At 43.5% G+C, this 72,089-nt stretch overlaps 1 protein-coding gene and 1 long non-coding RNA gene across 3 annotated transcripts; both read left to right on the top strand.

Annotated features, from left to right (window-relative positions):
• The first annotated feature begins 22,020 nt into the window (after positions 1–22,020).
• pirt (phosphoinositide interacting regulator of transient receptor potential channels) lies at positions 22,021–38,667 on the top strand. Of its 2 annotated transcripts, none has more exons than XM_033044068.1 (2): positions 22,021–22,237; positions 37,720–38,667. In XM_033044068.1, the coding sequence occupies exon 2, from the start codon at positions 37,753–37,755 to the stop codon at positions 38,155–38,157; it is 405 nt and encodes a 134-aa protein (XP_032899959.1). In that variant the 5' UTR covers positions 22,021–22,237; positions 37,720–37,752; the 3' UTR covers positions 38,158–38,667. The 2 variants fall into 2 exon arrangements, with proteins under 2 accessions (XP_032899959.1, XP_032899960.1); XM_033044069.1 differs by lacking the exon at positions 22,021–22,237 and adding an exon at positions 23,445–23,689.
• A 12,248-nt stretch (positions 38,668–50,915) lies between these two features.
• LOC116987760 lies at positions 50,916–69,255 on the top strand. Its single transcript, XR_004415774.1, has 2 exons — positions 50,916–51,502; positions 68,791–69,255. It is a non-coding gene; the product is annotated as an uncharacterized LOC116987760 (long non-coding RNA).
• The last annotated feature ends 2,834 nt before the right edge of the window (positions 69,256–72,089 follow it).

Below are 72,089 nucleotides of genomic sequence, written 5' to 3'. Positions count from 1 at the left end.
TGGGAAGTTAGTTTCATTGTATGCTCTGCAGTTCTAATGTGCTGTGTTTGAGATCCGTTGTCAGGAAGGATACCTAGCTGAAAGCCAAACAATTTAACAGGTTTTTCTGTAAGCCCATAAGGCTATAAGCACATAAGGAATTGCAGCTGGTCAGAGGTAAGCCTCAAGCTTTGTGGTGCATGGGTTCCTATCTTAATTGAGTGCTGGAAGATGTACAGTATGTACTCGCCAATCCCCAGAAGCGGTTTGTAGTGGTCAACAATCCACACTCTGGAGCTGAGAACAAGGTGGTGAAGTATTTTTGTGTAACGGAGCCAGACACAGGCCCGATGCTGTCCGCAGAGTAACGAAATATTACCCCTTCCCGGGCCATCTATTCATATTCAATGGAGGGTGAATTTGGATCAGGATTGGGCCTGTTGTCAAATACACAGAGAGGGTCAGTGGCTTGATGCAATGCTGGTCCTCTTTGTCCATGAAAACTGCTGAAAATGCACTTTATCGGCCAGGACAAACTGGGAGAACAGGTTACACTTGAGGCCCCAGCGTCTGCATGTGTTGTTTAAACAGTCTCACCTCCTGCTACCAATGGTACCCAGAAACTTCATCATCACACCATTACCGCAACATTTACCCTCTGTCGCCATGCCATCACGAACCCCAGAAGTAGGCAGGATTGAAGGTGCATTTAGTTTAGTTTTAGTGTTAGAGACACAGCATGGAACGAGGCCCTTTGGCCCAGCAGGTCCGCACTGACCAGCGATCATCCGTACGCTACTTCTATCCTGCACACCACAAACAACTTACAGAAGCCAATTAACACACAACCCTGCATGTCTTTGGAATTGGGAGGAAACCCAGAGAAAACCTACACGATCACAGGGAGAAGGGGAAAAAAAACTCCATACAGGCAGCACCCATAGTCAGGATCGAACCCGGGTTTATGGTGCTGTAAGGCAGCAACTCTACTGCTGCGCCACCATGCCCCCCTTAAAGTTGGGTTTGAGATTTATAGTTTAACAACTCTTCCAACCCAAATACACATTTTTGTGGTTAAAAGACCAGCAATAATATCATTGCTGGGATGGACCAGTAAGTGAAAGTCTTTTATTTCTTTTTCCATAAAAATCTGTAGGAGAGCAATAAAAAGGGGGAACAGGAAGCTGGACAAAGCCAGCAATGGTGATAGACACAAAATGCTGGAGTTACTCAGCTGGACAGACAGCATCTCTGGGTGACGTTTCGGGTGGAGACCCTTCTGTAGACTCAACGTCACCTATTCCTTTCCTCCAGAGAAGCTGCCTGACCCGTTGAGTTACTCCAGCATTTTGTGCCTATCTTCGGTGTAAACAAGCATCTGCAGTTCCTTCTTACACAAGTGCCACAATGGAGCAGATATCTCTCAGCCGTGCACCAAAGTCAAGATTTATTTGTTGCACCACAGCCCTTTGTCAACAGGATTATGAGGATCTGAATTTGTCTGTCAGGCTTTTGTTATCAAGGTTAGAGGAGTGTATAGATTATGCAAATTGTTTTGTTTGTTGACTGCATGCTGCCTGCACTTTAATTTATGTTTACATGTTTACACAGCGACTAATGATAATGCCTTTATCATGTCCCACTGACATATTGGTTAACTTGTAGTAATATCATCTATTCCGTACAAGATGCTTGATTTACATTTCTCCTTCTGTACTAGGCAGGCTCTGATGACTCGTGTAGGCGTCACCAAGCATGAATTACCTGCGATCATTCACCCTGATGCATATCCAATTCGTGCAGCCAGATGATTTCAATTTTAACCTTCAGCCAGTATTAAATATGCTGTTGATTGGGCTTCACATTGATTCAAGGGCTGAGTTTTGTGTGCAGCCAACGCCAGTCAAAGCTAACCTGCAGTCCTTAAATGAGGGCAAGTCATGAATGCAATACAAAATGTGTAGGAAGGAACTGCAGACTGGGCTACACCGAAGATTGGTACAAAATGCTGGAGTAACTCAGCGGGCCTGGCAGCATCTCTGGAGAAAAGGTTTGGGTGATGTTTCAGACTGAGTTTGAAAAGGTCTCAACCTGAAACCTCACGTTTTCCTTTTCCCCAGAAAGCAGTCGGCCTAGATGGTGTGTAGGAAGGAACTGCAGATGCTGCTTTAAAGCAAAAGTAGACACTAAAAGCTGGGCAGGTAGCACGCAACAAAAGCTTTTCACTGTACCTCGGTACACGTGACAATAAACTAAACTGAAACTGAACTAGGTTAGACAGCATCTCTAGAGAAAAGGAATAGATGACGTTTGGGGCCGAGACCCCGAAGAGTCAGACAAAGGGTCTTGACCTGAAATGCAACCCATTCCTTTTCTCCAGTGATGTCGTCTGACCCGTTGAGTTACTCCAGCTGTTTGTGTCTATCTTGTGCCAAGATGGTGCATCTGGATGAAATCTGAAATTGTAAACTAATCAACTGAGTTAGCACACTCCTTACCAACCTTCACTTCAATTGCGCACACGCACACACACACACACACACACACACACACACACACACACACACACACACACACACACACACACACACACACACACACACACACACACACACACACACACACACACACACACACACACACACACACACACACACACACACACACACACACACACTCAAATGCCTGCCCATGTGCGAATGTTAATACCCATAGAGCAGACCCTGGTCTACAGTCATCTGTCATCTTGGACCCACTTGCCTATGGATCAGAGCCATGGTCGATCAAGTCCATAAGTAGCTGGTGTGTAATGACAACCCCGTGTTAAAGGAAACTATACACAGACAACTCACAATCTTCTACACAAGTTATAATCGCACACAATCTTGCAACGTTGACAAATATTCGGTTTATATGCGGTTGTCTCATCCAAATCATTGATGTACCCTGTATATTGTCATTAGTTTGGCCACAAGCACTGGTCCTGTGGTATCCCACCCAGCGCTGCCCGTCACACTGAGGACATCCCATTTATTCCTACTCTCTGTTTTGTGTTTGTCAGCCGATTTTTGTTCCATGCAGTAAATTATCCCCATCGCATGTACTTCAGTTTTACACACTAACTTCTTATGTGGGACTTCATCAAAGGCCAGCCGAAAATCAAAATACACCATATTCACTAGCTCTCCATTGCCATTCGATCAGTTAATGCTTACAACATCTCCAGTCAGTTTATCAAATATAATTTTCCTTTTATATATCTGTGTTGACTTTGTCTCATTGCATTTAGACTTTCCAGGTGTCCTGCTATCATAACCTATGCTGAGAATCCCTGTAATCTGAGCTGTTTGATCATTGTAACAGGTGTCTGAGCCTGACTTTTCACATGGGGTGACCAATGTTTGCCAGATCTCACTGGGTTTTGACAGTACAATGCCCTCCTATCCATCTATAGCCAGATATGCCGTTTGTATTGTGCTCTGATCTTGCCCAGAGATTTATCCTTGCCTCCTCCACATTTCTCATCCACATGGTGACATATGTTAACAACTGCATCAGTTTCATTTTGTATGTTAATGATAAACAGCTCAACCTCATTGCCTCCTTCCTCAGTGTATCCACATTGTCCAACATCCATATCTGGATAAGCCTCATGTAGCCCAGTGCCTGCTTCCTTTACTGGGACGACAGATGGCACAATGGGCTAAGTGTTCGGCTGGCAACCGGAAGGTAGCCGGTTCGAATCCCGCTTGGAGTGCATACTGTCGTTGTGTCCTTGGGCAAGACACTTCACCCACCTTTGCCTGTGTGTGAATGTGTGTGAGTGATTGGTGGTGGTCGGAGAGGCCGTAGGCGCAGATTGGCAGCCACGCTTCCATCAGTCTGCCCCAGGGCAGCTGTGGCTACAGAAGTAGCTTACCACCACCGAGTGTGACTGAGGAGTGAATGAATAATGCGATGTAAAGCGCCTTGAGTATTAGAAAGGCGCTATATAAATCCCATCCATTATTATTATTATTACTGATAACACCCCTGTGAAGAACTTGAGGACAATTTACTCTCTTGAAACCACTAACCTCCCATTCCCACACTGGCCTTTCATAGAAACATAGAAAATAGGTGCAGGAGTAGGCCATTCGGCCCTTCGACCCTCTATGGGTCAATATGATCATGGCTGATCATCCAACTCAGTATCCCATCCCTGCCTTCTCTCCATACCCCCTGATCCCTTTAGCCACAAGGGCCATATCTAACTCCCTCTTAAATATAGCCAATGAACTGGCCTCAACTACCTCAATCTTCTAAATTCTAGCGTGTACAAGCCGAGTCTATCCAGTCTTTCTTCATATGAAAGTCCTGCCATCCCAGGAATCAGTCTGGTGAACCTTCTCTGTACTCCCTCTATGGCAAGAATGTCTTTCCTCAGATCAGGAGACCAAAACTGTACACAATACTCCAGGTGTGGTCTCACCAAGACCCTGTACAACAGCAGTAGAACCTCCCTGCTCTTATACTCAAATCCTTTTGCTATGAATGCTAACATACCATTTGCTTTCTTCACTGCCTGCTGCACCTGCATGCCTACTTTCAATGACTAGTGTACCATGACACCCAGGTCTCGTTGCATCTCCCCTTTTCCTAAACGGCCACCATTCAGATAATAGTCTACTTTCCTGTTTTTGCCACCAAAGTGGATAACTGTCCTGGGCCTCCTCCAGAGTGAGGCCCAACGCAAATTGGAGGAACAGCACCCCATATTTCGCTTGGGCAGCTTACAAACAAAGTGGTATGAATGTTGATTTCTCTAACTTCAAGTAACCCATGCTTAATCTCTCTCTCCACTCCTCTCCCACCCTAGTTTTCCGACTAATTTCACTGTCCTCCTGATTAATTTTACTGATTGTATGCCTCGTTGTCACCTTCCCCTCCGTAGAGGCAATTGCGGTGGCCTCAATAGGCCTGACTTTGGGTGAACTTGGGGTTGGGGACTGGACATTGTGCCTTCCCCCACAGTGGTATCCATTGTGGGGGGATGATTTTTTTGTCTGTACGTAATCCTGTTAGTCTTTGTCCAAGATGGCTGCGTGAAGGGAGAGTGGACGCTGGCGCGCTTTAGCTGCCGCTGCTCTCTCTTCACATTGTGTTTTTGATTTTTTTGTTTTCCCACATTTTTTAAAAACAGAATTCTGTTTTTAATTTGTGTTTCTGTGATGTCTTTTTTATTTATTTTATTCTGATTATATGTTTTTTATTCCTGTTAATCTCTGTAAGGTGTCCTTGAGATGTTCTGAAAGGCGCCCAAATATAAAATGTATTATTATTATTATTAACAATGAACTATTCTATACTTCCTTGACATCGCCTGCTTTGATCTGTCATTTTCACACCTTAACTTTCCATATCTCTGCTCTCCCTCTCCCCTGACTCTCAGTCTGAAGAAGGTTCCCAACCCGACACATCAGCCATTCCTTCTTCCCAGTGATGCTGCCTGTCCTGCTGAGTTACTCCAGCATTTTGTGTCTATCTTCGGTGTAAACCAGCATCTGCAGTTCCTTCCTAACGTGGATCCATGCTGCCCCTTTTGCATGTGTCATTTTTAATTGTGTGAATGACGGACATTCAGATATGCTTTAAAAATATAGAAAATATAGAAAATTCCTATAATATTCGTGGACATTTCCAGGAGTGTGGTCTTTCAACAAGTTTTGTTTCAGGTGATTTAACATCTTTTACCACTTGGGGTCAGCCAAACACAATAAATAATATGAAAGTAAACATGCTTGTTGCCATTTGTATTCTCAGGAAACTACAGTTGCAGCAACTGGGGTGCATATCAGGGTAGCACCATACTTCACTACAAAGTGTGCAGCAAAGGTTTACAAGGATGTTACCAAGACTCAATGGCCTGAGTCATAGGGAGAGGTTGAGCAGGCCAGGACTCTATTCCTTGGAGCGCAGGGGGATGAGGGGGATCTTATAGAGGTGTACAAAGCTATGGGAGGAATAGATCAGGTAAACGCACAGTCTCTTATCTGGAGAAGGGGAGTCGAGAACCAGAGGACATAGGTTTAAGGTGAGGGTGGGTGGGGGGGGGGGGGGGGGGAGATTTTAGGATCCTGAGGGGTAACCTTTTTTATACAAAAGGTGTATGGAATGAGCTGCCGGAGGAGGTAGTTGAGGCAGGTACTATCGCAACGTTTAAGAAACATTTAGGGCGGTACATGGATAGGATAGATTTAGAGTGATATGGGCCAAATGCAGGCAGGTGGATGAGAGTAGGTGGGACATGTTGGTCGGTGTGGGCAAGTTGAGCCATAAGGCCAGTTTCAATGCGAAATGACTATGACTAAAGTGCAACAATATTGGTGCTTCGAGACACAGCTATGCCTGTCTTCTTGTAGGATTTGTTGAACACTCCTTGTTCCAAAGGTACCAACATCAAACCACCAACTATTTCTGCACTACATCAATGACTGCCTCCTGAATCAGTGCAGAACTCGTTGATTTCAAAACATTGCCACAAACTTCCACCTTGCCTTCAAATTCAGGTGGACTATCTCTGACTCTTCTCTCTCCCTTCTTTAGCTCTCTGTCTCCATCGCAGCGGACAGACTATACGGAGCCTGAAGCATGGTCATTAACCCAAAATGATGCCTGTCTATTTCCACCCAGATACTGCCTGACCTGCTCAATTCTTCCACCACTTTGTGTTTTGCTCAATATTGAGAGCTTGCTGTCAAACAAATCATTATTAGTTTGCAATTGTTGATATTTTCCTCTTAAAATTTTTCATTTACCTATCGGGACAACAGATGGCACAATGGGCTAAGTGTCCGGCTGGCAACCGGAAGGTAGCCGGTTCGAATCCCGCTTGGAGTGCATACTGTCGTTGTGTCCTTGGGCAAGACACTTCACCCACCTTTGCCTGTGTGTGAATGTGTGTGAGTGATTGGTGGTGGTCGGAGGGGCCGTAGGCGCAGATTGGCAGCCACGCTTCCATCAGTCTGCCCCAGGGCAGCTGTGGCTACAGAAGTAGCTTACCACCACCGAGTGTGACTGAGGAGTGAATGAATAATGCGATGTAAAGCGCCTTGAGTATTAGAAAGGCGCTATATAAATCCCATCCATCATTATTATTATTATCCGTCTTCAAAATATCTACCAGTCGCTTGTGTTCTTGCAATGCTTCTGTAATTCTGTTCCAGCCTACATAACCCCTTGCCATCTCCCAACCTTCTCTCCGCTTGTCTCTTTGACTTCTCAATCTTTCCCTGCAGCCAGCAAAGTTGCTCTTTGTGTTGTGAGGACTGAGCCAGACAAAATAACTTGTTTTGGAATGGAATATTGTTGCTTATGACCTTACATTCCAACTTCCTCTTGATTTTGTTCTGTATATTAAAATTTTATAATACGGTTATCTGTAACAAAAAATGTTCAAGATTAAAAAAAAGATTCAAGTGGCAGAAATCAATAGACCAGAACGGCACGGTGGCGCAGCATTAGAGTTGCTGCCTTACAGCGCCAGTGATCCTGAGTGCGGGTGCTGCTTGTACCAAGTTTAAATGCTCTCCCTGTGACAGCGTGGAGCAGACGAATCTGAAGAAGGGTTTCGGCCCGAAACGTTGCCTATTTCCTTCGCTCCATAGATGTTGCTGCACCCGCTGAGTTTCTCCAGCAATTTTGACTCACAACTTTAGGCTGTGCACACCATACGCAAGAAGAAGTGAGAGGAGCAGAATTATGCCATTCGGCCCATCAAATCTACTCCGCCACTCAATCATAGCTGATCTATCTTTCCCTCTCAACACCATTCTCCTGCCTTCTCCCCATAACCCCCGACACCCTTACTAATAAAGAACGTATCAATCTCTGCTCTAAAAATATTGTACCCTGGATTCAATTAATGTTGTCTTCTTATGTCGAATTTTACAGAGGAAGTAATCTCTGAGCAGCGTTCAACTACCTTTATTACGATGCAGAAACAAGTGATTTCCTTCACTGTTACCATCATTGGGAAACAGACGATCACAATGAATCATTGAGGCTCAAACCCTGTAATTCCATCCTTTCCTTGCTTAACTTTAATTGGCTCAGTTAGGATCAATTTAAGAATCTAATTATTTTGGTTTATCATCATTGACATCCTGAGAAATAATATCACTTGCATTTTTATTTGTTCTATAGCTACCAGAACATATTGATGGCTTTTCTTAACTTTTCTTAAATATATATTCCCATGTTTATTTTGTGCAGAGGTGATGTTATTCTGGAGTAACTCAGCAGGTCAGGCAGCATCCCCGGAGAACATAGACAGGTGACGTTTTGGTCAGGACACTTCTTCATATCCATGTTCGTCAGGGACGCTGCCTGAGGCATTGAGTTACTCCAATACTTTGTGTCTTTTTTAATCAATCGTCTTTCTACATCTCTCCGATTGTGTTCCCAAAAATAAAATGTCACATTATTGCAATTTTTCAATTTGAAAATAGTACCTTAAGGCCCTGTCCCACGGTACGAGTTCATTCCAAGACCTCTCCCGAGTTTGCCCTGATTCGAACTTGGAGATTTACGGTAATGGCCACTCGTCGGTACTCGGGGCTCTCGTGGACATTTTTCATCATGTTGAAAAATCTTCACGAGTCTTCCCGTGCTTACCTGCCGTTAGCGAGTCTTCCCGAGTACCTGTCGTTGGCGCCAAGAGACGTCCCCGAGCTCCGACGTACCCGCTACGTTCATTCTCCGTGCTTACCACGAGTTTGATTTTTTTTAAACTCGGGAGAGCTCTTGGAATGAACTCGTACCGTGGGGCAGGGCATTAACCCTGCTTGGTCTTACCACATTTATTTCAACGACTCCTTTTGCTAAAGATTCGTATATCACGATATTTTTCCATGCTGAGGCCAGTGATCTCTCTAATTTACCACTAGAGGCGTTTCCCCTGTGGAATGAATTACATCGTGTTCATGACATTGGATCTAGAAGACTGAGCTACCCCATGTGTTTGTTGTAAGCCCTTGTCATGAGAGATGGTGGCTGGTATTAGACTGCATTGTTCCCCGAATGCTTTGTGTCGACTTGCTGCTTATGTGTCACCATTGACTCTGAATTATAAAGTTACACTGCATCACATTAGAAATTACCTAGAAATTTAACACCAATCGGTAGCAATGCTGAATACACTATCTTCTATTATTTGTGTATTAAATCTGCCTTCAAAATTCAAAAGGAGTAGGCTATTCAGAAATTTAAGTCAACTCCTTTTGTGTAGTTCTGCTTTTAGTGAATATATATTTTTTAATCACCAAAGCTTACAATGAATGAATAGAAGAAAGCACTGCCTATAATGATACTGAGCTCAGCCACAACAGGGCAAAACCGTTTGCATTTGGACGGAAGTGGAACAAATTGCGCAAAATGAAGCACAAATCTTAGGACAAACCCCCCCACAACCTCGGAATAGCTCAGCTGCATTTGACCTAGTATTGTGTTGTGCAATGCTCAGGGGCTTTTAGAAAGGTTATAACCAAGCTTCAGGTTGCTTGACAATGTTAATAAAGAGCATAGAAACATAGAAACATAGAAAATAGGTGCAGGAGTAGGCCATTCAGCCCTTCGAACCTGCACCGCCATTCAATATGATCATGGCTGATCATCCAACTCAGTGTCCCGTACCTGCCTTCTCTCCATACCCCCTGATCCCCTTAGCCACAAGGGCCACATCTAACTCCCTCTTAAATATAGCCAATGAACTGGCCTCAACTACCTTCTGTGGCAGAGAATTCCAGAGACTCACCACTCTCTGTGTGAAAAATGTTTTTCTCATCTCGGTCCTAAAAGATTTCCCCCTTATCCTTAAACTGTGACCCCTTGTTCTGGACTTCCCCAACATCGGGAACAATCTTCCTGCATCTAGCCTGTCCAACCGCTGAAGAATTTTGTAAGTTTCTATAAGATCCCCCCTCAATCTTCTAAATTCTAGCGAGTACAAGCCGAGTCTGGCAGTACTCGATACTACAGAGCCTGGTAGTACTTCAATGAACTATTTGTGTACATCACCCATGTCGATGGAACTGGGCCTGATCTACTCCACTCACTTTTGTGACTCTTAATGCAGCAAAACAATTAAAATGCAAGTATTATAGAACTTACTTTCAATGTGAGTCAGCACTGATGAAGGGGTCAAGGAAAGAGCATTCACGTCGCGGTCCTGGTTCCACTGATCTTTCCACCACCACGCACAAGAAGCACAAGATGTACAAGGCAGACACCATTGCATGCAGATGTCGAGAAGTGTGTTCAGCTTCGGCTGAACACACTTCTAATCATGTGTGTGGACTCGATAAGAAGATGAAGCACTGATGAAAAGTGGCTCTCAAGGCTCTGAAGACCTTGACAGCCCCCAGTCACAAGTGATAGTCATACAGCACTGAGATAGGTCCTTCAGCCCAATCTATCCATGCCAACCAAGATGCCCCGTCTAAGATAATCCCATTCATCTGTGTTTGACCTTTCCTACGCATGCACCTAGTCAGCTCTATCTTCCAACTCATCCGGCAATCTGCCTCACAGTAGCTACAAATTGGTTTGGCTTCATTCTTGTCAAGCTGACAGTGGTTCACAGCGCCAGAGAACTGGGTTCAATCCTGTCCGCAGATGCCATCTGTGTAGAGTTTGCAAGTTCTGCCTGTGACTGCATGTGTTTCCTTTAGGTGCACCGAATCGTTCCCATATCCCAAAGACATGTGAGTCGATAAATTAATTGATCACTGTAAACTACCCCAAGTGGCAGAATCTGTAGGGGATTGATGAGAATACAAGAAATGTTACAAATGGGATTAATATAGGATTAGTGTAAATAAATGGTCGCTGCTCGGTGGACTCAGTGCTTCTGTGTGGTATATCTCTATCACTCTGAATCCCTTAACAATTTCAAGCAACTTGCGCTTGAGGACTAAGCCAGTTTATGGGAGAGCCTTAGATCTCTGACTTCTAGTATGGGCTGCATGCGGGTATCTTATTTCAGAACCAAAAATGGTACAAAGTTTTCCTCATGTTTTATCACATGAACCGAACGTTACAATCAAAAGCGAGAAAGACTGGGAAACATTAAATGATTGAGGCCTAAGATAATTTAAAATCTCCATTGGTATTTGATTGAAGGAAAAATAAATGTCGGCCGTCTTTTACACTGATGTATTTCCACCATGGCAGGAGACAGCATTGTTGTAATTTCAATCGGTTCCAGTCAACGCTAGGAGCAGCATATGCATACAGGGTTGGTGGGTAGGCAATTTATGTATGAAAGGGAACAAGCTTAGACACAAAATGCTGGAATAATTCAACGGGTCAGGCAGCATCTCTAAAGAAGGGTCTCGACCCGAAACGTCATCCATGCCTTCCCTCCAGAGATGCTGCCTGTTACTCCAGCATTTTGTGTCTACCTTCGATTTAAACCAGCATCTGCAGTTCTTTCCAAAACAAAATTACCAGCTTCCCCTTTTAATTGGAAAGCAAAAATCTGCAGATGCAGAAAATATTGGAGATACGTAGCAGATCAGGTGCCATCTGCAGGGAGAGAAGCGGTTAACTTTCAGGTCAATAATACTTCATCTGGACTTTATGGTCACTTTTGCAGTTCCTTTGAAGGGCATTTAACTTCATTTTTCTCTCTCCACAGATGCTGCCTGCCCTGCAGAATATCCGCAGCATTTTCTGCTTTTATTGCAGTCTTTGCCAGATTATGAAAATAACTTGGTCATTCATTTGGGCCTGCAATGGTCAGATATTCCCATAACCCAGTGGGACAGGCAGCATCTCCGGAGAGAAGGAATGGGTGACATTTTGGGTCGAGACCCTTCTTCAGGTCTGAAGTTGGGTCGAGACCCAAAACGTTACCCATTCCTTCTCGCCAGAGATGCTGCCTGTCCCACTGAGTTACTCCAGCATTTGTATCTATCTTCGGTTTAAATCAGCATCTGCAGTTCCTTCCTACACTCAGATATTCCAGTTATAGGCTTTAGTCAGCTCTGCCCTAAGTAAATCATCAGTTGAATGCGTTTGCTGAATCAGTCTATTTGAAGAAGTAGAACAAGGGACTGCAGACTGGGGCTTATATAAAAAAGATACAAATTGCTGGAGTAACTCAGCGGGTCTGGCATCATTCCTGGAGAACATAGATAGGGGCGTTTCGGATTGGGACCCTTTTTCAGACTGACTGCAGGTGGGAAAAGAAAGCGGGAAGAGCTGACAGGGGTGCAGGATAGAGGCTGGCAGGCAAAAGGGGCAAAGTAGCCATACCTGGACGAGATTTTGCAGTGAAGCAGTTTGTAAAGGTCATAAGGAATAGGAATAGAATTAGGCCATTCGGCCCGTCAAGTCTACTCCGCCATTCAATCATGGCTGATCTATCTCTCCCTCCTAACCCCATTCTCCTGCCTTCTCCCCATAACCTCTGACACCTGTACTAATCACGAATCTATCTATCTCTGCCTTAAAACTATCCACTGATGCAGCCTCCACAGCCTTCTGTGGTTAAGAAGTTATTGTATGAGCAACTGTGCAGGTAACATCCATTGATATTAAATGCATGGTTCATCATCGAAAACACATAGTTAAACTCTCCTCCGAATGAATGCCTTTGTCTAAATCCTGATATTCTCAGTCATGCCCAGGCTGGGTCATCTGAAGAACTGCCAAATAAAAATGAGATTGCGATTATATTGCCACAGGTTTCACATTTCTGGCATCTTTGTTGATCGGCCAAAAAAAGGGCAGGTCACAAGGTTACTCTACTCAACAGCAAAACAAAGATGCTGGTAGCATTCGGAGAGAGGAATGTGTGAAACAATGACCTCTTCTTTTGGTCCACTGGTTCGCAGCTGAATGATAGCAAGTGGGTGAACAGTGTTATAGCCGGAAGCAAAACACTGCAAGTGCAGAAAATCCGAAATGAGAACAGGAAAGACTGGATATGCCCAGCCAGATCATTGAGATAGAGACAAAGATCACATTTCAAGCTGCTGATCCTTCATCAGAATTGGGAACATTACGTAACAAAAGTACATTTAAGCTGCATGTGGCGGGTCCAGAGGCTGGGGGCTGGGGCCAGATCTGACAGAAGTTTGCAATATCATGAGGCCCGTGGATATAGTGAACCCTCGTAATCTTTCTCCCAGAGTAGAGGATTCTAAAACCAGAGGAATATCAAGGCGAGAGGGGGGACATTTAAAAGGGACCTCAGGTGGCAAACTTTCCACACAGAGGTTTATCGTATTGGGACTGAGCTAACAGAGGAAGCTATGAAAGCGGATACAATTATGATTTTTAAGAGATTTGGACAGATGTATGGACAGGAAGGGTTTAGAAGACTATGGGCCAAATGCTGGCAAATTTGACTAGTACATCACAGCAACCTGGGCGGCATGGATAAAGTGGGCCGAAGGGCCTGTTTCCGTGCTGTAAAGCTCTATGACTGTATGATTCCTGAGGCATGGACAGATGGTAACATTTAACTAACTTAACATCTAAACGTGGACTATTAGCTGTTCAATATTGAATGACACTCATTGTTGCAAGAGTTACGTACTCTGGTTGAAAATATCGCCAGCATCTGCGCCTAAGTGGTTGATGTCAGAAGAACTACCATGGCAACATGGACAAATGAGCATATTCGTTACTTGCCAGCATCATCTTCTGTTCCAAGACAGAGGCTGATTTTGTAATACATTTCAACAATAAAGTCTGTTCATAAAAAACATTTGGCGGGGGGGGGGGGGGGGGGGGGGCTGCCGAAAATGAAGAGGGACCTGGCGGGCCGCCTGTGACCACGTGCGGTGGCAGGCCTGGTTCACCCCTGCGAGAAGATAAAACTGTACTAAGAACTTTTGAAACTTTGTCGATGCCGGAATGTAGCCACTCTTTGTGTACTGCCCGTGTGAAGTCAGCTGTATGATTTTACCAGATTGTATTCCAAAACAAAGAATGTCACTGTGCCTAGGTACACGTGACAAATAAGTATCATTGAATCATTGAGTGATAAAAGTGCACGGCTTCTTTACATTCAGAGTATTGCCAAGCATTCATCATGATATCAAGTTAATTCATTAGTATTGTCATCAAATTTATACATTACAGTCATGTGACTTCTTTGAACAATACACCTTTGTAGTGTTTGTGGGCCTGTTACACACGATGCAGTCCATCAGTCTTTGTGTTAGCTGCCCCAACCTCAGTGCATCGCCTAGCACATATTATCCTGCAGCCTTGATGTGCCAGTTAGCAGCGGTCACTTGCAGACACTTCATTGAGGAAAACAGGGTAACTCGAGAGGGAGAATAGGAAACCTCAGAAACCAAAGTGGTCAACTCTGCATGGAGCTGAAGGAGCTGGGCATGGTCCTCAATGAGTATTTCTCCCCTGTTTTTACAATGGAGACTGGGAAACTTTGGACGGCTAATGGAGATGTCTCAAGGAATTTCCGTATAGCCGTTGAGAAGGTGCTGGACGTCATAAGGCGCATGAAGGTGAATAATTCCTCCGGACCTGTTCAGATTTATCCAAGAACACTGGGGAAGGCTGGAGAAGAAAGTGGAGATATTTGTGAAGAAAGTGGAGATAAGAAGAATATGTATGAATCTTTATTAGGCATGGGTGAAGAGCCAGAAGACTGGAGGGGGCTAATGTTGCACTTTTATTTAAGAAGGGCTGCAAGGAAAAGCCTGGGAACTATGGACCACTGAGCCTTATATCTGTGGTAGGTAAGTTGCTGGAGACTATTCTGAGGGATAAGATATCTATGCATTTGGGTAGGCAATGGCTGATTAGGGACAATTAGCATCATTTTGTACGTTGGACATCATGTCATGAAGCTGATTAATATTGTTGAAGAAGTAAGCAATAATGTTGAAGAGGACAAAGCCATAGACGTTGTTCATTTGGACCCATTCAGTGTCTCAAAGATTTGTTTTTAATTGGAGAAAAGAAGACAAATTTTCCTGATATTCTTGACAAAATTGTCTCTTAACAACAATATAATTATTATCACTTTGCTGCTTTTGGGGCCTTGTGGGCCAGCTGGCTTTGTAATATTACAAGGGAATAATTCCAAGGGACATAATTGGCATTGGTGCTTTGGGAATGCCTGAGGATGTGAAAGGTGCAATATTAATGCAGATTCTTTATTTTACATCTCGGGAGCTTATGGATCCTGATGAGTTCAATGGACTGGAAGCACTAATACTTCATGCCAAGATAGGAAGTCGTGTTATTTCACTTCCTTGGCATCTTTTGTTTGTTGGGTAATAAACACAAATATGTTATATGAAAATGTATAGTTTGATTAAACTGTGACATTGACCCAAACTTAGACTGGGAAACATGTGGCCCTTCACATATATTATACATGAATCAAAATCTCCACGATTTCTGCAAAACCACTATTTCAAACTGCAAAATGCAAAGCGATTCAGAAGCTGGAGATAAAAAACTCATAGAACTGAGATCATAAAATATTCATCAATGCAATGTCAACATGGACAACAATGTGCTTATCCAGCACTTCTGATGCAGTGAAATATGTCAAAATCTTTTGCAGGCATCTGGCAAAACCACATTTGGCAGAGCCACATATGGCTGAATCACAGGGTGCTTGATCAAAGGGCTACGGTATTAAGAGTGCCTTACGAAGAGATTGCGTGATGATGGGGTTCAAATAGAAACATGGAAAATAGGTGCAGGAGTGGGCCATTCGGCCCTTCGAGCCAGCACCACCATTCAATATAATCATGGCTCATCATCCAAAATCAGTACCCCATTCCTGCTTTCTCCCTATATCCCTTGATACTGTTAGCCCTAAGAGCTATGTCTAACTAAATGATGGAGTTCCAGAATACAAGGCCTTGATAGCTACAGGCACAGTCACCCAGGTTGGAACAACTAAACACCGCGATGCCCTAGATATCAGAATATAAGGAGCGCAGATGGGACTGGAAGGAGTTTCAAATAAATTGAAAAACTTGACAATGGAGTGTTTGAAACATTCTCAAGGGGTTTTTTTATATTAAGATGTTGCTTAACTGAGAGCTGATTTGGGTCAGTAAACACAAGCTGACAGAAAAAAAGAGAGGGTGTATTTGGGATAAAAATCTGGCCAAGTGCCAAGAGTGGAAAGAGGGAAGTCCACAGGCATGCGTGTCAGCATATGAGCTGCAAGATAGATACAATGGAGTAAGGCAAAATTATAAAAGTGAAAGTAGGCAGGGTTTATGATACCATGCGCTCTGAAGCTTATCAGAAATACCTCAACAAGATGGTGAAGAGTCTAGTTCAATGTCAAGTGGTTGCTGGTGAGACGGAGGGAAATTCTGGCTAAAGAAAAAATAATGCCCAACAATGGAGGCCTCCAGAAAAGTGGTGGTGAAGTAACAGAAGATGTCAGTTGCACAAGATGATTTTGCTGAGGAGCATCCTGTAACTTAAAAAGAACAGGTAGAAAACAAGGAAAAATCATATCTTGTAGATAGACACAAAAAGCTAGAGTAACTCAGCGTGTCAGGTGGGACCTCTGGAGAAAAGGAATGATTTCTTCTTCTGAAGAATGGTCTCGACCTGAAGCATCACCTATTCCTTTTCTCCAAAAATGTTGCCTGACCCACTGAGTTACTCCAGCTTTTTGTGTCTATCTTCAGTTTAAACCAGCATCTGCAGTTCTTTCCTACATATATTTCTTGTAGGTCATTTACTTCCACTATGATTACTAGTGTTTATCTATCAAGTGGAGTTTGCTGCAGAATCTCCTGAAAATACCAAATATTAAAGGAACCATTCAACAACTTATATATTCGCTGATCAGGTGAAATACCTCAAGCAAATTGGGAAGAGTTCACAAACTAATAGATGTTATTTCATAACTTTTTGCATCTCAAGTACAAAGGCTACCTTCTAGCTAATGTTGAAGTGACCGTTAAGTTGACTGATGCTTACCTCAGTAATGGGTCAACATAATGTAGTTCGGTTACTATTTGATGGGGAGGGTTTAAACTAATTTTGCCAAGTAAAGGCAAATTGGAAAATAGCACAAAAAGAGCAGCAGAAAGATCAAAGGGTGGAGGAAGGAATAGAAAGGCTTTAGAAGGCATGAGCATCAATGACCACGAGTAATTAAAAGGGCTAGCGGCCTGCAGATGTAATTGCCACATGGGATTATGATGTAGATGCATTAACTAGGATGTACTTAAACAAGACCCAGTACTTTGAAGATCTCCTCCTCTCTCCAACTGGAGTTCTGTGAGACTACCTCTCACTGCTCCCCCTCATTGCTTCCTGCTTTTGTGCGACCATGTTCTGACCAAGACCCACCTTTGCTAGGCGTTATCTCACCCCAACCTCTCTCTTCCAGTCTTTTTCAGCTTTCTCCCCCCCACTAAAATCAGTTTGCAGAAGGGGAGTTAGTCCATTCCCTCCACAGCTGCTGCCTGACCCACTGAGTTCCTCCAGTATTTTGTTTTTGTTAAAGATTCTATCATCTGCAGTTTCTTGTGTACTCAGTATGGTTTCTTCATTACCAAGCATTGAAGAATGGTGGGGAAGGAAATGAAGGAATGTAAAGGAAATGGAAGGAAATGAAGGAAATGAAGGAAATGAAGGAACCAAAATGTATGCATGTTGCTACATCGCGCATACATTTCCCCAAAATTGGAATTGCTTTCTCATTCCTTAAAGATAATAATTATAATTAAGGCTGCACGGAGCAGGAGAGTTGCTGACTTACAGCACTTACCGCACAAGAGCCCAGGTTCAATCCCAACTATTGGTGCTGTCTGGATGGAGTTTGTACATTTTCCCCGTGATCGCGTGGGTTTTCTCCGAGATCTTCGGTTTCCCCCCCCACACTCCAAAGACATACAGGCTAGTAGGTCAATTGGCTTGGTATAAGTGTGAAATTGTCCATAGTGTGCGCAGGACAATGCTCATGTGCGGGGTGTTAATGTGCGTAGGGTAGTGTTAATGTGCAGACAGGGTGGGCTGGAGGGCCTGTTTCCGCACTGTAGCTCTAAACTAAAAAACGTAACTAAACTTAAGGGCCTGTCCCACGAGCATGCGACTCCATGTGGCAAGCGCGACCTAACGTGGTCGCTTGAGCTGTACGGCCTCGCGGGGCTGGTCCCACTTCGATAGCCGGAGCCGTATGGAGTTGTGCGGAGCTGGTCCTGACATTGCGCGAGGCTCCGAAAAACTGACATTGTTCAAAAATTCCACGCGGCAACGGCCTGCCGACCCGCAGCCGCCTCGACGCCAAACGCACCGCCTCGACGGGCGTGCGCAGCGTCTCGACACCGTACGCAGCGTCTTGATGCCGTCCGTCACGCGCAAGTTTCCCGCGGACTTCACTCGAACTTCACGTCACCCACTTGACCTCCGCGCGGCCCCCGCTTCTGGTTTGGTCGCACTCGCCTCATGCAGGGGCATGCTGGTGGGATCGGCCCTGTACGGGGATCACTCGACCTCCGCTCGACCCCCGCGCGACCCCCGCTTCCGGTTTGGTCACGCTTGCCGCATGCAGTCGCATGCTCGTGGGACAGGCCCTTAACGCATCTCTCGCTTGCATTGTGTCTTTCAGAAGCACAAGAAGTCGCAAAATGCTTTTAAAAGAACGAGGAACCTCTGGTGGTCCATTCGTACAGGAAACATAATAATGCAGAAATAAACAGAGAAAATATATGTATGCATTTTGCATGTGTTATTAATTTGTAGATTCAAATCAAATAGTGAATGAGTGGAATTAGTTAATAATTGGTAATGAGTTAATAATTTACAGAACATCCTGTTCTTATCATTTTCCAACTGCTGGTAAATAATAAAAGGATTTTTTCCCTGAATGAATTGGTCTATAAATAGTTTATTTTAGTACTTATTATTAATCGGGCTACACCCTGATTATTCTGTGACTGGCAAAATACAATGTTCTATCATTTAAAATAATTGTTTTAATCATTTTGCAAACAAGAAGGACAGAATATTTCATAAACAGATTAATTACTGAATTAATTAACTCACTGAACTCTGTACACTGGCATCCATTAATGCCTTGTTAAAAGTATGTGCTATCTCTTTCTCTTCCCCATCTCCTAATGAACAGGAACCACAAGCCTAATGTATAAATTGTCAAACTTGCCAATAAGCAGACATAAGAAAAACTAAGTAGGAAACTGCAGATGCTGGTTTACACCGAAGATAGTCACAAAATGCTGGAGTAACTCAGCGGGACAGGCAGCATCTCTCGTGAGAAGGAATGGGTGACGCTTCGGGTCGAGACCCTTCTTCAGACTAGTCAGGGAAAAGGGAAATGAGAGATATAGACGATGATGTAGAGCAGCGAGAGAGGATGTTGCTGAACTCTCATCGGAGAGAGGAGGAGAACTTCTTCAATGTAGACATATCTTGAGGAGATTTTGCAGTGGAGCAGACATAATGTGTAGGTAGGAACTGGTGGTGGCGCACCAATGACCAAGAATGTTAACACCCTGCATGGGGCAGTGAACATACTGATACTATTTGGGAAGCACTTCTCTGGAGTTAGCTTGATTGAAGTCTCCCGGTTGCCAAACCCTTCCCATTCCCACACAGACCTTTCTGTCATAGGCTTCCTCCATTGTCAGAGTGAGGCCAACCACAAAATGGAGGAACAGTGTCTCATATTTCGCTTGGGCAGCATACACCCCAGTAGTATGAATATTGATTTCTCCAACTTCAAGTAACCCCTGCAATTCCCTCCCTCTCCATCCCTCCTCCACCCAGCACCCCGCACCAGCTTCTCGTTCCCATCTAGCAAACAGCTAACAATGGCCTGTTTCATCATCGTTACTTTTTTGCATATCTTTCATTTGGTCGTTCTATGTCTCTCCACGTCACCGTCTATATCACTCATTTCCCTGTCCCCTGACTCTCAGTCTGAAGAAGGGTGACCCGAAACATCACCCATTCCCTCTCTCCAGAGATGCTGCCTGTCCCACTCACTTACTCCAGCACTTTGTGTCCATAAGAAAAACTGTCTTATATTTGGGAATCAGCTCACGCAATAATTATCAAAACTGTGCTGGACGGTAGAGTCAGATCTCTTCATTTGCCACTTGCTGGGAGGAAGGTACAGGAGCTCGAAAACTACGACCACCAGGTTCAAGAGTAGCCTCGTCCCAGCAATGATCAGCCTTTTGAACACCGTACAACACTAACTTCAACTATAAACAACCATGGACTGTGTCTTAGGTCACACTACAGGCTCCAGGTTTATTTTGCACCTGTATTATGCTTATTCATTTTTGAATTTTGGATCATTATATCTACCTATATGTAATTGTGTTTGTAGGCCTGTTAAGCTGCTGCAACAAGAATTTTGATATTCTTTTATCAATACATAGGACATTGTTACCAGATTTGTTGGTTTAATTGGCATTAAATCAAACATCAGGATTAATGGCGATTGTTTATACCACGTGCTCAGTGGCGGACTGGCCAGGGTGTCAGCTTGCCCGATGGCAAGTGAGCCCCTGATGAAGTGATAGCAAGTGAGTGGCCCCTGTTAAATGATAGCATTGTAGTTGTGGGTGGGTCCCCTTTGTCTCCTGGTAACCAATATTTTTAGACCCAGTCCGTCACTGCATGTGCTTAGTGGGTGAATTTTACAACTCACTGCCCGATTGACTAACTAGAGTTATGCTCCGGTTGCCTGTTACAGAAATCATTCCAAGCAAATCATGTGCCTCCTGTTTGCAGCGTCCTTATTGATATTATGGCTAGGTGCAAAGACAGAAATCTCTTCCCTGACCTTTAGAAAGTAGAAAGAAACTATTCATACTCATTTTACTTGGTTACTAGACAGATTTATTAGAATTAGGACAGAAATCTCATCTCCCTGAGGTAAACATAAATCAAGTCTGAAAAACAGAGAACAGTATAGTCAGGCAGCATCTCTCCAGAGATCGCTTCAGAGATGCTGCCTGACCCGCTGGGTTACTCCAGCATTTTGTGTCTATCTTCGGTGTAATTCCTGAAATTCCTTCCTGCCCACAAAAGGAATATAAAAGGAATAGAGGAGAGGGACGAGCTCTTTGGCTCACAACGTTTGTGCCGAATAAAATGACTGATCTCATCTGCCTGTACATGGTCCATATCCCTCTATTCCCTGAACTTCCATGTGCCTATCCAAAAGCCTCTTACACATGACTATTGTACCTCCACCTCCACCACCTCCCCTGACAATGCGTTCTAGGTCCCACCTCTCTCTATGTAAAAAGGTTGCGCCACATATCTCCATTATACTAGTCTGAAGAAGGGTCTCGACCCGAAACGTCGCCTATTTCCTTCGCTCCATAGATGCTGCCTCACCCGCTGAGTTCCTCCAGCATTTTTGTGTACCTTCCATTATACTTTCACACTCTCACCTTATAACTATGCCCGCTAGTTTTGGACAATCCCACCCTGGGAAAAGGGTTCTGTCTACCCTAGCTATGCCTCTCATCGTTTTATATACTCCCATCAAGCCTCCCCTCAACAAAAGGCCAGAGAGGAAAAGACAAAAAGTGTGAGATAAGGATAGAAGAGATGTAAATTGTGAAGCCAGAGGAAAGGATAAAGGTGTGGGGGGGGGGGGGGGGGGCTGGGGGAAGAGGATGGGGAGAAATATGTTTTGCTGAGCACATTTTATGCAGGTATAAACCATGGGCTTGTTGAAGAAGTGTGTACTGTGAATGAAAAGTTGGAGAAGTATCTTCTTTCCTATTGGCAACATTAGAAACATCGATGAGGATAACACTGCTTTTAAATGAACATTAGTTTCCCTTTTCAGTCGACTTTTTGAGTCTAAAGAACCACGAAGTACACGCCCATTCTGCAGCCTAGTCTCCAATGGTACGAATTCAATAGTGCATTAAAACTGAACATTGCGAACCGAAGCTACAGATTCAGCGCAAAATGTTCAATTTTGTGCTAGGTTTCAACCTGACGCCCAGCCAGACTGGCGATGATGTAATTGAGTTCCCGCCCCGGTGAAAGACCTGCCTGCGCTCTCCATAATACTATGAACTCTCGCTGTTCAACATCTGAGTTGAATAGTGTATGTTTCCCACCATAAGCTGCAACCCGGAGGAGCAGAAGCCCCTGGTCTGACTAGGTTGTGGTGCGGGCGGGCAGGCAGGTGCTGGTGTTCTGGAGAGCGACAACTCCGGGCGGAGCGAGGTGCCAGCGCTGGACAGCAGTGAAACAGGCGAGTAGAGTATGTGTTGTGAGACTTCACTAGAGGACTAGAGGAGAGGGGGCAAAGAGCGGGGCGAGGTGGGCGAGGATGAGATTAGATAAGATCACATGAAATGTGTGAGAGTTGGCGGACTGATGAACACACACCACAGTAAAATAAAAGTATATAAAGTACGTGAAATGGAAAGAGAGTACAGTTACAGCAGGCTACATGTTTCCAACAGCTACACATAATGTAATCATTCTGTAATATACTGGTGTGTACAATGGAAATGAAATGGTTAAAGCGTGTTTGACACAAGGCGCCAGGGATTGTTTAACAACTCCACCTAGTTGCTTAATATCTAAGGGTGGTGAAAGGGCGGCTTGTCTTTTGTCACGGTTACGGTGATTCATTCAGTCTTTGAACCCACGGTCGGTCCAGGGCACAGGAGGCAACGAGTGAAAGAGGCAGAGACTGACTGGTGCGAGTCCTGGTCGCTGGAGGGTGGGATGATGGGGTAAACACGAAGGGGCGTTTAATTCTCCGGCTTGGTGCTAAACTGTGGCAGTTGTGTGAGATCGATGGGACAATAAGGTGTTGCAAACATCTCACTGTGGAGTTTGAACGCAGGGGCGACAGGAACAGCTGCGCGTCAACTCAGTGTAAATGTTTATATAAAGGCAGAAAGGGATAAATAGGGGCTGGCAACGGGGAGCCGCACCCAGAGCTGCCATAAATCCAACAATAAATATTGGAATAATCCCAAGAGAAACACAGGCGGGCTGTAAGAGTGGAAAAATAAATGGTCTAACTCAGAGCACTTTTGCAGAGTGAATCAATACATGACATCTAGGGCGGTGTCGGCGCAATAATGACAGGACACTCTGAGTGTAAGTGCACATTGTGGTGTGTGTGTGTGTGAGGCATCATCCCAGCCCCAGTCAATTTATCTCAGAGAAATAAGCATTCTGTGGATGGGAAGCAGAGGAACAGTGCCAACAACATTTGGCACCTCTCATGCAGTGCAGCAGAACAAGGTAAGGCTTGTCGCCGCACTGCCAAGGGGACATGATCTAAGTGATTGATACGGCCAGAGGGAGGCGAGGTGAAAAGATTTGTGCAGCCAGGAACTGAAGACCCTGCCCTCAGTGATGGTGAGGTGCTGGAGGCCATGGGGGGGACTAGGGCGGGGGTTGAGGAGGGGGGTTGATGAAGAGGAGTGGGTGAACCAGGAGATCTGACAAAAGGCAGAATTCTCAGGTGAAGGCGATTGCAAGGAGGTTAGAGAGGAGGGAAGTTGGGAGTGGTTTGAACATAAATATATTTTTTAAATTGACAGATACGAGGACCAAGAGTATGGAGTGATGATTGAAGAGGGTTTGAGAGATGCTGGAACACAGAGCGAAGTGATGCCAAGCAGTTAGATTCTGGGGGTCTGGCAAGGAGAACATTGGCAGGTTGAATCTGGAGGAAACCAAGGTAAAAGTGAAGATCACACCTGTAGATAAACTGGGGAAAGTACAGAGGCAGGGCAGGTCTCGGTGATGGAGGAGAGATGGAGTGAGAAGCAAGATCAGGGAGGGATTGCCAGCATTCTGTTTTAGAATCAAATCATGCTGGAAGCTGGGAGATGGGAGATGAAGTCAAAGGCTAAGAAATAAATCTCTCCACCCCGAGGAGAAAGTCTTACAATCTAATATGTATTTTGCATGTGGATAAATCATTGACAAAAATGGTACGATAATTCACAAACTTGTACAGCAGAGAGAGACACAACTCAGCAGGACAGGCAGCATCTCTGGAGAGAAGGAATGGGACACGTTTTGGTTCGAGTCCCTCCTTCCGACCTAGCAGAGAGACCTAAGGGCACAGGTAAATGCACTGAATACATGAGACTCAGTGGCTCAGGCGCGATCTCTGGAGAAAATGGATAGGTGATGTTTTGGGCCGGGATCTCTTCAAACTTCAGTATAAAGATGGGACCCAACCCAAATCGTCACCTTTCCATTTTCTTCAGAGATGCTGCCTGACCCGCTGAGTTACTCCAGTGTCTATCTTTGGTACAAACCAGCATCTGCAGTTTTGTTTTATTACACACCGATACAGGAGTTGGGGCCTCATGCTGCAACAAGGCGTTAGTGAGATTGCATTTGGAGTATGGTGTGCAGTTCTGATCACTCTGCAATAGGAAGGATGTCATTCTGCTGGATGGGTTGTTGAAATAACTCACACCCCGAGGGCCAAATTTATGAGAGGTTGGATACACTGACACTCCAGCGGTATGAATGTTGACTTCTCTAACTTCAAGTAACCCTTGCTTTCCCTCTTTCTCTATCCCTCCCCATTCCTAGTTCTCCAACTAGTCTGCCTGTCCCCCTGATTAAATGTTATATATGTATGCTTCGTTGTCACCTTCTCCTAGCTAACAAAGATCTATTCTACAATTTCCTTGACCCTCCTCCTCTTTGATGTATCATTTTTACATCTGACACTTACTTATCTCTGTGTCTCCCTCTCCCCTGACTCTTAGTCTGAAGAAGAAATATCACCCATCCCTTCTATCCTGAGATGCTGCCTGTTCCGCTGAGTTACTCCAGCATTTTGTGTCTATCTTCGCCGTAAACCAGCACCTGCAGTTCCTTCCTATACACTGGGACTTATTTCCCTGGAGCGCAGGAGGCTGAAGGGCAACATTACCGAGGTGTACAAAATCATGAAAGGCATATATAAGGTAAATGGTTGCAGTCTTTTTCCCAAAGGTATAGCAGTCTAGAAGTAGTGTGAATAGGTTTAAGTTAAGAAGGGAAAGATTTAAAAGAAACCCAGGAGCAGTTTCTTCATGTCAAGGATGATGTGTATATAGAACGAACAACCAGAGTCGGGTACAATGGCAACAGTCAAAGGGTATTTAGACCAGTACATGGATGAGAAAGGTTTAAAAGGATATGGACCAAACTGGACTAGGGCAACTGTACACCTGGTCAGAATGGATGCGTTGTGCCGAGGGATGTGTTTCCATTATGTATGATCTCTGTGCGCTCAAAAAGTGATCCAGTCTGGAAGGGGTAAGTAATTGTTCAAAACATTGAGCTTGTTCGAGAAAATCATGGCACACTTGAGGTGTACCTCATATCATCGCAGCCTACACTCTGATCTACACCAGTGCACAGCAATTCTTTGTTACATACCTGTGCCAAGAAATATTTTGTCATGAAATACTTATTGGAAATGTTTCAATCTTCACAAATGACAAAAAATACAAATCAGTTCAATTATTATCCAGACCTTAAGTCAATGTAAGGTGGAGCCTAATTTGGTTTCAACCAACACAGACTCTCCACTTAAGCAACTGCAATCTGCAGGTAATATTGTCAAAACCTAGACTTTTTACTAGGATTCTAGTGGATTGTGACCTTGTTGTGGTGGAGAAGCTTGTGTGGACCTGAGATCCTGAGAGCGATGCCGTCTGGAGCTATGCTCCTGGTAGGACCACCCATGGCAGTAAGGTCGAGGGGGAGGTCCCTGGCAAAGAGCCATCCAACCAAGACCTCAACGGTGGAACAGGCGGAGGACGATGGCTGACCTTAGTGGAGCATCACAACGGCTGGGAAGGCGGATGAAGGCTACAGCAGAAAAGGGTCTCCGGTCATCTTGAACTCCATGCCACTGGATCCTGACCCAGATCTGTCAAGGACCGTGGGGTGGCTGTCTGTGCACCAGTCTCCCCACGTTAAACAAAGTCACGCACAGGCGTCCTCCATATAGGGAATAGCACCCTGGAGACACCCATGGTCAGCCATGACCGAAGGGGGCCTAAGAATACTTTTTACTAAAGGGAAGGCACAAGGGAGTACAGATATTAGAACCTCAGCAAAAAAGAAAATAGAGGAGGAACTCAGTGGGCCAGGCAGCATTTGTGGAGGGAAATGGACAGACTATTGTTTCAGGTCAGGACCCTTCTTTAGACTGCCACCATTCTAATCAATTCTATATTATGTAGAGACTGTTATCCATATCTTCCACTTTCTGATTTAATCAGAATAACGTTGATAACTTTTCTTAATAATTTTACGAATGAAACTGCCGATGAAGCAGCAAAACACTTTGGCTTTAATTGCAATCAAAGGAAGACTTTGAAAGTTTTAAATGTAGTCACTCATCTGTATTTATGTTTCTTTTTGTAGTTGGGATGTATAACCATATAACCATATAACAATTACAGCACGGAAAACAAGCCATCTCGGCCCTTCAAGTCCGTGCCAAACACTTATTTTCCCCTACTCCCATCTACCTGCACTCAGACCATAACCCTCCATTCCTTTCCCGTCCATATACCTATCCAATTTATTTTTAAATGATAAAATCGAACCTGCCTCCAGTGGAAGTGGTGGAGGCAGGTTCGATTAGTATGGATACATGTGAATTCCTCCCTTGGAAGCGATAAAGCAGTGCTCAATATAACTGAATTCAGCTAACCAAAGGCCATTCAAAAACATAAATGATCGTTTATTCGAGAAATATAATTTAACATTTTCCCAGACTTTGTGAATTGATCCGATATTTTGTCAATTAGATTTTTTTTAATTTAATTCAGTCATTCCATTCAATCTATGATTATGCCTTACAGATGAAAAAAATGTGCTCCTGCTAAAGGAAAGCAAATCTATGTCATCCAAGTACAAACCTCAGATACATTTTGTAAAGAGTGTTGACATCTAATTGCTTCACCTTGAAAAAGTATTTACCTGTAAAATATTCATAGTTTTGAGACTAGTGGAGAAAACAAACTAAAAGTTAAGCTGGATGTACATGTATTTCAGCAATAATTGAAATATGAATTTTATAACCAGGGTTGATTTATATCCATGAACATTTAGGGTGGCACGGTGGTGCTGCAGTAGAGTTGCTGCCCTACAGGACCAGAGACCCGGACTGTGGGTGGTGTCTGTACGGAGTTTGTACCTTCTCCCAGTGACCTGCATGGGTTTTCTCCAGGTGCTCTGGTTTCCTCCCACACTACAAAGATGTACAGGGTTTGTAGGTTAATTGGCTTTGGTAAAATTGTCCCTAGCGTGTATGATAGTGTTAGTGTACAAGGATTGTTGGTCAGCGCAGCCTCGGGGGGCCGAAGGGCCTGTTTCTGTGCTGTATCTCTAAACTAAACTAAAAACACTGTTCAGCAAGTTCAGTACCAACGATGCATTGGGGTAATTTTCAGCCCAAGTGCACAATTCTATGTGCGTAGAGATTTTGAGTAAATTTGATGATGACCTGTCCATTTCCTTTAATTATATCATTTTAATTATGGAAGCTCCTGCAATGAAAGCAGATTAGAATTGATTAGCAATGGCAATTTCCCCATTTCCTGCATCCCTTTATCTAAAATGCCATCTCCTTGTTAAATGACCAGAAACAGACACTAAATGTGCCCTAGAAAGAGTAATCAATCTTTCTGCATTATAAAGCATGATGTTGCTTAAGTTATATTCTGTTGTTGATCTGCTTATTTTGCAACTGGCTCAAGTCAAGTAGGTTTTCATAGCGAAAATGTAGGGGATAATGATATCCAATCACTTAAGGGTAATTCATTCCAATATAATCATTGCAAGTTTGATTATCACAAAATAACACTGTCAGACCGTTCCACATAAGAATAACAGTTGTGGCAAGAAATTAATTGAAGTGTATTCAGCCTCATGTCAGCTCGGTGGTAATTGTTGTCATTAAGGAACAATTATCTTCTTGAAGATGAACCCGTTACAAAATATGATAGTGTAAACCATGTCTAAATATGCTTTCTCACTGCTTGCATATAACATTAGTGTCACAGAAACACTGCAAGGCAGTTCCATTTTTTTCCCAATGAATTACACAAAATGACTGGCCAGAAACAGACAATTTGGCTGAACCAGTTTTATGTTCCCAAGCCCCTCCCAAGCCTCTTCATCTAACGTAATCAAGCATCAATTTAATTCTCTCTCTCTCTCTCATTTGCTGATGTAGCTTCTCCTTAAAAGCATATGTGCTATTCACTTCAATAACATCCGGCATTATCAAGGCACAATTTCCAATCACTCTCCCATAATGAATCTTCTCCTGAATTCTATTTTTGTAAACCAGCATCTGCAGTTCCTTGTATCTCTATTTGATTTGTTTGGAACTATGCTCCCAGTTTTTAACTACCCCATCCACTTCTTTGTTATTATTTCAAGAAATCTTCAGTCTGAAGAAGGGTCCCGACCCGAAATGTCACTGATCCGTGTTTTCCAGAGGTGCTGTGTTACTCCAGCACTTTGTGTCTTTTTTTTAATAAATCAGATTCTGCAGTTCATATTTCTTAATTCTCTCAAGAGTGTTCATTTGGTTTACTTATAATATACACTGGAGATGAACTAAAACATTGAAAGCCTATCTTTTCAGATTTTGTTATATTCTTAAAGATTTCTTCTGCCCTTCTCATTTTCCTCAAAAAAGGCAAAACACAAAGTACCGGAAGAACTTAGCAGGTCAGGCAGTATCTGTGGAAGGAAATAGACAGGTGACATTTCTGATTGGGGCCCATCTTCACTCCACAAATGCTGTCTGACCCGCCAAGTTCCTCCAGCACTTTGTATTTTGCTCAAGATTCCAGCGCCTGCACTTCCATGTGTCTCCATAACTTGTTTTAAGTTTTCTCGTAGGTATAACCATCCAGTACTAAAATTAAGCTCCTATTTTATGCTTGCACATTCTCCAATGCTGCTCAATCTTTTTATAATACTGACCAGAAATGTGCACAGCCTGAAGAAGTGTTCTCCAGAGATGCTTCACGACCCATGGAGTTACTCCAGCACTTTGTGTCTTCATTTGCAAATGTGTTCCTTTGGATCCCTTTACCTTACCACTGCTTCTTAGTTTCTAAAGAAGAAGAAAGTGTAACACCACCTATTTACATATATTGAAACTTGTATGGCAGCACATGAACATTTGCTTTGTCATTCACTGTTTAAATCCTGATTTTATTTGAAAGTGGTTAATGTTGCTTATTTTGTTCAAATTTTAAGAGTTTAGAGTCATACAGTGTGGAAACAGGCCCTTTGACCCAACTTGCCCACACCGGCCAACATGTCCCAGCTATACTAGTGCCACCTGTCTGCATTTGGTCTATATACCTCCAAACCTGTCCTATCCATGTACCTGTCTAACTGTTTCTTAAATGTTTGGATACTCAACTACCTCCCCAAGCAGCTTATTCCATACACCCACCACTCTTTGTGTGAAAAGGTTACCCCTCAGATTCCTATTGAATCTTTTCCCCTTCACCTTAATCCTATGTCTTCTGGTCCTCGATTCACCTACTCTGGACAAGAGACTCTGTGCATCTACCTGATCTATTCTTCTCATGATTTTATACACCTCAATAAGATCACCCATCATCCTCCAAGCAGTGATGGAAATGGGGGGGGGGGTGCGCAGGGGGATGGCGTTCCCCTACTTTTCAGTTTCAAGTTTATGTCCAATTTCTGTACTAGAAGGGAGTCAGTGTTGTTAAATTCTGATTTTTTTTTTTAAACGACCATGGATAATCGTTACGAGTCACGCTGTACCGGCCATGAGACGCAAACGATTTGTTAACTACCACTGTTAGCACTTGTTAACAGCCAGTAGTTAACATGTAGTTATACAATGTATCATCAATACATCGATCCACATTCCTCAGTAAATGTAATTGTATTTTGACCAAGTAATAATGTCGCCGCGTTCCTTTGAATAAAATTCATGGGAGAATTTATTAACTCACTGTCATTGAGGGCTCCGGACCGCGAGCACGGGCTTCTTCTGGTGTGCAGGTAAAGTCATTCACCCACATTATTTTATTATTCTCTCGCTGCTCTCTCTCTCTCTCTCTCCTCTCTCCCCTCTCTCTCTCCCTCCATCCCTCATTCTCTCTCCCTCTCTCATTGTATCTCTCTGTCTTTCGCTCTCTCCCTCCCTCCCTCTCGCTCTCGCGCTCTCTCCTGCTCCCCATCTCGTCTTTCTCTCGCTCTCTCACTGCCTCTCTCTCATCCTGTCGCCTCGGCATTCCCGGAATCATTTGCCGTTTTGCGGGAATGGCTGCATCTGTGGTTCCTTCCTGTTGGGGGGGGGGGGGCCTGGCCTGTGGCGGCTCCTGGTCCATTCCCTCCGCAGGTGCCGCCTGGCCCGCTGAGTTCCTCCAGCACTCTGTGTTTTTTCTTTGGCTCTGGAGTTGAAGATGGACACAGGGGGGCTGGGGTGACTCAGCGGGATGGGCGGTGGCTCTGGGGAATGGGGGGCATTTTGGGTCGAGACCCTTCTTCAGACAATCACAAGTACTCTCACCGACGAGAGATCAGTTCAGTCTGAAGAAGGGTCTTCTCTCCAGAGTCGCTGCTTGTCCCGCTGAGTTACTCCAGCTTTATGTCTATCTTCAATTTCAGAGTTAAATAAAAAACAGAGTGCTGGAGGAACTCAGCGGGCTAGGCGGCATCTATGGAGGGAATGGATCAGGAGCCGGGGCCAGGGTTCTTCTTCAATAGGAAGGAACTGCAGATCAACGATACTAGAGCGGATACTAGTATCTTTGCTGCAGATCAGGCATGACATTCTTCCGTTTTAAATCGGAATTCTGATTTTATTGTTTTCCTATTTGTCAATTTTTTTGTGCCCGATTATTTGGTGGCCAATCTACCACTGTCTCTAAGGGGGTTGCGTCCAATCACCGACCAGGATTGTTCCCCATGCCACGAGCTAGCGAGGCAAGACATAGTAAGATAGTACAGTCTAAAGCTTGGCTAAGGGCGTGGTATGGGAGGAAAGGCTTCAGGTATATGGCTCTTCTCCAGGATGGGTGGGACCTGTACTCAAGGAGCACGTTGCACCTGACCTGGAGCGGAACTAATATCCAAGCAGGAAGATTTTGCTAATGCTACTCAGGAAGGTTTAAATTAGTCTGGCTATGGAGTGGGACCCAACACATAGTGTGGCAGATGGAAAAATGGAGGCAAGTATAAACAATAAAGCAAACAGGTTCAATAGATAAGATAGGCAGGGGTAGGACAGGGAGAGATGGGAAGGTCTGATTAATTAAATTATGTTTATTTAACATAAGAAGCTTGAGAAGTGAGACTAATGAAGTCAGGGCATGAATAATGTTGGGCCTTTATTTAAGCAGATCTACAATAACAAGCTAGGGAACTACAGGCCAGTGAGCCCAACATCTTTAGTGAGAAAGTTACTGGCGGGGATCCTGAGGGACAGGGGCTATCAGTATTTGAAAAGACAAAGACTGAAGAGAAATAGTCAGCATGGGTTTGTGTTGGAGAAGCCATGTCTAACATATTTGATTGCGTTTTGCTAAAAGACGACAAAGGGCAGACGGCAGGTTGATGGATGATGTCCAGGGGCACTTTAGTAAGGTCCTTGGCAAGGTCCCACATTGTATGCAGTTTAGATCGCATGTGATCCAAGGTGAGCTAATCAATTGGATACAAAATTGGCTTGGTGGAAGGAGTCAGATGTGGGGAGTGAGAGTTTCTATTCAGATTGGAGGCCTTTGACCAGTGGTGCTGGATTCATTGTTGCTTGTGTCTATATTAATGATTTGATTCAAAATAAGGTTGGCAAGGTTAGTATGTTTGCACATGACACCAACATTGGAGGTATAGTAGACGGTGAAGAAGGTTACTTAAGATTACAACGGGATCTAGATAAACTGGGGGATTGGGCCAAGGAATGGTAGATAGAATTTAACTCAGACAAGGGCAGAATGTACAGTAAATGAAAGAGTGTTTAAGAAGGATCTGCAGATGCTGGAAAATCGAAGGTGGACAAAAATGCTGGAGAAACTCAGCGGGTGCAGCAGCATCTATGTAGCGAAGGAAATAGGCAACGTTTCGGCCCGAAACCCTTCCGGGTTTCGGCCCAAAACGTTACCTATTTCCTTCAGGGTTTCGGGCCGAAACGTTGCCTATTTCCTTCGCTCCATAGATGCTGCTGCACCCGCTGAGTTTCTCCAGCATTTTTGTCCACCTATGATTCATGAGTAGATTGAACACATTGATGATGATTGTATTTAGGTACAGTTTCCTGAGTTACAACCACCCAGGATATCTCATTAAGGTTATCATTCTACATGAATGTGCAGAATGAGCACTGGAGGTTTGTTCAGCTCTGAGGATGGTGAGGTGAGTTTCTCCAGCATTTTTTGTGTACCGGTAAATCAAAGAGTGTTGGAGAGTGTTGTAGAACAGAGAGGCCAAGGGGTATGGGTATATAGTCCCTGAAAATGGTGACACATATAGATAGGGCAGTGAAGAAGGCACTTGGTACTTGGCAGAAGGCACTTGGCATCAGTCAGCGCATTGAAGTACAGGAGTTGGTACATCATGCTACAGCTTGTGCATCAGTGATACCGCACTTTAGTTTAGTTTTGGTTTAGAGACACAGCATAGAAACAGGCCCTTCGGCCCACTGAGTTTGCGCCGACTAGCATTCCTCATACACCAAACCTATCCTACACACACACTAGGGACAATTTACAATTTTACCGAAGCCAATTAACCTACAAACCTGTACGTCTTTGGAGTGTGGGAGGACACCAGAACATCCGGAGAAAGCCCACACAGGTCACGGAGAGAACGTACAAACTCCGTACAGACAACACCCGTAGTCAGGATCGAACCAGGGTCTCTAGTGCTGGAAGGCAGCAATACTATCACTGCACCACCGTGCCACCCTTGGTGTCCACTTGATGTGTTGTGTGCAGTTCTGGTTGCCCAGCAGTTGGAAGGATATCATTAAGCTGGTAAAGGTGCAGAAAAGATTCACGAGGATGTAAAAGGAAATGGGGGACTTAAGTTACAAGGTGATTTGATACATTGGGACTTTTTTCCTGGAGATTGAGGAGTCACTAATGGAGAAATATAAAATCATGAGGGCCATAGATAAGGTGAATAGTCAGTCTTTTTCCCAGAGTAGGAGAGCTTAAAACTAGAGGGTATAGATTTAAGGAGAGAGGGAGAAGTTTCAAGTGGACCTGAGGGGCAAACTTTTCACTAAAAGAGTGGTGAACAAGTCGCCAGAGAAAGTGATAGAAGCAGAGATAAAGACAATGTTTAAAATACATTTATGCAGGTACATGACTAGTAGAGAGATATGGGGCTTACCCAGATAAATGGGACCAGCTCAGGTAGACATATGGTTGACATGGACAAGATGGACACAGGGTCTGTTTCTGTACTCTATGGCATGATGTCTCTATGACTTTCCATCTCCGAAACATTGTATAACAATTTTAAAGCAGAACATTACTAACTACACCCAAATGCAAGCAACTACCAAATGAGTTTTCATATTGATATGACTGAGGAGGCACATTTTGGTAAGAAAGGCCACATATTCTTTGTAAACAAAAATAAACGGCAAGTATTCTTTTCAAATACCATGGGGAGCATAAGCAACATTAGGGGGTCATTGTGCTTCTCAACAATGAAAGAAATGAGTAGTTTGTCACTTGCTTGTCTTGAATTCTTCCACATACACTGTACAGTTTCTCCTCCATATAATTGAGTTCTATTGGTACATTGACAATCTATACAATAATTGTGTTATAATACCAGATTTGCCATCATAATATTCATACTTCCCCTTCATTTCTTAATTTATCATACTAAAGGACATCATGGTAAATAAACAAACCTTGGACACTCAGTTTAGTTATGCAGCAACAATCTAATGTTCTCTCTCTCCTAACCTTCAGATCAAGAAAGAGAATTTTCAATGAAGTTACATCAGTTCCTTCCATTACTTTTCCTCTACTTTTAGTTTCATGTTAGAATGGATTTAGACTGTCAGTTTCATGCCGGGCTTGTGCAAGATAATGGGGAGAGTACATTCACAAACCAACGTGAGTGGGTTACTATTCGATGAACACATTTCAGTTTTAACTCTTCTAGGCATCAAAGAGATTAAACTCTCATCTTTTCCGTTTCAATACTGCAGAGATTAAAGGATATGAGGCTGATCCCATTTCTAAAGTGACTTCCCTGGTCCTTATGTTGACGTTGTAATGATAAATTATTTCCTGTCATCGACCAAAAGGCCACATCTTGATAATCAGTCTTTTTAGCTTTTAGTGACCAGTGTTACGGATGAATAAGAATCGGCTGAGGTGATAATGATGTTTGCAGAAGTTTCAACGTACTTTAGTCTAGAAATTTCCCATTACTTACAAAAGGCCAGAGTCCATCAGTTTAGAAAGGTTCAGCAAATATAATTGAATTATGCAAGAAATCTGGAGTACAGATTTGCTGTATTTCAAGGTCCTTTTCAGTTTGGTGCTTCCTTGACCAAGGCAGTGAATCAACAACAGTACAGGTCAGGGCTGAGGAGTCCATCAGATTTGATCGGCCACAGTGGTGCAGTGGTAGAGTTGCTGCCTTGGTGTAAGTGTAAATTGTCCCTTGTGTGTGTGTAGGATAGTGTTAATGTGTGGTCATCGCTGGTCGGTGCGGACTCGGTGGGCCAAAGGGCCTGTTTCCGTGCTCTATCTCTAAAACTATAAACTAAAACTAAGGATTCACAGATAATAGACCAGAAAGGGATAAGCATGGTTTATGATATATATTTAATCAGTTTACAGAATGCAGAATAAGCACAGGGATTCATGGTATAGGTAAAATATTAAATATCACTAAACGTCTTTAATTGATAAAATATTTTTACGATAAAAAAAAAAACCGATGCAATCTTTATCGTGGAATAAAAATCCATGTATAAAATTAGTTTTTCAGGCCGGTGAAGTTGTCCAGTGATAATTATGGTTTCAGATATCCTAAAATACTCAGTAGTATCTCATTCATCAAGCTCAATGTTTTTATGCAGTGAGAAGAAATACTTGTCGTGCATTGACTGCACCCGTGTCTTCTGCAACAGTGCGTTCTGCAGCAGTGCATTATCAGGTGGATATCAATGAAAACTACTTCCATGTTAGTGTGCACCTGTACAAAGATCAGAAATAGCCATCAGTTTTAAACATTCAGAGCTGCAACAGGCACCGATTTATCCTCATTAGAACTGCAAAAACGAGGCCAATCACTCATTGCAGGATGCACACACCTACATTCATCAACCTCCCTGCTTTGTCCAACCTGCCATTTATGCTCATTGACAATACATTAAGAGTGAATATTTATAATGATATATATATAATCCCAAGCAGCTGATGTGACAATGGCAATAGAATACTGCAGATGTTGGAAACCTGAAATCAAACAGAAAATCCTGGAAGCACTCTACAGAATAGGTAGCATCTGTGGGAAGAGAGGAGTTAATGCTTTAAAAGTCAGTGACATTTGCCAGCATCCCCAGTCTGTGTCGTTCGTGAGAAAGACACCAAATAAAGCCACGGAAAGGCCTAATGACCTAAAAATCCATCAGGTGAGAATGAAATGCTTGGAGAAGGAGAAAGAGGTGGAAGCGCACACACAGGCCTGGAACCTGGTGAGACGCAAGAGTCTCCCAACCCCTGCAGAGTGGTTACTAAGATGGCTGATCCGTGGGCGGTTGCTGCTGGGATGGAAGTCGGGGCCTGATCAACCCCGGCTGGGTCGCCTGGGCGAGGGTGTCTGATGTTATGACACCCGAAACACCCGATGACCCCAGATCACATCACTGAGGATACGTCCCAGTGCATCTAGAAGATGTATATTTTTCACATTACATCAGAGCTGAAGATTTAATGATTTAACAGAGCTGATCAACCTATAACGTATCTCTGATATTACTAGCCATGTAATACATCTTAATACTTAATTTAACTTATCAGGTTTAAAGTTTAGCATTTTTTAAATGATCATCATGGTTGTAAAAGTGCAAACTAAAGTAATTATTAAATTGAGAGTGTTACAAGGCAGGCTTATAAACTCCTAAGTGTCAACCAGAGGAATATCAGGAGGCAGGCAAGGGGATATGGAAGTGGAAAACGAGGGCTATTGACTACAGAGAACATCAGCAGATTACATGGTAGACAGCTGGAACTGCAAATGCTGGTTTACGGAAGAAGGCACAAAGTGTAGGAAGGAACTGCAGATGCTGTTTTCCACAAAAGATAGTCACAAAATGCTGGACTAACTCAACTGGACAGGCAGCATCTCTGGAGAGAAGGAATGGGTGACCTTTCGGGTCGAGACCCGAGACTCTGAAGAAGGATCTCAACCCAAAACGTCACTCATTCCTTCTCTCCAGAGATGCTGCCTGTCCCGCTGAGTTACTCCAGCAATTTTTGCCTATCAACTCAGCGAGTCAGGCAGCATCGCAGGAGAACATGGATAGGTGATGTTTTGGGTTGGGATTCTTCTTCCCACTACACGGGTTGTAGGATCATGAAACCTGGCTCTCCAGCGCATCAGTAGAAAGAAGCTAAGAATAAAGGGTGTCTTTACTTTCAATGGTGTCCAGCGAATATGGAAGAAAAAGCGAGAGGCGCAACAGAACAAGAAGCGAGACGTTCCAGAAACTATACCGGCTATACTTGAGCTCCACTCTTTAGTTCTCCTATTTAAATCCTATAATCTTGACTTTACTTCATTTGCCTATGTTCAGGTAAAGAATTGTATTTGTTTCTTTCTTATTCTTTGATAAGTTAATTTCATACATTCATTCTGCCTTCCTTTTGGTTTTTCCTCAATTAGGTCATAAAGTCATGTGATAGGATCAGAATTAAGTCATTTGCTCAATGAAGTCTACTCCGCCATTCAATCATTTCTGATCTATCTCTCCCTCCTAAACCCATTCTCCTGCCTTCTCCCCATAACCACTGACACCCATACTAAACAAGTATCTATCTATCTCTGCCTTAAAAATATCCATTGACTTGGCCTCCACAGACTTCTATGGCAATGAATTCCACAGATTCACCACCCTCTGACTAAAGAAATTTCTCTTCATCTCCTTCATAAAGGAACGTCCTTTAATTCTGAGGCTGTGATCTCTGGTCCTAGACTCCCCCACTTCTTTCTCAATCATTCACACTCTTTGTTATATTTTGAGAATGTGTGGAATTTCATTTTTTTCTGCTCTCCAGAAGGATTATATTTACTATTACATCTTAATGATCACTGATAGGGACGCACTTTATCCGCACCTCCAAATGTTCAAAAAGTATTTAGACATTTGGAAATAAATTAAAATGTTGCACTCGTGTCGGAACTGGTATGATTAATATTACCCACGTTATCCTCTTCGATAGAGCTGCTGCCTCAGTGCCAGAGATTTCATTCCTGACTTTGGGTGCTGTCTATGTGGAGTTTGCAAGTTCACCCTGTGTCCGTGTGGGTTTCCTCCCACATCTCAGGGAGGTGTAGGTTAATTGGCCTCTCTAGAATTGCCCCGAATGTTTAGGGAGTGGACGTGGAGGTGAAATAACATAGATGACGTAGACAGGTGCTTGATGGTCGGCGTGGACTCGGTAGGCCTAGGAACTAATAACATGTTTTATAATTTAAACACAGGTACCGGGTAAGCTGGCATCCACCTCAGATACAATGATGAAATCAAGTTCAACCGAGATCACAAACCTAGGCATGCAGTCATGCTCCGAGTCCAAAGATCTGTTGACTAACCATGGAGGAAGCACCACCTACAGCAGCTCCAGAAGTGTATCCATTTGGACCTCAGAGCCACAGAACTCCTGTGAGGTTTATCATAAACCTATCATTGTCATGTCAGTAGGAGGAGCATTTTTTATTCTGGGTTCCATAACAAGTGGCCTGTTCTTTGCACAGATCACCAAGAAAACCTGCAATATACTGGGACCAGCATTTTTGTCTATCGGGATTATGTTTCTCATTTTTGGATTGGTCTGGCTCCCTATTCTCAAGGAAAAGCGACAAAAGAAGCCAGCTTCTCGATATCTCAGGAAACAAAAGTCAACATTTTTTACCTTGTGAGAGAAAATGGTGCAACAAAGATTCTTGGACACCTTCACTATGATACACATTTTTGTGGAGTCTACAGTGATTGATGGAGATGAATAAAACTCACCCTTTACGTGCGTTGAAATCAGTGAACTTGACTCAAGAGATGGACTTCCATTTCTAAGCACATTTCACAACCTGAGTATATCGCAAAGAGCTTGACAACTAATTGCATGCTTCTTTTTGAAGTGCAATCACTATGATAGGTCTTAGAAAATGAAATCAAAGCACTGTGGCTTTGGATGTTTTTATGAGTTTAATAATGCCTGAAATGAGTGGATCGGTGAATATTTAAAAATTATTTTTCATGTCCCACATTGATGGAAGTTGATCCGAAATTTAACAGTGGCTTTTCAGTGCCATTCCGTTCTAGTTGTCAAGGAAATGGAAAGCCAAGAATTGCTCGATCAAACAGTCTTATTTACTCTGCAGTTAACAGTCTCAGGCGTCGCGAAACGAATTATGCCGATGATGAGTTGTAAATGATGATTATAAAGTTATTGCAAATATTATGATAGAAATAAGTCAATGAAACTATCAGTAGCAAAGGAGAAAATATGCATGCTTTCTGTATAACAAGCGATAACTTGTAGGTGTTTGTCTGTGACAAAGAATGCAACAAAACCAAATACTGCACCCAAACACTTTGACTGAAAGTTCAGCATGCACAGTAAAGTATGAGCCGTTCTCACAGTTACCTGCATTCCACTACAATTGTCAAAGGAAACTTCATGTTAGATCTACATGCCCTTCCTTCATGGTTTGTAATATAAGCTGCATCTAATCAGGTTTGTGGAACGGTTCCTGGTAAATGAGCACTTAAGTTTTCAATATGCAAGTGACCACATATTGCACACAGCACACCTTAAAAGTAGCCACAAGCAATGAGAAGCATGAATGGCATCTTTCAACAACAATTTCATAGTGTTTTTCATGCTGGAAAATATCCCATATTGCATCATAAAAATAGACACAATTTGACAATTCTTTCTAGAATTTATTGATGTAGTTGGTGAGAAAAGGTGAAGTGAAATGGACTTTTGGCTCTCGGGTTCATTATATTTCAGCTCAATAAAGATACAATATTGGTATGGTGGTAAATGTAATTAAATTTGGTTTAAACAGATCAAAGATTAGTATTTGAGATTTCTCCTGTAATTCCCATTGTCTGGATATATTAACTTTGAGAATTCTTCCATTTGAGATCAACAAGCCAAACATACCTTAAACAATTGAAACCACATAGATAGAAATAAGAGCTTTTGCTATTCCTGTTCAATTTTGCCAACATTTTTGCTCCCATTTTTATGTTCCATACAGCATTTCCTAGAAAAACACATTCAACATCAGAACAATGCAAAAGGCTTTTAATGAAAAAGCATGTTTCCTTTATTATTTCAATGTTAAGAACTACAAATGGCATCTGATTTTACCTTCACTTTCTGTAATGTAACTACCATTAGGGCAGCATGGTGGTATCGGTAGAGTTGTTGCCTTACAGCGCTTGCAACACCAGAGACCCGAGTTCGATCCCGACTATGGGTGCTGTTTGTACGGAGTTTGTACGTACCCTCCATAACCGCGTGGGTTTTCTTCGAGATCTTCGGTATCATCCCACACTCCAAAGACGTACAGGTTTGTAGGTTAATTGGCTTGTGATTAACATGAAATTGTCCCTAGTGTGTGTAGGATAGTGTTAGAGTGCAGGGATCACTGGTCGGTGCGGACACGGTGGGCCGAAGGGCCTGTTTCCGAGCTGTATCTCTAAACTAAACTAAAAATCTCCTCCGCCACCAGCACTTTCAATGGTTGACGATTAATCAAGAACCCAACATATGATGGCACCAGAATAGCACATAGATACATAAACAATAGGTGCAGGAGTAGGCCATTCAATGTGATCATGGCTGATCATCCACAATCAGTACCCCTTTCCTGCCTTCTCCTCATATCCCTTGATTCTGCGCTCTAAGAGCACCATCAAACTCACTTTTGAAAGCATCCAGTGAATCGGCCTCCAGTGCCTTCTGAGGCAGAGAATGCCACAGATTCACAGCTCTCTGTGTGAATTTGTTTTCCTCATCTCAGTTCTAAATGGCCTACCCCTTAAACTGTGGCCCCTGCTTCTGGACTCGCCCAACATCGGGAACATGATTCCTGCATCTAGCGTGTCCCATTCCATAATAATTTTATATGTTTCTATAAGATCCCCTCTCATCCTAAATTCCAGTGAATACAAGCCCAGTCGTTCCATTCTTTCATCATATGACAGTCCCGCCACCCTGGGAATTAACCTTGTGAACCTACGCTGCACTCACTCAGCAGCAAGAACGTCCTTCCTCAAATTAGGAGACCAAATCTGCACAAAATACTCCAGGTGCGGTCTCACCAGGGCCCTATACAGCGCAAGAGGCCCTCTTTGCTCCTATACTCAACTCCTCTTGTTATGAAGGCTAACATGCCATTAGCTGTCTTCACTGCATGCTGTACCTGCATGCTTACTTTCAGTGACTGATGTACAAGGACACCCAGGTCTCATTGTACTTCCCCTTTTTCAAACCTGACACCATTCAGATAATAATCTGCCTTCCTGTTCTTGGCATCAAAGTGGATAATGTGGTTTAATGTTACATTTATCCACATTATATTGCATCTACCATGCATGTGCCCACTCACCCAGCCTGTCCAGATCACCCTACATCCTCATAGCATCCTCTTCACAGTTCATACTGCCACCCAGCTTCGTGTCTTGTGTCATCTACAAATTTGCTCATGTTACTTTTAATGCCATCATCTAAATCATTAATGTATATTCTAAATAGCTGTGGTCCCAGCACCGAGCCTTTCAGCACCCCACTAGTACTGCCTGCCATTCTAAAAGGGACCCGTTAATCCCTACTCTTCGTTTCCTGTCGGCCAACCAATTTTCTATCCGTCAATATCCTACCCCCTACTGCCAATTGAGTTCCTTTATCAAATCCGGTTCACTACACAACACTAAATCCAGAATTGTCTTCTCCCTGGTAGGCTCCAGTACAAACTGCTCTAAGAATCCATCTCAGAGGCACTCTACAAACTCCCTTTCATGGGGTCCAGTACCAACCTGTCCAAGTCTACCTGCATGTTGAAATCACCCATAACCAACGTAACATTACCTTTGTTACATGCCAATGTGGCATCACTCTGTGTACTGTTCCAGCAGAGGATCTATTGTACTTATATAAGGTATGATTTGATGAATAGCATGCAGAACAAGCATTTCAATGTATCTCTGTTCACATGACAATAAATAAACCTTTAAACCATAAACAAATTGAAATCGGGACGCTCCGCTTTTTAAATGGTGCAATTTGAATCAAGTAACATCTTTTACAAATATTTGTCCATGATTTTAACCATAAGCAATAAAGAGAATAATTTTAGTATTAAATTCTACCCAAATTATAAACACAGGCATGAAAGGAAGCACTAAGGAGGACACAAACAATCTTCTTGATGTACTAGTGGCCAGGGGATCTGGGATAACGGAACTGAAGGGAATCCACATTAGGCAGGAAATGGTGTTGGGTAGACTGATGGGACTGAAGGCTGATAAATCCCCAGGGCCTGATGGTCTGCAACCCAAGGTACTTAAGGAAGTGGCTCTAGAAATCGTGGACGCATTGGTGATCATTTTTTAAAAGTTCTATAGATTCAGGATCAGTTCCTGTGGATTGGAGGGTAGCTAATATTATCCCACTTTTTAAGAAAGATGGGAGAGAGAAAACAGGGAATTATAGAGCAGTTAGCCTGACATCGTTGGTGGGGAAGATGCTGGATTCATAAAAGATGAAATAGCGGCACATTTGGATAGTAGTAACATGATCAGTCCGAGTCAGCATGGATTTACAAAAGGGAAATCATGCTTAACTAATCTTCTGGAATTTTTTGAGAATGTAACTAGGAAACTGGACAAGGGAGAGCCAATGGATGTAGTGTACCTGGACTTTCAAAAAGCCTTTGACAAAGTCCGACACAAGAGATCATGGTATTGGGGGTAGGGTATTGACATGGCTAAAGAACAGGTTGACAGACAGGAAGCAAAGAGTAGGAATTAACGGGTCCTTTCAGAATGGCAGGCAGTGACTAGTGGGGTGCCGCAAGGCTCGGTGCTGGGACCCAGTTATTTATAATAAATATTAACGATTTAGACGAGGGAATTAAATCTGATGTCTCCAAGGTTGCGGATGACACAAAGCTAGGTGGCAGTGTGAGCTGCGAAGAAGTTGCTATGAGGCTACAGGGTGACTTGTATAGGTTGGGTGAGTGGGCAGATGCATGGCAGATGCAGTGTAATGTGGATAAATGTGAGGTTATCCACTTTGGTGGCAAGAACAGGAAAGCAAATTATTATCTGAATGGTGTCAGATAAGGAAAAGGGGGGTGCAATGAGATCTGGGTGTGTTTGTACATCAGTCACTGAAAATAAGCACGCAGGTACAGCAGATAGTGAAGAAAGCTAATGGCATGTTGGCCTTCATTGCGAGAGGATTTGAGTTTAGGAGCAAGGAGGTCCTACTGCAGGTAATACAGAGCCCTGGTGAGCGCACCTGGAGTATTGTGTGCAATTTTGGTCTCCTAATTTGAGGAAGGACATTATTACTATTGAGGAAGTGCTATGTAGGTTCACGAGGCTAATTCCCAGGAAGGCGGGACTGACAGATGATGAAAGAATGGGTCGACTGGGCTTGTATTCACTGGAATTTTGGATGAGAGGAGATCCTATAGAAACATATAAAATTCTTAAATGATTGGACAGGCTAGAAGCAGGAAAAACGTTCCCAATATTGGGGGAGTCCAGAACCAGGGGCTACAGTTTGAGAATAAGGGGTAGGCTATTTAAGACTGAGAAGAGGAAAATCCTTTTCACCCAGAGTTGTGAATCTGTGGAATTCTCTGCCAGTGGAGGTCAGTTCACTGGATGTTTTCAAGAGGGAGTTAGATTTAGTTCTTAGGGCTAAAGGAATCAAGGTATATGGGGGAAATGCAGGAACGAGGTACTGATTTTAGATGATCAGCCATGATCATATCGAATGGTGGTGCTGGCTCGAGGGGCCGAATGGCCTACTACTGCACCTATTTTTCTATGTTATTGTACACAAGACAATGAAGGCCAATTAGAGATGCAGCACGCAATTAAGTGGACAAATGATATGTTGACCTTACTTAAATGCAGGACTAATGAAGTCTTATTCAATGGCAACAGTCCTTGGTTATACCACACAGGGAGTATTGCATGCATTTTGCCCTCGTTAATAATAGATATACTTGCCACAAATTAACACGCCGTGGTCAACAAACACCAGATGTTCGGCTGGCGACCGGAAGGTAGCCGGTTCGAATCCCATTTGGAGTGCATACTGTCGTTGTGTCCTTGGGCAAGACACTTCACCCACCTTTGCCTGTGTGTGAATGTGTGTGAGTGATTGGTGGTGGTCGGAGGGGCCGTAGGCGCAGATTGGCAGCCACGCTTCCGTCAGTCTGCCCCAGGGCAGCTGTGGCTACAGAAGTAGCTTACCACCACCGAGTGTGACTGAGGAGTGAATGAACAATGCGATGTAAAGCGCCTTGAGTATTCTAGAAAGGCGCTATATAAATCCCATCCATTATTATTATTATTATTACCCCGAGGCATTTATCGCCATAGCTGGGGACTTCAAAAAAGCAAGCCTTACGAAATCGCTCCCTAACTTCCACCAACTCCAGGACTGTTTGGAGTCTATAGACTGGGCAATGTTCAGGGACTCGGCAACGGACTTGAACGAATACGCCACAGTCGTTATAGACTTCATAAAGAAATGTGTGGAGGACTGCATCCCTACAAAAACCTTCCACGTATTTCCCAATCAGAAACCTTTGATGAACTTTGAGATCCAGATTCTTCTGAAGACCAGACACAGTGCATTCATGTCTGATGACACATTGGTCTACAAGAAGTCCAGATACGACCTTGGTAAGGCCATCAAAAAGGCCAAAAGGGAGTTAAAAAGAGTGTCTTCAACCTTCCAGCTTGAGGGCACTCGGCCGGAATGCCTCGAGCTGCATCGACTGTCCGCCTTGAAACTTCGAGCTGCATCACCCGACTGCACACACACAAACACATCACGAAGGCGGGGGCCAGGGAAGGCGGAGGAGCGATGAAGAGGAAGGTAAACGGCTGCCACAGTGTACGGTAAGTCCTTTAGAGAGCGCGGTGGGGGGGAGAGAGGGGGTGAGAGGGGGGAGAGGGGGGAGAGGGGGGAGAGGGGGGAGAGGGGGAGAGAGGGGGAGAGAGGGGTAGCGGAGTAGCGAATGGGGGCCGAGGGGGCTCGGTGGCGGGGGGTACCTTTGGAGGTTCCCAGAGGGGGGGGGGAGTCGCATGGGGAGAGTAGGGACACTTTTAAGGAAGTATAATAAAGTTCTAGCGGGCATTTTACCTACCGGTAGGGTCTTCCTGGGTCAGTGAAAACTCAATGAGCAATCAAAATGCCTGGTCCAGCGAAGGAGATTGCCTACGGCTGCCCTCGAGTGCCTGTAAGTAAATAGCGACCCCACTCCACTGCACTACCAGTTAAAAGGAACCATGCCGACCAAATGTTACTCGAGGAAAATGTTTCAAAAACATTTCCGCGACCTAGCTGAGGCCGCAAGTATTCGGGAACTTACCTTGAGCATGAAGGAGAGTTCCAGCGACCTCCTAGGACCTTGTGTCGACCATGCTGTGAGTTTGAGTCGAGGGCAAACCCGTCTAAACTCGCAGATTAGGTCGCCCAAGTGGGGCAGGCCCTTATGTCTGCCATGAAAATATCCATTGACTTGGCCACACTGTGCCGTCAATAAAATTTTATATTTTCAGTTCAATCTGGTATATTTGATGTATAATTTATGTATTGTGTGTTGTCTGCGTCTATGTGCCTGCAATGCTGCTGCAATTTACATCGAACCTGTACATCATCGCAGTTGTGCATATGACAAACTCGACTTGACTTAACTGGACTACCATCACACATTTCAGAATCAAACTCATACTCTAAAAAGGATTGCTGTGATGCTGACTTGGCACAAAAAAAAAAAAACAAGTTTGCAATTTTCATCCATTAGTGTTGTGAAATATTTACATTCATGATGACACAATTGGCTGGCTGTTTTGGATTGTCTTGCTTTAAAAGGGTGCTTTATGAATATTGGAGGAACAGCAAAAATAGCACCAGGGTTTCAGAATGGAGTATCCAGCATTAACCTAATCATCAAGAAAACTGCAGCGCAGAAACAGGCCCTTCAATGCACAGGCACTTTGCCATCAACAAACAGCCAGCAGTACACTAATGTTAATTGAACACATTTTAGTCTCTCTTATTGCCATCATTCCCCCCACCCCCCACCCTCCCCTCCTCTCGTAGATTATATTACTCACAATAGAGACTCTTTACAGTTTACAGACAATTCACCAACAGCATATCTTTAGGGATGTGGGAGGAAATCACTTTGAGAAAACCAAGGTAGTCACGTGTAGAATAGGCAAACTCCACATAGACAGCATCAGAGGTCAGCATTATGTGGGGAGCAGCTGTGCCACAATATTGTGCTGGGTAGCCAAAGACTACTGTATCATTAACATCCATTATCAAATTATTGACTGTTTTCACAGCATATGTTTGATTTGTTTTTGAATTGTTTCCCAAAATGTCATCAGTAGCATATGTTTTTAACGCCGCAAACACATAAATGCTGAATACTTTCCACGTGTTTTCAAAAGAGAGCTAGATAGGGCTCTTAAAGATAGCGGAGTCAGGGGATATGGGGAGAAGGCAGGAACGGGGTACTGATTGTGGAAGATCAGCCATGATCGCATTGAATGGCGGTGCTGGCTTGAAGGGCTGTGTGGCCTACTCCTGCACCTATTGTCTATTGTCACTGATTCCTGGCATGTCCCATTGAATTACTCCAGCATTTTGTGTCTATCTTTGCATCTGTAGTTCCAGCATCTGCAGCTCCTTCCTACATACTCAGCATCCTTTATGTTGTTTAATATCAGAGTTTGAGCATTAAGGATGTCATTACACATGCAACTTCAGCTCAATAATTTGACCCAGTGTTTTTGTCTTTGGGAAACCACCATTTAGTTCAATGATAATTTATACTCTGCCTTCCATCCAAATCACTTACTGATAATCTAATGAGATACAGAAGATGGATGATTGCCTTTCATCTAAATCACATATATTAGTGCCATTACTGACCAATACTGGGAGATATCCAGCCTTGCTACAGCACAAGGTATAGAAATCTAGTGAGTAACTAAATTACATTGATATCTTATTTAGAGTCACACAGTACAGCATGGAAACAGGCCCTTTGGCCCAACTCATCCCTGCCAACAAGATGCTCCATCTAGGAAGTCCTATTTCACTGGATTTAGCCCGTACCCCTCTAAACCCTTCCCATTCATGTACCTGTCCAAATGTCTTTTAACTGTTGTTATTGTACCTGCCTCAACTACTTCCTCTATTTAAAGTAATAGTGTCGCCATTTATTTATTCCAGGTGCTTGGTGGCATCTACGTGCTTGGAAGATTGAGTAGATACGGGAGTCGATGAATATTCTCCTGAACTTCTACAGGTGTATAGTTTGGAGCATATTGTAACAGGTTGTACCACGGCCTGGTATGGCAACATGAATGCCCAAGAATGAAGGAGAATTCAGAGCATCGTAGACGGTCACTGCCCGGTCCATCACAGGTACTGACCTCCTCACCGTCAAAGGGATCTATAGGAGGCATTGACTCAAAAAGGCAGCCAGCATCATCAAGGATCCACACCACCCTGGTCACACTCACATTTCACTCCTATCACCAGCAAGAAGGTATAGGTGTCTGAAAACTGTGACCATCAGGTTTGAGAATAGTTTCTTCCTAACAATCATTAGGCTCTTGAACATTACACAACAATAACCTCAAATATTAACTAGGGACAACGTTGGGTTCAATTGAGGACTTTGGTTTTTTTTTAATTACTATTGGAGTTATTAATTTATTGATTTTTTGTTAAGGAACATAGAAAATAAGTACAGGAGTAGGCCATTCGGCTCTTCGAGCCAGCACCTCCATTCAATATGATCATGGCTGATCATCCAGAATCAATACACTGTTCCTGCTTTTTCCCCATATCCCTTGATTCCATTAGCCATGAGAGTTATGCCTAACTCTCTTCAATACACCTAGTGAAGTGGCCTCCACTGCCTTCTGTGGCAGAGAATTCCACAAATTCACAACTCTCTGGCTGAAAAAGTTTTTCCTCATCTCAGTCAATGGCCTACCCCTTATTCTTAAACTGTGACCCCTGGTTCTAGACTCCCCCAACATCGGGAACATTTTTCCTGCATCTAGCCTGACCAGTCCTTTAAGAATTTTATATGTTTCTATAAGATCCCCTCAAATCCTTCTAAATTCCAGTGAATATAAGCCCAGTCAATCCATTCTTTCATCATATGTCAGTTCCCCCATCCTGAGAATTAACCTTGTGAACCTACACGGCACTCCCCCAATAGCAGGAATGTTTTTCCTCAAATTAAGAGACCAAAACTGCACACAATACTCCAGGTGCAGTCTCAGCAGGGCCTTGTACAACTGCAGTAGGACAAACTTGCTCCTATACTGAAATCCTCTCGCTACAAAGGCCAACATGCCATTTGCTTTCTTCACTGCCTGCATGTACCTGCATGCTTACTTTCAGTGACTGGTGTACAAGGACACCCAGGTCTCGTTGCACCTCCCATTTTCCTAATTTGACACGATTCAGATAATAATCAGCCTTCTTGGTCTTGCCACCATAGTGGATAACCTCACGTATATCAACATTATCCTGTGGACATATATGCTATATATAATCTATGTGTAATGTGTTTACAGGCCTGCTCTGCTACTTCAATTAAGGATTTTATTGTTCTGTTGTCGGTACATAAAATAATTAGCTTTAGTGATTAGTACGGGTGTCAGGGGTTATGTGGAGAAGGCAGGAGAATGGGGTTGGGAATAAGCATGACTGAATGGTGGTGTAAACGTGATGGGCCGAATGGCCAAATTCTGCTCCTATAATTCATGAACTTTTCACTGTACCTCAGTACAAGTGACAACAATAGTCTTCTTCTTCGAGTCCGTTGCAATCTCAGATGTCGTTCTGCCAGTATCTGGCGCAGGTCACAGCTGGTCGGGTCGGTTCAGCCAGGTCCTGGGGGCTGCACTGGGGGGGCGTCGTCACACTCCAGTAGGTGGGACATTGTCTGTACTGCTCCACAGCTGCATGTGTCTTCTGCCTGGTAGTTCCATGCTTTCATAAGTGCTTTGCACCTCCCCTGCTCCACTCGTAATCTGTTGAGGGTCTTCCAGGTTGGCCATGGGAGGTCGTGCCCGCTGGCGAGGCATTCAGTCGGAGTGATTCCTCTCTCCATCCAGTCGTGGGCTCGTGTGTTGAGCTGGTTCCATTCATCTTTCCAGATGTTGGTCCTTGCTGTTTCTTTGGTTGTCTGGAGAGGTGGGACTGTCTGCAAGAAACTGGCTCTGGATTTCAGTCGGGGTGGAGGTGCTGTGTGTCCGTGCAGGGGGTGCCTGGTATCGATCTCCTGTGCTCTCAGCTCGTCTTGGGCGATGATGGATCAACAACAATAATAAACTAAACTAACATTTATTTTTTAATTTCAGATTTGTTTTAAATTTCCTGGCTATCATGGCAGTATTCAAACTCATGTCTGTGGTTCAGCAGCCAGAATAGTGGCCGCTCATCCAGTCTAACTCTAAGCTATCAAGGAAAGGTGTTTATATTAAGATAACACTTCCTCTTGAAAGAACATTCAGGAGTTCTTCTATAAACACTCTTGTTTATAAATGGGATAGCCTGAAGCCTAAACTCTTTTCTCCAGATTTCATATAGGTAGCAATGGGACAGATTGCAAGCCAGCAAATAGAACATTTGCAATAGCTGGAAACAAAGCTCGAGTCTATAATTGTGTCTTTTAATTGCAATTTGTAGAACACATCGTGAAGCATTAATAAATTAGCTGCTTCTCATTTATGTTAAATGGCCGCGAAAGTGGCGAGATCTTGCTGGCAGAACATTGTGCCTGACCTGAGAGTAAAACAAATGTTCATGAAAAATTGATGGCAGGGCACATTTGTACAAGTCCTCTTCCTCGTAAAATATGTACACAGACTAAAATGGAATAACATTAAGGGTGACTTTGTTTCTGCTGAGTTGCAATGATACTATACAAAAACATTCCCTTTCATACCACATCAAGCCAATACTGGTTTTACAGTCCATGCATAAAAAGGATGTGATGCGAGTTAGATATTGTGACTTGAAATTGGTAGAGTCTTTTAGAAACCTTTAACTCTTAAAGATAGGTGGTATGTTGTGCAAAAGAGATTCCCACTATCCCTTTTGTGACAGATGTGTACGATGTATTCTTCATCTCGAAGTTGCACAATTTCTGCACATTTAACTCTCCCACCTCCCCTTCCTCCATTTCCATTTCAATGAAATGTATTTCAAAACACGCTTGATATCTCCTCATCAGGATTTGCTGCTTTACCCTCCGCTATGTGCTGTACCGTGTGGTCTTTCTTTGATGTTGCAATCCTAAAAATACACATTTGAATAAAACAGTTCACCAATCTCTATGGAACTGCAGATGCTGGCTCATACCAAAGATAGACACAAAGTGCTGGAATAACTCAGCAGGTCAGGCAGCATCTCTGGAGAAAAAGGATAATAATAATAATAATAATAATGGATGGGATTTATATAGCGCCTTTCTAATACTCAAGGCGCTTTACATCGCATTATTCATTCACTCCTCAGTCACACTCGGTGGTGGTAAGCTACTTCTGTAGCCACAGCTGCCCTGGGGCAGACTGACGGAAGCGTGGCTGCCATTCTGCGCCTACGGCCCCTCCGACCACCACCAATCACTCATACACATTCACACACATTCACACACAGGCAAAGGTGGGTGAAGTGTCTTGCCCACCAAAGGATGGGCGACATTTCAGGTTTGGACCGTTCTACAGACTGAGAGCAGACTCAATTGTACCTGTGTCAATATAATGTGGATTAGTCATCTGATTGAATTGTTCTTAACCTATTGCCAGCTCTTAACCTATTTCAGGCTTCTGGGGATATGGGCCAAACGCAGGCAAGTGGGACCAGCGCAGATGGGACATGTTGGGCGGTGTGGGCAAGTTGGTCGAAGGACCTGTTTCCACACTCTCTGACTCTGTGACACATTTAGCAATTCCTCTACCAAAATAAACACAGCCCTTTACATAGAAATTTTAATTATGATTTATCTTTGGGTTGACAATAATTTGGAGTGCAGAATCTTCAACACAAAAATCTATTGCTACCTTTATGTAACTCCACTCCTGAAACTACCGCCCAACAACCTTCAGAAACATACTTGTTATCACAACGCACCGTCCACCAAACTGCGGCTCTCCCGTTAATCATTATCCCACATGCTAAATGTTTTTTTTTAAAGTTAAATAAACACTCATTTAAGGAAATTGTTATCTGCAGCTAAGAGGGATGCACGTTAAAATGATATTGCACGTGTTAATGCAGGTAGGTAGTTAAATAAGATTTAGTACACATGCAGTTAACAGGGTTGGATGTTTTAACGTGGTCTTTCCCACTAGAACAGGAACCACGTCACGGGAAGCGGGTGTCCCTGGAGGGGAGAGGTGGGCAAGTTTGCATTTTGTCCCAGATAGACTGTTGTTGGGACAGGACCGCTACAGGTGGAGATGTTGAGAGGCGTTGGGAGGTGTCCCGTCTTATTCTGGGTGGCGGTTGCTTTGGACATGGCTGGGTTGTCCCTTCTGTTGATTGGCATCTTTGGCAAGGTGCAGGTGAAGAGCAGGGGGGTGGGAGACTGCTTCATCTACAGCGGGGCCATCATCGTCTTCCTCAGCCTCATCTGGTGGCTGTCCTGGTGCACGGGCAACATCGAGGTCTCTCTGGAGGAGCTGGAGAAAGGCGCCATGCACAAGGGCAACGGCTTGGCCAAGCTCACCAGGAAGTTCTCCGAAAGGTTGGCCGCCAAGAGGCAACTTTCCCCAGCGGAGGGCGAGAAGGGTCTGGACGAGATGTCTACGGCCAACGCCTGGGACGTGGCCAGACTGTATGGCGAGGTGTCGGCGCAGCAGCAGCAGAGGCAAGAGGCGAGATACGTGGAGCTCAACAGTGTGAGGCCGCCCCGCTTATCGCACATGAAGCTGCAGAGGGGAGAGAGGCTGGTGTAAACGGTGAGAAACACTACATTGGCTGCTCCAGCCGACGATTCAAAGGGCGAGTTAAGCAGACAATGCTGACTGAGCACTGAGCAGAATTGGGGGGACCGCGCTGAACCAGTGTCAGACTTTCAATGGATTGGTGGGGCCAAGCGGTGCAGTTTTCATTTAATGGGAAATCCCTTAAAAGGAACCTTTGAATTTCATTAAGTTGAAACACTTGACACCTGAAAAGGCGTCTGCACCGTGGACGTGTATCTAACACTGCCTGCCTGTTCCCAGCCCACTTCTGAAAAAGGGTCTCGACCCGAAACTTCACCAGCATCTCCTTTTCTTCGGAGATGCTGCCTGACCCGCTGCGTTACTCCAGCTTTTTGTGTCTATCTTCGGTTGAAACTGGCAAGTACAGATTCTTCCTACACCAAATTCTAACGGAGCAGGTGTAATGAATGTGATGAGATGCTGTTTATCAGGGTTGTTCAGCTCTCTTGGGTGTCAACGAAGACTCGGCTCCTCAGTTAAAGGGATCAGACAGGGAGCTGGTAACAATCTGTTTGGCTTCAATGTCATTTTCTCGACTCCAATCTAGCCCATTCCACAGATTACTTAGCGACACAGTATTTCGAGTACTGTGAATACTGCAGAAGGATGTGCTGGCTCTGGAGAGGACCTGGAGGAAGTTTACATGAATGATTCCAGGAATGAGTGGGTTAACATATGATGAGCGCTTGATAGCACTCACTGACAATAAAAAATAGGTGCAGGAGTAGGCTATTCGGCCCTTCGAGTCAGCACCGCCATTCAATATGATCATGGTTGATCATCCACAATCAGTACCCCGTTCCTGCCCTCGCAATATCCCCTGACTCCGCCATCTTTAAGAGCTCTATCTAATTCTCTCCTGAAACCTCCAGAGAATTGGCCTCCACTTCTGAGGCAGATAATTCTGCATATTCACGACCCTCTGTGTGAAAAAGTTTTTTCTTCAACTCCGTTCTAAATGGCTTACCCCTTATTCTTAAACTGTGGCCCCTGGTTCTGGACTCTTCCAACATTGGGACATGTTTCCTGCCTCTAGTGTGTCCAAACCCTTAATAATCTTATGTGTTTCAATAAGTTTACCTCTCATCCTTCTAAATTCCAGAGTATACAAGCCCAGCCGCTCCATTTTATCAACATATGACAGTCCCATCATCCCTAGAATTAACCTGAGGAACCTATGCTGCACTCCCTCAATAGCAAGAATGTCCTTCCTCAAATTTGGAGACCAAAACAGCACACAATCTTCCAGGTGTGGTCTCACTAGGGCCCTGTACAACTGCAGAAGGACCTCTTTTCTCCTATACTCAACTGCTCGTTATGAAGGTCAACATGCCTTATGCTTTCTTAACTGCTGCACCTACATGCTTACTTTCAGTGAATGGTGAACAAAGACCCCCCAGTACCCTACCCACAATACCATGTGCTTTAATTTTGCCCACTAATCTCGTATGTGCGACCTTATCATATGCTTTCTGAAAGTCCAGGTACACTACATCCACTGGCTCTCCCTTGTCCATGACTGGAGTTCAGAAGGTTGAGGAGGAACATTGAAACCGATATAATAATGAAAGGCATAGATAGTGGATGTGGAAAGGATGTTTCCATTGATGGGAGAGTCTTGGACCAGAGGTCATAGCTTCAGAATTAAAGGGCACTCTTTTAGAAAGGAGGTGAAGAGGAACTTCTTTAGTCAGAGGGTAGTTAATCTGTGGAACGCATTGCCACAGAGGGCAGTGGAGGCCAAGTCAATGGATATTTTTAAGGTAGAGACAGCCAATTTTTTGGTTAGATCGGGTGTCAAGGGTTATGGGGATAAGGCAGGAAAACAGGATTAGGAGGCAGAGATCAGCCATGATAGAATGGCCGAGTAGACTACGGGCTGAATGGCCTAACTCTACTATAGCTTGTGCACTTGTGAATAAGAAACTGCAGATACTGGAATCTTGAGCAAAACACAAAGTGCTGGAGGAACTCAGCACATTAGACGGCATCTGTGGAGTGAATGGGCTGGTGTAGTTTCAGACCTGAACCCTTCTTCAGACTCGATGTCTGATAGAAAAGGATCCTGACCCAAAATATCACCTATCCATTCCCTCCACAGATGCTGCCTAACCTGTTGAGTTCCTCCTGCACTTGGTGCTTTGCTAGAAATTACTTAAGTAGTTGTCTTATCACTTAAGTAAGATAGAACATAGAAAAGTACAACACAGGAACATGCTCTTTGGCCCACAATAACCATGCCACCTATAGTCAATTTAAAATGTACATCTGCCTGTTATATGTCCCTTGTCTATATATGGTCTATGGCCTTCGATCTCTGCCTCATCATATGTGTCTTGCTGAATACCTCAAACCTTGGTATCACATCTGCTACACTGCCTATGCTGGCAGGTTTTTCAATCACCTACCACTTTCTGTATGGGGGGAAAAAAACCTTCCTCACATCTCCTTTAAATTTCTCCCTCTCACATCTTGAAGCTATTCCCTCTAGTATTTGACAATTTCACCCTGGGGGGAAAAGACTCTGACTATCTATCCTTTCTTATAATAATAATACTGGATGGGATTTATATAGCGCCTTTCTAATACTCAAGGCGCTTTACATCGCATTATTCATTCACTCCTCAGTCACACTCGGTGGTGGTAAGCTACTTCTGTAGCCACGGCTGCCCTGGGGCAGACTGACGATCTGCGCCTATGGCCCCTCCGACCATCACCAATCACTCACACACATTTAAACCCTTTGTAATTTTTATAATTACTATCAGGCTGTCCCTCAGCCTTTAAGACTGCAGAGAAAACAATCCAAGTTAGTCGTGTGTAGGAAGGAACTGCAGATTCCGGTTTAAACCATAGATGGAAACAAAAAGCTGGAGTAACTCAGCGGGTCAGATGACATCCCTGGAGAAAAGGAATAGACGACGCTTCGGGTCAAGACCCTTCCCCAGTCTGGGCGTCGCCTGTTCCTTTTCATGTTGTATGACCTGCTGAGTAATGGGTCTGTCCCACTTGGGTGTCATTTGCGTGTCACGCCGCACGACTCGTACGCACGTGATGCGCACATGATGCGCGTATGGCGTGTGGTGATGTAGGCAGTGAAGCACGGTCGCGTGCGGCGCTCCAGGATTTTGGTATGTACAAAATCTCCACACGCCATCTGCATGATGCGCAAATGATGCCCGAGTGGGACAGGCCCTTAACTCCAGCTTTTTGTGTCTTTCCAAGTTAGTTCTAACTCTCCTATAGACAACACTCTCTAATCCAGGCAGCATACTTGTGAACCTCTTCTGCACCTTTTCCAAAGTTTCCAGCTCCATCCTGGAACAGGATGACCAGATCTGCCCACACTGCTCCACATGTGTTCTAACCAACGTCTTATACAGCTTGAATACAACGTCCTGTCTTTCATACTTAATGCCCCAACTGATGAAGACAAGAATGCTGTACGCTGTAAACGTTATGCTGTACAGCTTCTTTAAACTCTATCTACTTGAGTTTAGAAGAATGAGAGGCGATCTCATTGAAACGTATAAGATCGTGAGGGGCCTTGATCGGGTGGATGCACCAAGGATGTTCCCAATGATCGGGGGGGCTAGAACTAGGGGACATAGTTGCAGAGTGAGGGGGGGCTCTTTTAAAACTGAGATGAGGAAGAACTTCTTCACCCAGAGGGTGGTTAGTTTGTGGAATTCACTGCCCCAGGGAGCAGTGGAAGCAGAAACGTTAAATATATTTAAGTCAAAAATAGATGGTTTTTTAGCTGCCAAGGGGATAAGGGGCTACGGGGAGAGGGCAGGGATATGGACCTAGGTATGGTTAGTATAGTAAGACCTGAGTGATCTCCTGGACAAGTGTCGATCGCCTGGATTGGGGTCGGAGAGGAATTTCCCGGATTTTTTTCCCGAATTGGACCTGGGTTTTTATCCGTTTTTTTGCCTCCCCCAGGAGATCACGCGGTTCTTGGGGTGGAGAGGGGTGATAGTGGTATAAAGGGGAGGGTAGTGTCTTGTGTTCTGTGTCTTGTGTCTACTGTTTGTGGGTAAGTGTGTCTGTTTAGTGTTCAGCCATGAGCGAATGGCGGTGCGGGCTCGACGGACCTGGTGGTCTACTCTCGCACCTACTTTCTATGTTTCTATGATTCTATACTTTCAGGGAGCTATGGACTTGCACCCCAAGATCTCTCTGTGTATCAGTGTTGCTTAAATCCTGACATTCACTGTATATTAGAAACATAGAAAATAGGTGCAGGAGTAGGCCATTCGGCCCTTCGAGCCGTTCAATATGATCATGGCTGATCATCCAAAATCAGTACCCCGTTCCTGCTTTCTCCCCATATCCCCATGCATTTGACCTCCCAAAGTACAATGCCACATACTAGTCCAGTTTAAACTCCATCTGCCATTTCTCTACCCATAATTACAGGTCTGTATCCTGCTGAATCCTACGACAATCTCCCTCACTGTTCACAACTCTGTTGATGTGCTGAAATGATTGGAAGTAGTTTAAATCTCAGATAAATCGTGCAAGTAATAATTGAGCATTTATTATTGTGAATGATTGTTGGGTCTGATACTGAGCTCCTGTTGTACAGACATTCTATGATAAATCAAGAGCACACGGTGAAGTAAGTGATTTTAAAAAATTGGCATATGAGCGTAATGCAAGGTAGTGAAATTGGTGGGAAGAATAGAAGAGCAGAAGATTGTTGAAATGGATAGTGTTTTTATTAATTTTCAATATCTGAACATTACTGATAAGGCCATATTATTTGCCTTCAGAAGGGGTGGTGAGCTGTCTGCTTCCTCCTCCTGATGAAGGTGCTCCCTTAGAGATGTTTGAGAGAAACATTCCAAAATTTAGACCCAGCCGTGATGAAGGACGGGCAGTTTACTTCCAAGTCGGGAAAGGGAGCATTTTTGTGGGAAACCTGCAGGTAGTGGGGTCATAGAAACATAGAAATTAGGTGCAGGAGTAGGCCATTCGGCCCTTCGAGCCTGCACCGCCATTCAATATGATCATGGCTGATCATCCAACTCAGTATCCCGTACCTGCCTTCTCTCCATACCCTCTGATCCCCTTAGTAACTGCTGCCCCTGTGCTTTGTAGTAGAGGTTATGGGTTTGTTAGGTGCCTACTGTGGAGCTAGGTCATTTTAATTTAGAAAAGCAAATGGATTGTTGTCCTTCATTACAAAGGGGGCAAGTTAAAAATGTAAATGAAGTTTTGCTACAATTGATGGTGAAACCGCACCTTGAGCACTGGGTAGGTTTTTCCCACCTTATTTAAGGAAGGATAAATTTCCATTGGAGGCAGTTGTGTACAAGAAGTTCACACAGTTGACTCAGTTCTGTTTAGTTTGCTGTCACATGTGCCAAGGTACAGTGAAAAGTTTTTGTTGCGTGCTAAGCAGTCAGCAGAAAGACCATACATGATTACAATCAATCCATTTACAGTGTGTAGATAAATGATAAGGGAATAACATTTAGAATAGTAGAATAGAATAGAATAGAATAGTTTCTTTATTGTCATTGTAACATGAACCATGTACAACGAAATTGTAAAATGTCAGCCAGTCAGTGCACCATTCAAACATTTCTAAAAGCTAACGATACATACAAGGTAAAATATTTAAAAAAAGATAAACAACTAAAATAAATATCATGAAAATAGCACGCATAAACACCCAGCCCTACATCCTTCTGTCGATTTCACAGTCTCTTAGTATGTATCGCCCCTGCGTTCCTTGGCGGCTACATTTAGTGCCTTTATAGCAGTGGGGTAAAAACTGTTTTTAAGTCTGTTTGTCCTTGTCCTTGTAGATCTGTACCGTCTGCCTGACGGTAACAGTTCAAACAGGGAGTGTCCGGGGTGGGAAATGTCCTTTATAATACTCTGGGATTTTTTAATGCAGCGGGAACTGTGTAAGTCCTCCAAGGTAAGGAGAGGGCAGCCGACAATCCTCTGGGCGTTGTCAATGGCCCTCTGGAGCGCTTTCCTCTGAGCCGCTGTGCAGCTGGTGTACCATACGCATACACAGTATGTTAGGATGCTCTCAATGGAGCACCGATAAAAGGACAGCAGCAGTCTCTGAGTGATGTTATTCTTCCTGAGCACCCTCAGGAAGTGCAGTCTCTGCTGGACCTTTTTCAGCAGCGCAGAGGTGTTCACGCTCCACGTCAGGTCCTCCTCAATATGGATTCCCAGGAAGCGGAAATCTGCCACCCTCTCCACACAGTCCCCTCTGATAATTAATGGTACCATGTCCGTTTTATTCTTTCTGAAGTCTATTATTATTTCCTTTGTCTTTAAGGTGTTGAGGAGCAGGTTATTTTCTCCACACCACACTGTCAGCTGCTCCGCCTCATCCCAGTAGGCGTACTCGTCCCCCCCGGAGATGAGTCCCACCACCGTAGTGTCATCCGCAAATTTGACAATGGTGTTGCTGTGGTGGGCGGGGGTGCAGTCATGTGTGTAGATGGTGTAGAGCAGGGGGCTCAGCACGCAGCCCTGTGGAGAGCCGGTACTGAGGCTGAGGGCCGTGGATGTGTGATGGCCCACTCTGACTCTCTGGCTGCGACCCGACAGGAAGCTATTTATCCACATGCAGGTGGAGTGTGTAAGTCCCAAGTCCCCCAGTTTGTCCACCAGTTTGTGGGGAAGGATGGTATTAAAGGCAGAGCTGTAGTCCACAAAGAGCATCCGCACGTAGCTCCCCCGCTGCTCCAGGTGGGACAGTGCAGCATGGAGGGCTGTGGCTACAGCGTCCTCTGTAGATCTATTCGCTCTGTACGCAAACTGGTGGGGGTCAAAGCTTCGGGGCAGGAGTGATGTGATGTGAACCCGGACCAGTTTTTCAAAACACTTCATCACCACTGGTGTGAGTGCGACTGGCCGGTAGTCGTTGAGGCTGGAAATGTGGGTTTTTTTGGGCAAGGGGACTATGGTTGCGGACTTCAGACAGGGTGGAACAGTGGACTGGGCCAGAGACTGGTTGAAAATCCTCGTACAGACTCCAGCCAGCTGGTCAGCGCAGTCCTTCAGCACGCGTCCAGAGACGCCGTCGGGTCCAGTAGCCTTCCTTGGATTGATGGCCCGCAGCGTGCACCTCACCTCATGCTCCTCTATCTTGAGGGTTAGGCTGCTGTGGACCATGTGGTGTGATGTGGCTGTCTCGGGTGGCTCCACTTCAAAGCGAGCAAAGAAGAGGTTCAGCTCCTCTGCCAACGAGGCGTCACCTTCAGCAGCTCCAAGGTTGGTCTTGTAGTTGGTGAGATACTGGATCCCCTGCCACACCTGCCTGCTGTTGTTACTGTCCAGGTGGTCCTCTATCTTCCTCCTGTAGTCAGCAGAAAGACCATACATGATTACAATCAATCCATTTACAGTGTGTAGATAAATGATAAGGGAATAACATTTAGTGCAAGGTAAAGCCAGGAGGTCCGATCAAAGGTCATCAAAGAGATAGATAGTAGTTCAGCACTGCTCTCTGGTTGTGGTAGGATGATTCAGTGGCCCAATAAGCTGGGATGAAACTGTCCATGAACCTGGTGGTGTGTGTTTTCACACTTCTATACCTTTTGCCTGATGGGAGAGGGGAGAAGAGGGAATGGCCACGGTGCAACCCATCCTCGATTATGCTGCTGGCCTTGCCGAGGAAACGCGAGGTATAAATGGAGTCAATAGAAGGGACGTTGGTTTGTGTGATGGTTTGGGCTGTGTCCACAATTCGTTGCCATTTTTTTGCGGTTTTGGATGGAGCGGTTTCCAAACCAAGCTGCGATGCATCCTGATAGAATGCTTTCTATGATGCATCTGTAGAAGTTGGTGCGAGTTGTAGGGGACATGCAAACTTTCCTGCGTCTTCTCGGGAAGTAGAGGCGTTGATTCCTGGGATCAACTGGGTGTATAATCATTGGAATTTAGAACAATAAGAGGTGATTTTATTGAAATAATTAGGATGCTGTAGCAGGCCTTTTAGTTTTGTAGCAGGCCATTGTGCTACCTTAAATGTTGTGAACTTTCAGTCTATTAGCTGGTGCTTTTCAATGCTGCATGAAGCAGGAACAAACACCTATTTGTTACAAAGAATATCCATTGCACTTTTAATTACTGTATGGGCAAAGCTGCTATGTTAAAGCTTGAACGGTACAGAGTAATGCTATCTCTACTGTTTTCTTTTGCATAATACACTTGCATTGAATGTTTCGGAAAGCAGAGTCATCAATTAAATGGCAAAATAGCTCGACCTCTCAAGTTCTCAGAGCTTTATCTGTCATTCCCCGCTTAGAGTCTGGGATATTGCTAATTGCCTTGCAACGCCATAGACCCGGGTTTGATCCTGACTATGAGTGCTTGTCTTTACGGAGTTTGTACGTTCTCCCCGTGACCTGTGCAGGTTTTCTCTGAGATCTTCGGTCTCCTCCCACACTCCAAAGACCTACAGGTTTGAAGGTTAATTGGCTTGGTATAAGTGTAAATTGTCCCCAGTGTGTGCAGGACATATGCGGGGATTGCTGGTCAGTGCGGACTCGGTGGTCCGAATGGCCTGTTTCCGCAATGTATCTCTCGGCTAAAATAATAGTGTACAGGAAAGTTCAGTTAATGATTGTTAGATAATGATAATTAGTACCATGGTGACTATCCTGCTTGCATTTGTTCAATGGTTAGTTATTTTCAACACTTAAGATATGAGTTCAGATTAAATAAACTTTTTTTCCATGTTGGGCATCCTGTGCTAACATCAGTAAAGTAAATGCAGGTTGGGACTGAACACTGTGTTGCAATGTGACTGACTTAAACTCAGATGTGTACCTCTCTACCTGTGAAACTGTACTCATTTACACCCAAGTACATCAGGGTTAACCCTGACAAGCTGATTTCAGGTAGGATCATTAAAACTTTTATCTTATCAGTGAAGCATAATTGTTCAGCCCAGTTCCGTGAAAACCTCGGTGACCAATTTCAAAACCATCGTATTAATCTGTACTCTTGAATAATGATTTCCAGCAGTTGCCAGGAGCTGAAAGAGAATGTATTGCAATCAGTGCTGTCTGAACCGTTGATCAGAGTGCAGCTGACATGTTAAAAAGTAATGATTCTAACCAATTTTAAAATTATCACGCTAATTTTATCTATAAGCCAAAACCATTTTACTAAGCCATGCTTTCAACGTATAAATGAAAATAGTTTAATGCATAATAGGCTTGCTGTACGATGTTTAAAATGAAAGTGTGGAAAGTGTTGTATTTTCTTTCATAGAGATGCATTTTAGACTATTACTAATTAACAGTGTCTACCCGGCACAGACTCTTATCATAGTTGAAGTTCAATCTCCCCTACATCTGAACTCATTTCCGCAACCTGGAAAAAAGTAGAAATAATATATTACTTTCTATTCCAGAGTAAAAGAGCTCTTGCACAAGTCATTGTCCTTCAGGTTCGGTAATGAGATGCTTGGTTAGAGGTGCTTCGCTGATTTTTTTTATTTTTCCCACCTGCTCTTGCAGAGAGTTCCTGGTCTATCTGTTCTTCCTGAGAACACCTGGCCCCACTCGATCACGCCATGAGTTCAGATTTAAGTACAAGTACAGAGGTCTACACCATCATAGCCTTCCTTTATTTATTATTTAATAAACTGCTATCAAATCCTTTAACGAGACTGCTATCCCCTCCTGAGCTGTACCACTGAACGCTGGTGTTCATTATAGCTCTATCGATCTCCCATTCCAAACATGTTCAGGTATGTGCTTACTCTACTTTGCAAGAGACACTGTGCTCAGTCTTTGCACGGGGTTCTTTGTGCCTGGAACCTGACATAAACTCCTAACTTCCCCATCGCTGCAGCTCCCAGGGCTCAGTGTGAAGAGGCTGACTGTGAGGATGTGTAGTGATCGCGGTAAGTGGTGTGGTAATCGGTGTCAAGTCATTGGGCTCAGGGCTGCACCCTGGTTGTCACATGAATATGGTCCATTGCTGGTGCCTGACAACTCATTGGCCAAGTGTGGATGGACTGCCTAGAATCTAGTCTTCCTCTCCATCCACTGTAGGTGATGGAAGCTGCCCTCTTCCCTCTTTGTTCATCTGCACAACACTCCCCCCGGCCAGAGCGTTCTCTACAGTAGCAAGGTGAAGGGCCAGTGACCACCATTGACCTAGTGACCATGAGTGTAGACCAGACAGGGATTCTTACATTGCACGGAAATGCTGCCTGCACATGAATCTCTGATGTATCGTGGTAAGGTCAGCATTTTAACACCAATTCCAGGAGCGTTTTTGTTCCTGTCAACACACCCAGAGTCCTAAACAAGACAGCTGTGAATTTATAAAGACACTGCTGACCAGGCAATTTCATGTGGCCATTGTAGGCTGGCTGGATGCACAAGAAATTATAGTAAGCGCCTAGACCAGCTGTACAAATAGATGGAGAAATATTAGAAGCACTTACATTATCAACCAATGCCAAAGATACAAAACAAACAATTCTTGCAATTATATGGTATCTCATTCACTGAAAACCTTCTAAACTGGGAGATCTTCAAAGTGATTGCATTAAACCATTGACACAACACAAAGTGCTGGAGAGACTCGGCTGGTCAGGCAGTGTTTTTGAAGGGAAATGGACAACCCTCCATTCCCTGTGTGTCTATGGAGCACTTCCTACACAGATGGTGCCAGACCAGCTGAGTTCCTCCAGCATTTTATATTTTGCTCAATCATGTCATTATTTATTTATTTTTTGGGGCTGATTGATTGATTGAGTGTTTATGCTTTAACACAATTCTAGTTCTATTTAAAAAGAAGAAACATGTTTATAATTGCTTCACAATGATGCTGCAGCTTCATAGAGGCCCCCAGCATGACCATGGACCCACAGCACCTTGGCTACCCACTTAACTCACTCCTGCCATCGAGGAAAAAGGTACAAGGTCTGAAAATGATGACCTCCAGGTTCAGGGACAGCTTCTTCCCAACAACTATCATGCTCTTGAACACCACAAACATCTGCCAAACTATGAATTGTTTTGGTTGCATTACGCACTACAGAAAATGGGACTTTTGTTTAATTTATTGAACTTTTTATTTTAACTATGAAACTATGAACTTTTTGTTTTAACTATGACTTTCATATGAAGAAAGACTGGATAGACTCGGCTTGTACTTGCTAGAATTTAGAAGATTGAGGGGGGATCTTATAGAAACTTACAAAATTCTTAAGGGGTTGGACAGGCTAGATGCAGGAAGATTGTTCCCGATGTTGGGGAAGTCCAGAACAAGGGGTCACAGTTTAAGGATAATGGGGAAAATCTTTTAGGACCGAGATGAGAAAAACATTTTCACACAGAGTGGTGAATCTCTGGAATTCTCTGCCACAGAAGGTAGTTGAGGCCAGTTCATTGGCTATATTTAAGAGGGAGTTAGATGTGGCCCGTGTGGCTAAAGGGATCAGGGGGTATGGAGAGAAGGCAGGTACAGGATACTGAGTTGGATGATCAGCCATGATCATATTGAATGCAGGCTCGAAGGGCCACAAGGGCCACATCTAACTCCCTCTTAAATATAGCCAATGAACTGGCCTCGACTACCCTCTGTGGCAGAGAGTTCCAGAGATTCCCCACTCTCTGTGTGAAAAAAGTTCTTCTCATCTCGGTTTTAAAGGATTTCCCCCTTATCCTTAAGCTGTGACCCCTTGTCCTGGACTTCCCCAACATCGGGAGCAATCTTCCTGCATCTAGCCTGTCCAACCCCTTAAGAATTTTATAAGTTTCTATAAGATCCCCTCTCAATCTCCTAAATTCTAGAGAGTATAAACCAAGTCTATCCAGTCTTTCTTCATAAGACAATCCTGACATCCCAGGAATCAGTCTGGTAGTGCAGGTTTTGTAGGTTAATTGGCTTTGGTAAGTTGTAAACTTGTCCCTAGTGTGTAGGACAGTGCTTGTGTATGGGGTGGTCGCTGGTGAAAGCAGACTCGGTGGGTCGAAGGGCCTGTTTCGGCACTGTCTCTCTAAAGCCTAAAGGTTGAGCATGTGCAAGTTAGAAGTAGCAGTTATTGAAATATTTAATTTAAATACAGCCTCCATAAGCTTGGTTACTGTCTGTTTCACCTCTACCCCAGTGAGGACGTTGGTCTTTGCCTGAGGGACAATGCTGGAGCTATATTCTGTATCTTCCCCTTTATCTGTTATACTGAGTTTGAACTGATAGTATCTATGTATGATATACTTGATCTTTTTAGATAGCATGCAAAACAAAGTTTTTTATTGTACCTTAATACGTGTGACAATAACAAACCTAACTTTTTTTTAAAAATACATTTGTTTAGGTCTTGGCATCCACTGAGCATGAACATTGTGGATGGTAGCGCCTGCTCCTCTGCTGTAATCATCTGTACTCATTTTTAAACAATAACCTTCCCCAGATTGGCAAACTTGACCCTGCAAAATGCAACATTCCTTGGATTCAGTTAGGTTATTGTCACATACACCAGAGTGCAATGAAATTCTGTTCACATGAAGCTCGCAGAGTAAACTGTATACATACATTTGTCATCGATACATCAATAAATACAATGACAAATACTAAACAGCAGATTAGTGCAAAGATCAGAGTCCAATCTGAGATAAGGTTTAAAAGAGAATGAAATACAATAATGGAATAAACAAGAGTTTGTGGCAGCATCTCCGGGAGAGGGGCGAGTTGTTCAGGAGTAGGATAGCAGTGGGGAAGAAGCTGTTCTTGAGTCCGGATGCCTGGGTTTCCAAGCTCCTGCATCTTCTAGCTGAAGGTGGATGAGGGATTGGCCAAAGTGGGAGGCATCCTTGACCAGCCATTCTGATGTAACCTACCATGGAGATGGGCAGGAAGTGACAAGCCTGTGATGGATTTGGCTGAGTTCGTCATTCTCTGAAGTTTCAGGCAGTCGAGAGCAGAACACTTGCCATAACCTGCGTCGATGCATTCTGTCAGAATACTTTTTATAGTTCATCTGTAGAAGTTCACGAGAATCCTAAGGACATGCCAAATCTTCTTTGAGCCTACATACATATGCTGATGCATTATTCTTGATTAATGCATCAAAGTGAATGGACCATGTTAGCTAGCTGGTGTAATGGATGCCTAGGAACTTGAAGGTGTTGATCATTTCCGCAGCACCTTCGTTGATGAGGACAGGGTAGTATTTCCTTGTGTTTTCACCCTCTTAGGTCAACAACCAAATCTTTCATCTAACTGACCATAAGGGCTAGGTGTTTTTTCAGACATCCAGTCCCTGATCCCTATCCATACTCCACCAAATCATTGTTATTGAACAGGTTGACAATAGTGGTATCATCAGTGAACTGAACGATTGAAGTGGTGCTGTACGTGCCACACAGTGATGGGTGTGCAGGAAGTAGAGTAGGGGAATGAGCACACAACCTTGAGGAGCACCAATGTTGAGGCTAGAGTAGAGGTGATTTTATGACCAATTCTAACCCACTGAGATTTACTAGTCAAGGATCCAATGTCGGTTGCAGATGGCGGCTCCAACACCAAGGTCCAAAAGTTTAATTTTGAAGTTATTCAGTATTATGATGTATTAAGCCTGAGCTGTAGTTAATAAATAGCATCCTGACAGGTATTCTTATGGTTAACGTGGTAGAGAGTTAAATATAGTACAAGGGAGATGGTGTCCTCTATAGTCCTATCTTTCCTGGACACAGATTGTAAGGAGGTCTAGATTGCTCGGGAGACGGGCGAGATGTGCGCCATTATTCATCATTTGAAGCATTTCATTATGTCCGATTTTTAAAACCAATGGGCGGTGGATATTGAAATGTGAATAATGGCTGAATCTCGTGTTTTGAAGTGAAATCTCTTGAACAATCTTGCTACTGAAGAAAAGATCTGCATTTGTTTCACAACCTTGAGATATTCCAAAGGGGCTTTTAAAGTTTAATCAGTTATGGTCTGAGAAACAGATTAGACAATGTATCCAGAGCAAGGCTCTGTTAACAGCAATAAGATAACAACAAATAATCAGCTTTTACTAAAGTTCTGAGATATTTCTTGTTCCCCAAGTAGTAGCATGCAATCCCTCATCTTTACCTGAGAGGGCACAAAGGGTTTTGATTTCAATGTCTCACCTGAAAGCTAGCAGAGAATTTTCCCCAGTGCTCACTAAGTCTCTAAATTTCAAAAAGTATCTTGCCACATTCTGCCACTTGCCTCTTTGAAACTTGCATATCATGTTTGTGTGTTCTCCCTGTAACCGCATTGGTTTCCTCCCAAAGCTCTGGTTTTCTCCCTTCATCCCAAAGGTGTATGGGTTTGTAGTTTAATTGGCATCTGTGACCCTAGTTTGTAGGGAGTGGATGGGAAATGCGTCTACCATTTTTTATTTTCTGCTTAGTCATTGAAGTGTGCCCGGGATCCAGATTCTTCAGACCTAGCACTTAGTCACAGTCGACACTTAATATTCCACGCGATGAGTAAAACCTGATCCAGAGTAGATAAGCCTAGCTTTCTATTACACAAACGCGTGTACTATGTGGAACACGATGCTGAGAAGATTGCGCAATTTGTAAGAAAAAGTTCATGATTGTGTAAACAACCTGTAGCTTGACGTCAAAGGGCGGATACTCTAACCTATAACTCAATAGGAAATGCTATCTGGTGGATGTTGTGATGGAAGGGTGTGGTTAACCTATGGATATAACTTCTTATTTCTTAAAAGTTTTATACTACGGAACAAACTTCTCCATTAATTTGAATTGTATGATTTTAAATTAATAGGAGTTTATCTTCTTAAGTTTAGTAGTCCAATAATAAAGGGGCAATGAAAACTACACACCACAATTGATTTTGTTACTGGCCAACAGTTGATTGTCCTCGGTTTTAAATGCAATCAAAGGTCAAGTCCAACAATCTCTTCTGAGATGGAATCTAACAAAAATTTACAACTCTTCTCTTCATGACCAGTGACCATTATCATAGAATTAGAACTCCCAGGTCTAATTCCAAAACCATAATTGCTTTGGGTCAGTGATCTCACTCTCCTGATGGCAAGCCTTGGATGCAGTCTGTGTGTGTGTGTGGAGTTTGCACATTCTACCTGTGACCACTACTGGCTGCTCCAGTTTACACCCCCCCCCCCCTACGCTGGCAAGGAGTAGATGGGCTGAAGAGCCTGTTTCTGTGCATATTTCAATGATGTGCCGGTTGGTAGGTTAATTGGCCTCTGTAAATTGCCCTGAGTGGGTAGGCAAGTGACAGAATCTGGCATGGGAATTTAGGGAAGAGATTAATGTAGGATTCAGGTAAATGGGCAGTTGATAGCTGGCAAGGAGTAGATGGGCTGAAGAGCCTGTATCTGTGCATATTTCAATGAATCTGAGAAATCAAAGAATTTGCAGTAAACCAGCATGTTTTTGTGCAGAGGCCCAGTTTGACAAAGCAGAATACTTCTGAGCTTCCTAAGAGGTTACCACCACTGACGTTCCCAGAACAATCAGAACTTGGTCTTTCAGTTTAGCAGTGGACACCAAGAACCAGTGTTTCCCCAATGGTTGGAGTGGGAAATGTGTTTTAAGAACCAGTAACTGGTTTCACCTCAATTAATTTCAATGGAGAGAAGGTTTCAAAAGAGGTGCTTACCTTTCCGGCAACTTTCATTAAAAAAATATCAAGTTCATATTGAGATGCAATGAAATTTAACGTTATGTTTAGAGAAAGAACTTGTAATCGGAGGAAGACCTGACAAAGTGGAAAAGGAAATAATCGCTGGGTTGGGACTTCTGCTACAATACTGTGTAGAGAATTAGAGAGAGTTTCCTTCAGATTCTTCCGCTGTGAAGCTATTATTATAAAGAATCCAAAACCTTTCATGAGGGACTTTGGGACATTTTGACCTCCCATTTTACAGAGTGAGATTCTACTTAAGTGTTCACTCTCCCCACTCTTTCTCTGCTCTTTGTCCATTATAGACAGATGGCTGTCAAAACAGATCATTCAGAGTTGGTTGAGGTGACTGTTCTGTTTGCTTGTATTCTGGCAAATACATTCAAATGAAGAAAACTTGCCGTATCTGCTTTGGAACATTCAATGAGATTTTATGTAAATGAGCCGGGGTTGCATTAATTTTTTCTTAGAATTTTTTAAATTTAGAAATGAATCTGATAACAGTTCAACATAAACACAAGGGATCTCAAGGCCTTGTGAAAATGATTTTATTGAACGTGGTTGTATCTATGTGAATGCAGCCACTGCTGAATGACCTGGCCTCCTGCACTCGCTGGGCTGGTGTGAAGGGTTGGTTTGCTGGCCCTCTGAACACTGGAGTCAGATGGCAAGGTCCATATGGTGTGTAGACCACAGGTGATGTGTAGAGACCCTGGTCTAGACATCTTGACAGGTTGTGACTGAAAGCCCAGCTGGGAACAGCGTTTCAGCTCCTACCATGGGTGCAAAGCCATTCAACCATTTTTAACTCTCTTCATCAGAATACTTTTTTTTAAAATTTAAAATTGATACGCGCTATGGCCTTTAGTTATTTTATTTAAAGTAATTATAACCATTAATACGCAAAGCAGAGTGCAAAATTTAAAGTAAAGGATAAGAGGTTTAGAGTGGATCTGAGGAAGAATTTCCCCACCCAGAGAGTGGTTGGAATCCAGAACATTGCCTCATGGAGGCAGAAACTCTCAACATTTAAGCCGTATTTCGACAAGCACTTGAATTGTTAAGGGACGGAAGGCTATGGGCGAGTGTTGGTTAATGGGATTAGTCTCAATAAGTTTTTGATAGTGGGCATGGAGGGCCAAAGAGCCTGTTTCTGGGCTGCATCATTAAAACACTGAAGTGAAATTATAACATTTCCTATTCAGCAGACTGAGAATCCCTATTCCAATGAGCAGGACCAACAATACTGCATTAGGTAGGTCTTAGTCGGCATAGGTCTGCTAAGATAATGTCTTCATCAATGTGCTGGGGTATCCGAGACCAATGGAAATGACTGAGGGATACCTATTCCCTGGAGGATCACTGTCCGGAGCCAGGCAAAAAAAATATTCGTTCAATATTTTAAAATCTTTTCAAAGCTGTCTTGAGTTTTAAGACTAAATAAGTAGATTCTACAATTCACACAATCCTATAATTGTTTGAAAAGGTAGCTGGTATCACGAAAGTCGATCGGCTTATTTGCTTGTTATTTGTTATCAATGTCATGTTAAACTACTTCTCCTGATGATTAACTAATTGCTGGTCTTTTCTCCCCTCCACTGCAGGTGATCGTGTGAGACTTAATGTATGTAAAATATGAAGGAGACGGTGTTCCCTGAAGAATGAATGCTCTGTTGTTGGCAGATTAAATTTGCACTATTTTCCAAGCAGAAGGTTCTGATTCCTTAAAAGCACGTGGCAACTGATCCATTTCATCTTGTGATTTGTCATGACCAGCTTCATCCGTGACAGAATCGTTTTAACATTTTAAAATGATCAAACTAGCTGGCTTCACTCTTACTAAAAATTGACATCATAAATGGCAACAACACAATATGTGGTTATGGTCATGTTTGAGTGTATTTGCATTTGCACTAATGTGTAATGTATTAAATTCAATATTGCACTGTGCTTGTATGTATTCAGGGGACTGCTCTCAGTCTCACACATTGAGCATCAGCATGGCACTTTCATATTTAAATTGTATATAATATTAACTCATGTGGAATAAAAAAAAATTATTTACAAATTAAAAATCGATGCACTTGCCAGGATTTTTTAATCCACATAACCATTTATTCTGATTTACCCGACCACAACTTAATGGAGAAAGGATCAAGTATTTACATTTCTGGTTCTTCAGATAGATTGTGTAAACCCTCTGGGAAAAGATGTTTCTGTTGTTGTGGCAAAGGACTAGAAATTCAAAAGGTGTATGTATGTGCTTGGTAAATTGTCATCTGCAGCTCCTATTGTGTAGAAAGTCAATTTTACCTTTTTTTCCAGACTGGATTGACCAGTTACCTCTAACTATGTATGAGGGTGTGGAGCGATCAAAGGCTTAAATAACCAACAACCTCAGCCATTAATGATCATTTGCACTGAGGCATCTGGGACATCAATCCGCAATAGGTTATTATAATTTCATCTGACGTAGAATGAAATGTTAAATAACAAGTACACGTTGCGTATTTATAAAAATATTTTAAACGTGATTCATTTCTATTATTTTTGCTTCTAAATGATGTGTCGCCATAACACAATGAGGAAGTATTTAAGAAAACTTGGAACTCCTGAATGTTCTTTCAAGAGGAAGTGTTATCTTAATTTAAACACATTTCCATGATACCTTGGAGTTAGACTGAATGAGCAACCACTGTTGAACTGGACATCTTCAGTTTGAATCTGAAATTTAAAATCAAAATTAAAAATAAGTATGTTTAGTTTATTATCATTGTTATGTGTCTTGAGGTACAGTGAAAAGTTCATAAGTTATGGGAGCAGAATGTGGCCATTTGACCCATCAAGTCTACTCCGCCATTCAATCCTGGCTAATCTATCTTTTCCTCTCAACCCTATTCTCCTGCCATCTCCTAAAAACCTTGACACCTGAACTAATCAAAAATATGCCAATCTCCACCTTAAAAAATGTCCATTGACGAACTCCACAGCCTTCTGTGGCAAAGAATTCCACAGATTTACCACCCTCTGACTAAAGAAATTCCTCCATCTCCGTTCTAAAGGTATGTCCTTTTATTGTAAGGCTATGTATGTCCTCTGGTCCTAATCTCTCCCACGGCACTATTGGAAAGATCCCCTCTACATTTACTCTATTCAGGCCTTTCGCTATTTGGTAAGTTTCAATGTAGTTTTCCCCCTCATCTTTCTAAACTCCAGTGCAGTGTCGTCAAACACTCATCATATGTTAACCCAATCATTCCTGAGAAAGCTATTTGTGTGCTATCCTGACAAAGGAAAGAGTAATCAAGCCGTCCACTGTACACAAATAAAGATAAAGCATCCAATATTTGAGTATAGGAGCAGGGAGGTTCTACTGCAGTTGTACAGGGTCTTGGTGAGACCACACCTGGAGTATTGCGTACAGTTTTGGTCTCCAAATCTGAGGAAGGACATTATTGCCATAGAGGGAGTGCAGAGAAGGTTCACCAGACTGATTCCTGGGATGTCAGGACTGTCTTATGAAGAAAGACTGGATAGACTTGGTTTATACTCTCTAGAATTTAGGAGATTGAGAGGGGATCTTATAGAAACTTATAAAATTCTTAAGGGGTTGGACAGGCTAGATGCAGGAAGATTGCTCCCGATGTTGGGGAAGTCCAGGACAAGGGGTCACAGCTTAAGGATAAGGGGGAAATCCTTTAAAACCGAGATGAGAAGAACTTTTTTCACACGGAGAGTGGTGGATCTCTGGAACTCTCTGCCACAGAGGGTAGTCGAGGCCAGTTCATTGGCTATATTTAAGAGGGAGTTAGATGTGGCCCTTGTGGCTAAGGGGATCAGAGGGTATGGAAAGAAGGCAGGTACGGGATACTGAGTTGGATGATCAGCCATGATCATATTGAATGGCGGTGCAGGCTCGAAGGGCCGAATGGCCTACTCCTGCACCTAATTTCTATGTTTCTAATATTGAGTGCAATGTTTGGTGCAAGGGTACAATATGTCATCTTGGCAATAGTAACCATGAAAATAATGGAGTCTTGATCTTTAAAATAAACTGGTTCATTATAGTAGAGACACAAAAAAAATACAGATGCTGGAATCTCGAGAGAGCGGTGGAGTTGCTGCCGCACAGCGCCAGAGACACAGGTTCGATCCTGACTACGGGTGATGTCTGTACGGTGTTTGTTCATTCTCCCTGTGACCATGTGGGTTTTCCCCGGGTGCTCAGGTTTCCTTCCACACGTCAAGGACATACAGGTTTGTCAACTAATTTGTTTGTTATAATTGTAAATTGTCCCTAGTGTGCGAAGGATAATGTATGTGTACGAGGATCGCAGGTCGGCATAGACTCTATGGGCCGAAGAGCCTTTATTCGTGCTGTTTCTCTAAACTAAACTAAATCAAACTCAACACGACAGGTCAGCCAGCATCTGTGGAGGGAATGAATAAAGTGTGTTTCAGGTCGGGGCACATGGCAGTCAAGGTGGCGCAGCGGTAGAGTTGCTGCCTTACAGCGAATGCAGCGCCGGAGACCCGGGTTCAATCCTGACTACAGATGCTGTCTGTATGGAGTTCGTACGTTCTCCCCGTGACCTGCGTGAGTTTTCTCCGAGATCTTAGATTTTCTCCCACACACCAAAGACATATAGGTTTGTTGGCTTGGTAAATGTAAAAAATGTCCCTAGTGTGTGTAGGATAGTGTTAATGTGTGGGAATCGCTGGTCGGTGCGGGCCGAAGGGCCTGTTTCCATGCTGTATCTCTAAACTAAAAAACGAAACGTCTTTCTGACCTGAAACGCCATCTGTCCATTCCCTCCACTGATCTGCCTGGCATACTGAGCTCCTCCAGCACATTGGTTTATTAAACAAACCTGATAAGACAAACCTGCCATCCTTACTTTCG

The sequence above is a fragment of the Amblyraja radiata genome, chromosome 26 (assembly GCF_010909765.2).
Source record: "Amblyraja radiata isolate CabotCenter1 chromosome 26, sAmbRad1.1.pri, whole genome shotgun sequence".
NCBI classification, from domain to species: Eukaryota; Metazoa; Chordata; class Chondrichthyes; order Rajiformes; family Rajidae; genus Amblyraja; species Amblyraja radiata.
This window is presented reverse-complemented; position numbering and strand designations above follow the sequence as displayed.

Coding starts and splice junctions, on each gene's coding strand:
- pirt (XM_033044068.1), top strand. CDS start 37,753: ATGATGAAATCAAGTTCAACCGAGATCACAAACCTAGGCATGCAGTCA.